Raw genomic sequence first — 72,089 nt, 5'->3', positions numbered from 1 at the left:
TTGACCAATTGGCAATGGGGCTAATTGTGAGAGAATGACTTGATTCCAAATGCAGGGGGTAAATCAAATTCTCATTAAATTGGTGCCTTTGGGTTTGCTTTTCAGTCTCCTTCTGCCGGTCAGTGTTCAAATGAATTGTTCCAAAACCAACTGGAGTGTCAGATATTGTGGATAAAGTAGAGAGACTGTGAGGTTTTGCTCGACCAGCCGTTACTGTAGCAGCAAGAGTCAAAGTCTGTATTTTGCAATTTCAAAAACATATATTTTTTAAAACAGTCTTAAGAAGCAGCGTTTTACTGCCCTTCAGTTGAGTTTCAATGCAAACAGCATGCTCACAGAGGCTATGCTAGCATGCTGGTGTATAGCGGGTTACATGTTCAGAATCTTCTAGTACTCTATACTAGTTAGCACTACACACAAAGTACAGCAGAAACTTCTAAAAAATGTTTAGGGTCAAGTCTAAGTTGAAAAACGTACTGCACGTTGTGGGAGCATGGGGGGAAATTGCTGAGCATCTCCAGCATGCCAAATGGAGTTCAAAAGATGTGACAATGTTAAAGGGCTCACATCAAACACACACAAGCCCCTTTAACATAAAGATTGCACAATACTTCCTTAGAGAAGAACGGCTGCACCTGTGTGTGATTTTAGAAAGTGTGTCGCCATTTTGAGAGCAAAAGAGACGTGGCGTGTAACACAACAATGTCTGCGTCTAGTTTGTGTAAAGTAGCGCCCTGCAGCAGTCCCTTTAAACAAAGGGGGAACGTGGGTAATGGAGTTGTTGCGCTGTTAGCGGATACTATACTATCACTTCAACATACTATACTGTGACTTCGACATACTATACTGTGACATTGACATACTAAGTCAAAATTGAATATGTCCAAAAAATGCTTAAATCAGTCATAGGATAGCCCGTCTATGCCAGGTATATTAAAAGTCAAGAAAAGTCTTAGTATGTTGAAAAAAGTCAAAATATAAAATGTCCAAAAAAATGCTTATATCAGGACAGCATGTCTAAAACAGTCATAGCATAATTTGTTTTAAAAAAAGTTAAAAGTCCTAGTACAGCGTGTCAACAAAATCAGCTAAAAAAGGACCCAATTAGGGGTGTAAAAATTAGGGCTGTGGTACTGTATCACTATCCATTTTTGATTTAAAGTTTTTATGCAAAGCTTTGTGCCGGAGAGGGGTTTATTTTCTGTTGTTTAAACCTCTGACAGCAGTGTTGTGATGTAATTCAAGCCATTTGACTCTTCCACTCCACATTAACATAGCGTGCCTGTGTCCTTTATGCTACAGTAATAGTTTTCTTAAAATTAAAATATGTAGAAATTTGAATGCTTCCCAACAGTACCGAAGTCTATCGAATCGTGACCTTGTATCCTGATACACATCGTATCACTAGATTCTTGCCAATTCACAGCCCTACCTTTAATGGGTGATGTGTCAATATACCGTATGTTCATCATAGTCATCGTTACCGTAGGTTTAAAGTTGTTTTTTGCACCATCAATCATGAAGGTTTAGACTTGAGGCCCTAAAAGGTCTCTGGTGTTCTCTGGTTCTCTGGGGCCAGAATGAGACTCATTTCACCCAAGTTTTACCTGGAAGATGTGTCTTTGTGAGCCCGTCATCGTCTGATGTTGAACACTGTCCTTATTCCTCTCAGCACAATATTTGAATCCTGATGAAACTCGAGCGTTTGCGTAAAAGAAAAACAATAAGGGTGAAATTCATAATCGCTCCTATTTTGAATTTCATTACGTCCTCACCAGGTCAGCTGTAACTGAATTACATGAACATTATGCAAGCTGTTACTTAAGTACATTAGAGACCTGAACATCGCTTGTGCTTTCCATAGTGATGATGACAGCGCATATTTAACTCTTCGTCGTCCGCGCCTGTTGCTTTACAGGAGAGCTGCTTTATGTAAAGAAATATTGATTTTGGTTTTCAGGACAAGGAGCTTCGCATCATTATTCCTCTTCAGTACATTTTCTTACTAGGTCAACCATGACTTAATCACATCGCAACTAATGCCGCATACTCTGGGCGTTTAATCCAATTCTTCTTTCTGTGTGTGAGTCACCGTACGATCCCTCTATAAGGCCCTGGCTCAGATGTAGGTCATCTCGTGTGCCGCTGCGCTCGTGGCTCACACGTTAAACCCTGGCCCTAAATGCAATGTGGCAACATATAGGTCTGTGTGATGTGGCTTCACAGGGAGTTTTCATATCACAGCATGGTCAAAAAAAAAAGCTGTCGTCCCACATACGTGTTTCTGTTTCAGCTCTGCTGGAGTTGCGTGGGAAGCTCAGAGTTTATATATAGCAGGGCGGTATATAAGACTCATGAGCTGCAGCTGGACCGGTATACGGCATGAATTTGTCATCTTGTATCGATCATGCGCCCCCTCATCTTCATTGTTCTGTTTTTTTTTTATTTAGAAGCAACAAAAAAAGAACATGTCAGGAACTCTTTGTCAGTATCAGTCGAAAATTAAGCACACAAACTCCTAAACTGCTATCACAGCATGTACTCGTATACACAAGACAGGACAGAAACTAATCCATACCCATCATCCCCAAAATAAATTGCATTCACAGTTAGAGAAAATGTTTAGTGAGCTGAGCTCTGTCTGTTCCAGAGAGATTCTTGCTTCCCTCTCGCAACTGAAAGATGTTGCAAAGAGGAGACACTTTCTTTCACAAACTCATCTGTTCCTTGCGACACATTACAGCCCTGTTTCCACAGAAGTTGGGACGTTGTCTGAAATATAAACAGAACGCAATGATGTGCAAATCACTGCACGCACACACAGACAACATTTCAAATGTCGACACAGAAAAATGTGTGTTATACGTATTTTACGTTTAATTATACGCCAAACATTTTCAATGGGACCACAGACAGGCCAGTTTAGCACCCAGACTCTTTTCACAGATAATAGTTTTTGGAAGTGCCTTTTTTCAGAAGCGGATATTGAACTGAGGAACATTGATAAACATAGAGTCGTGTTATCAGACAAGACGCTATAACACCAAGAATACCTAATACATTCATTACTATTTTAATGCCAAGAACTGTCTCAATCTCAAACATGAGGCCAGAACTTTGCTTTATTATATTTTTACATCTTTTAATTAATTCATTGATTATGTTGCATTTCATGTATGGAAGTAAATCTGTCTAAAAAGCCGTTACATTTCTAGGACTGTATATTTATTGAAAATATAAATGTTTTGACTTAATGTAACACTTATTTTTCAATGTTCATAAATTCATGTGATTTGATTTTTTAGCATTATACAAAACCAAGTCTAGCCTACTAAGTGAGCATCAAACTCGTGCTCCCAGTTAGGTTCAAAGTTCATTGTCGACTAATCAATAATCAACTGGTCATATATGTAGGTCATCACTCTGTGATCACTCTGCTCCTCTTAGAATATATTGTTCTGTTAAAAAGCCTCAGACACACTCAACTGGTTGCAGTCGTGAAAGACTCTTTGCCCTTTTTGTTTATTTACCCCTCAAAAAGCCACACACACACACACACACACACACATACACACACACACACACACACACACACACACACACACACACACACACACACACACACACACACACACACACACACACACACACACACACACACACACACACACACACACACACATACACACACACACACACACACACACACACACACTTGACTTGTAATCTTAATACTGCAGTCAAACACAAACAGACACAAAGCACTCAATTTTCTCATCTGGGGGTCGCCATGGTAACCAGGTGCATCTGGGGCGAGGTGTGTGTGTGTGTGTGTGTGTGTGTGTGTGTGTGTGTGTGTGTGTGTGTGTGTGTGTGTGTGTGTGTGTGTGTGTGTGTGTGTGTGTGTCTCCAGTGTTTACTTGTCTCTCTGACTTGAAGTATATCAGTGTGTTGTGTGTGAGGGTGATGATCTCCCAACCCCATCATTCTGAATCTCGTCTGAAGATCTTATTTCTTTGACAAGGGGGAAGAAAGAGGATGGGGGGAAGAATAGGTGAGAAGGGAAGTGTGGAAAAGCGGGCGGAGGAGTGATAGACTGACCAAAGTGACAGCAGGGGTTGATTGTTGTCCTTCCTGACTGAAACAACACACCTGTTCCAATGTCGGGGATGCACTGAGATGGGATTCATCTTCGAAATCAAGCACGATAAAGGTGTGTACGTGTACGTGTGTGTGTGGAGGATGCAGTATGGAGTGTGTTGATGCCAGAGAGGAAGCAATTATGACATAAGTGTCGTTAATCAGACAGTGATTGGGGTTACAGTGGAGGACAGAGACAGCAGCATCAGGTGGCACTCGAATGATCGATAAACACGTCGATATTATTCTTATGGAGAGAATAATCAAAATGACTCACTCGCTCACACACTCACTCACTCGCTCACTCACTCACTCACTCGCTCACTCGCTCGCTCACTGACTCACTCACTCACTCACTCACTCGCTCACTCACTCACACGCTCACTCACTCACTCGCTCACTCACTCACACGCTCACTCACTCACTCACTCACTCGCTCACTCACTCACACGCTCACTCACTCACTCACTCACTCACTCACTCACTCACATACTTGCTCGCTCACTCACTCACTAACTCACTCACTCACTCACTCGCTCTCTCACTCGCTCACTCAGTCACTCAGTCACTCACTCACTCACTCACTCACTCACTCATACTCGCTCACTCACTCACTCGCTCACTCGCTCACTCACTCACTAACTCACTCACTCACTCGCTCGCTCATTCACTAACTCACTCACTCACTCACTCTCATACTCGCTCACTCACTCGCTAACTCGCTCACTCTCTCACTCGCTCACTCACACGCTCACTCACTCACTCACTCCCTCACTGTAAGCCATGAAGGTAGGGGAAAACTACATCCTCCTCCTCGGTCCTCTACTGTTGCTAGGTGAATTTCGTTGGTTGAAAGCCGCCCAAGGACAAATTGTAACAATGAATATTAGTGATATTGCCCCGAGAAGAAATTATGATTGAGAGGTTATGAGACAAAATGTGAAATAACAAAGACATGCAGATTTTTTAAACAACAAACCCATCATGACATGACATCTGCTCTTTCTCTTCTTCGGTGCTGAGCCTCTCTCTGACTAAAGCAAAGCTCCAACAGCCTGTTTGTCTGTTCAGAAGAGGCTCGGTTCTGTTGGAGCCTCGGTGCAGCTGCTGTCTGTGTGTGTGAAGCAGCTTGGACTCTGGTAAACAGTTGCTTGTGGGTTCACTCTGCCCATTTGTGGCTTTGGAAGCTTTACTTACAGTGTCAACAGCTAGACAGCAGCTGATACTTGCTGATACTTGAGTGTATGTGTGTGTGTGTGTGTGTGGGTGCATGTGCGTGTGTGTGTATCTGTGTGTGTGTGTGTGTGTGTGTGCGCGTGGGTGCATGTGCGTGTGTGTGTGTGTGCCTGCGCGCGTGTGTTTGAGTGTGTGAATGTGTGTGTGTGTGTTTGTGTATGTGTGTGTGTGTGTGTGTCTGTGTGTTTGAGTGTGTGAATGTGTGTGTGTATGTGTGCGTGCTTGCATGCATGTGTGTGTGCGTGTGTGTGTGTGTGTGCGTGCGTGCCAGCGTGGTGTGTTTTTGAGTGTGTAAATGTGTGTGTTTGTGTATGTGTGTGTGTGTGTGTTTGCTGCTGCGTGGATGGGAACTTTTGCGAGTGTGTGTCTCGCTAATAGGGACAAAATCTTAAAGCAGCGTTTTTATAAATGCATGACTTTGTCCTGATTGAACCAAAGCAGAGCAAGGAAGTATTATTATTTCAGTTCCAGTCAAATGTATTCATTATTATATTTAGTTTAGTTTCTTTGAGAATAAAGGAAGGGCACACATTGATATATACACAGCAAAATGCCAGAATAAGCCAAAAGGCTCATTTTCATCTGCAGTCCCTGGCCGAGGTGTTAAAGTAGTAACGTATGTACATATACTGTAGAACGACAAGCAAAAACAAGCAGGACATGAGCCGCAGCAAAAGAAGGTTTGTTGTATTTGGTTACCTACAGATCTATAAGTGTCCTGTGCCGGCATCATAAAATCAAAGGAAATGTACTGCGGCTCAAACTGCTTTTAAGGCTGCGTTTACATAAAAAACACCTCTACAGCTCTTTACAGGAGCACACAATAGGTTTGATTCACAAGCAGTCACCCTCTGAGATACCGGCAGAAACACTCACACACACAAATTTGCTGCTGACATTTCCCTGCGGTCTAAACTGCAGCGCTTATAAACACGAGTCAACATAATTCTCAGTTTGAGGCTGGCGGATATAAAACCTTTGACAGAGGAAAATGTTCAATCAATAAATCCTGTGCTTCCTCCATCTTTTATTCCTAATGACTGTGCACACCACAATGACAAATTGCACGCACGCACGCACACACGCACACACACACACACACACACACAGGGCAATCCATAAAAGGAAATATTTTTTTCTGTTTCTAACAACCGAACCTGAGACGTTTACTGATCTAGACTATCTGATGTTGGAGTATTTCCTTGCTATGCCAGGACCAACACATGAATCGGGATGCCAGTCAAGTGTGTACCTATGCCTTTGTGTTTCACTTTACATCTATGTATTTAGAAGGAGAGAGAGAGAGAGAGAGAGAGAGAGAGAGAGAGAGAGAGAGAGAGAGAGAGAGAGAGCACCTGTTATGACTTAGAGCACAGTCACACAATTCCAAATATTCATAAATCCAACATTTGTTTCCGTGGGCAAAGCATATTCGATTCAATTAGCGTCACGGTCTCAGGTGTGTGTCACCGTAACCTAGAGCAGATCTGCGGAGGGCGCATTCATTGGACCGTTTCAGGGGCCCAGCCATTTCTGTTGACGGGTCTACATACACACACCACTCTCAATTCCGGCACATCTCAGGCTCATGAAAGCACTTTCTTATGTCATTTATACTAAATCGCTCGACTTTACATCACTACCAATTATTTTCCAAAGCACAGCACAGGTTTTTGATTAGATCTCTACCTTCCAGGTTAGAAAATTACTCCGCGCAGTTTTTGAAATTTGCTTCAAATAAGCAGTCCATCACAGCGAACATGAATCTCGGAAAGTGGAACATCATCATTTGCTGCTGTGGCCGCAGGGATCATTTCAAGACAAAAAGAGCTTCCTATAAGCACCTGAACACACCATCAAATAAGTGTTTTCTAAACAGTTTCCTGTATTAATTAGGTGCCCTGCTAACTTTGATGGATTACATCTGCGAAGTTACTCAACGGACTGAAACCACGGCGACCCTGAAGGTAGAACATTACTGTAAGTGACACTTGAGTTGTGGATAAAGGACTAAAACAAAAACTTCATCACGGTCCTTACATCTGTTCTTGTGGCTCAATGATAAACTCACTTTGTTAAACTTTACTGAGTAAACAAATGAACTAGGAAAAGCTCATGAATGCTGCTGTTTGAATAGACATTACAGTACATCAGTACATTAAAACATCAGACAAGAACTCCGTCCTGGTTGATGGGACTGGTGTTGATAGAGTGTATAATAATCAGGTTCCAGAGTAGAGTTTGAAATGACACAAGTATTGCAAATTGAGGCTTGTAAGGTTGCTAACAACACATTTGAAATGTTAGGGCGCACTCACACTGTCCTTCCGCACCGTGCCCCGGGCTTTAGGGTACTTGTCCCCCCTCCCTCTCCCCCCGCGCCCCAGGCCCGTTTGTACTCACACTGCCTGGGCCTCACGCAAATGCTTCTTGCTGTCCATACGCCATCACGCCGTAACACGTCACACACATTGATTGACGTCATCGCGATGCGTCTCTTTGTTTACAAATCTTTCCATAGACCTCTGAGTTTTTGTGCGTCTTGTCGACTGTTTTTGAATATTTTCATCGACCAAATCTGCAGTAAACACTCCACCTCCGCATCACACCAACGTGAACCTTTCGCCGCCATTGTTGTTGTTAAATGTCCGCGCATGGTCCGTCCTTCTATCTTCTATGTCCGAACAGGCGCACATAAATTACGTCAGAACCGCCGTAGGCATCGTGCTCGTGCTCGTACACAAGCGCGCGTTCGTGCTCGTACATGTGCAAACGTGCTCTACAAAGGCCCACCTCTCTCAGGCGGGCTGTGGACGGCCAGCTGGCCGCAGTTATGCGCAGAGCGGGTGCACTCACATTGGTCAAACGCACTAGGCTTTAGCCGAAAAAACGGTTTTGGCCCGGTGCGGAAGGACAGTGTGAGTGCGGCCTTAGACACTATCAAGCGAGCCAAATGATGTCTGTTATGATTGGGGATAGGAATCAAGAACCAGTTCCAGTTAAGAGCCGGTAACAAATTGGAATCGTAATCGTTCACCTCCAAGCTTATCAATTCCTTTTATCGATGCCAGCATGTTTTTATGACATAAAACAATGATGTCAATCTCATGCGTCTACCCTGCTCGAAACTTGCAACAAGAGGAATCATGGCGAGGAGGAAAAACGCTCTACAACGTAGCGTTATAGTAATATTATCTCCATTGAAAAACCTGAAATAATCAATAGATATGAATGCTGTACAAATATTCTCATATGTCATCTACATTGTGTTCAGACTCAGATAATAAGAAAAGGTGCGTCGATGCTATAACCTTCTACAGGCCGACTTTTTCTTCCACCTGAGCAGGAATCACTAAGGGAATCGACAACGAATCGGATCAATGAGCAGAATTGATGATGGCATTGGTATCAATAAAATCTTATCAATTCCCATCCCTAGTTATGATGTCCTGGTGATGACGTCAATATCTTTCCCATGTTGGCTGTGATCTGGGCTAGTCCCGAACGTCGAGACATCACCGCGGCAGATCTGGCTTGCTGGGTTTACTGCAGCTACAGGGAGCAGTGGGGAGGGAGAAGCTCATGGATCATTGCTGCCTTACGAGATCTTAATCAAGTGTTTTGCAAAGTCTGCAGTGTAGCTGCAGGCAGCCCCGGAGAAGGAGTGATCTGACGTGCACATTACGCAGACGGATGTGACAGGCACAGCACTGATAAAATAAAAAATTAATTGGATGTAATGGATACTGATTTACACACTGTTACAGACTACACTGTCATTGTGTTTCTTTTTCCTAATGACAGACAGACAGTTGACTTCAAGTTCATGAGCAAAAGTAATAGCTTACATTTTAGTGTTGGTTTGACTCTTGCTTGTCTTACTGGACCTCCTGAAACTCCTCTTTCCTGAATTTCGCCCCATTCGCATCGAGGGGCGTTTCTAGGAGATGGCAAATCTGATTGACCACCCCAGTCAGAGACATGTGGGGTCATCTTTGAGAGGCTGTAACAGGGTCTAGCTTGAAGTTAGAGGGCATATATTGGTATTATAAGAAGCTTAAAGGTCTAAGGAATCCAACGGTACCAACCGCCCCAACTCCCCTTTTCCGAATTTTGCCCATTCCCATCTGGTCACCCATCTCCCCCAGCTGCCAAGGAGCCTCACGATAATGTCACAATGTACTCATGATCTAAAGTCGTCTTCTACATTAAGTGAAATGAGTGAATCCATCCATTGTTTTCCTGTGAATGGAATTTGAATCCCGAGTAGTGGCAAAGACAGACTCCGCCAGTAACGATGCAAATTTTTAAAGGCAATCACAAAATGCAAATACTTTCAACGGCTGCTGTTGAAACAATTCAGGCCACAAATAGTGCCAATAAAGGGTCTTAAGACAATGAAACTCTGAAGGACTACAGAGCTGGAGAAGCTGATCAGTGCAGTCTGACAGCAGTTGTGATATGGAAATGACCGTGGGCTGGATCCTGCTGCCTCATGTCCTGCTGAGTAAAGACAGAAAATCTACTGTGCACAGGTGCCTTTAAGTGTCGTGTGCAAAAGACCCAGACGCAAAACAAAATCAATATTTATTGGCACACACAAAAACAACTCACGCCGTCACGTCTTAGGAAAAGCCTTGTACTTTTCTCAGACTGATAAAAAAACAACTGTCAAAAGCCTCCTTCTGCAAACAGCCATCACTGAAAACCTCCTCACAGTTTGAAAGAACCCCGTCTCTCACCCTCGTTCCATCCATTAAAATGAGCACTGCTTGTTGATACATACATCTATGCACTTTGACTGACAGATGTGCTTTGTTTACACTTAATTTATTGAGTGTTCGTGTGTAATGGACTGCTGATGTGTTTGTGTTCGCCACTGAAAATAAGCCATTACAAGGCTGCACTGGGAGAAGACTGCCCCAGCTGCGTCTATGTCATAAAACCTGAATTTAAATTGTGATGCTGATTGAAACCCCGGTCGCCTCTATTTTTTCCTGAGGGACATGCGTCAGTTTAACAACACATACTCTGATACTGATGATAGTCCAAACCACCTCTGCGGCTGTAGCATCAGGGAACGTTGACATGATGTGTTTTATGGACTGCCACTCCTTTTTTGGCTTGCCTGATGATTGTAGCTCTTGCTACCCGTGCTAACTACCCACATACGAAGCATATGAAGCATAAATTACAAACCATGAACCAGTGCATGTGTTTCAGACGCAGCTGACAGCAGGTGTTTATCACAGCAAATGAGCAGAAAATGGCTTTGGAGGTAATTAAGAAAGTGTGAGTACAGTTTGTCAAACACAGTCTGTGGTGTGCAACACTGTGCAGTATGTGTGAGGTGACAGTGTCTATCACACCTTAGTGGTAATATGCATGTCGTTAAAAGCTATAGGCATAAGACCCTTGTTCCTCAGTTCCCCACTTTGTTTGTGCCTGGGGAACAGTGGATATTTCCCCTGTTCACAGAAAGGGTCCTATGTTCCCCAGTTATTTCCCCCCCAATCAGTGCTGAATTCCTGGGCAAATAGGCCTATGCAGACCCTAACACCACCCCCCTGACCCTGACCCTCACCCTCACCTTAACCGTTACCTCTAGACGTACCAAAATGCGTAATTAAATCCCCAAAGGCAGAGGCTTATGCAACCGGGAAACATAGAACTCTTTTGGGCAAAAGCAGTCTGATGTTCGCCGAGCGAGGAACATCGGACACGGGGAACATAGGGCCCGCTGGAAACAGCTAGCGTGGCCCTTTCTGAAGGTAACAAAAGCTCCATAACAGCACCTCCAGCACTAGTTATTTTGTTAGAATTTACATTTCTGTTTATGTACGGGTTTAACAAATAACGAGTTTAAGTTTAAAATGTAGGGGTTAAGGCCTATAGTCTTTATGCTAATCTAAGATAATAAACTTACTAGTAACTATACATGTAGCTATAAATAAAATGATAAATGTAGTGTTGTAAAAAGTACAACATTTGCCTCTGAAGTGTAGTGAAGCTGAACTATAAAGTAGCTAAAAATGGAAGTTACTAAAGTTCACTTCAAAATTGTAGCTTTAACAGCAGGTCACCTGTATGTTCCCAGGGTCCTCAGTGTAAGAGCTTAGTAGCCCAAGGCCTATAAACAAAGACTAAAAGGAGATGAATGTTTCATATGCGCTTTGAATGGTAAAAATCTTTTCAGCCACTGTTGAGATATCAATGTAGAAAGTGAAGAACACCGTCTGTCTGCAAGTTTAAGGGGAAAGGGTTCAAGGATTACAACATCAGAAGACCATAAGCTGTACAGTAGGTGGGTGATTCTAACATATAGCTGACACAGGGAGAAAAGGCATGGCTGGGAACTGGGAACATAAAACCATTTGAAAGGGCTTAGACGATATTGAACTTGGGAACAAAAGACCCTGGAAACATCAATATGTTCCCCTGTTGGTTACATACAGTACAGAGACAAATACGTAGGTTATGTAGACCCCACTGGTAAATGTTGATTTAAGGGAAAAGCAATTGAGTAGTAAAATAGAATAGTAAGTGTCAAAATATGGGTTTTTGAAAGTTTTGTTCACTCTAATAGTGTTTATTTTTGTGTTAAAACTTAATAAACACTCCTCGAGTGAGAAACAGTCAGATAAATGCAGCCAAGTCAAAATTCCAGTGTCACTCGGTTTCTAATTATTTTATTATATCAACTAAGGTTCCTACTGACGTTAAGAGAGGCCGTAATTTACTTTGCTTGGTGAATGACAAATCCTTCTTCCTGTTCGAGTCGGTGTATCTGCCTGTGGGTGAGCAGTGGGAGGGAGGGAGGGAGGGGGTGAGCTCGTTCATATTCCAGTCATGCTTGAGTCACCTTCAGCCGAGGCGCTTCAAAACAAAGAGCCTGCCCTTCGACTTCAACTCCAAATGATTGTTGTGATAATTACCAGCTTTCAGTCCACAGCCTCAGTGAGATGATTTTCATGTTTTATTATTATTACAGTAGGCTGTGCGTGTGTGCCTGTGTGTGTGTGTGTGTGTGTGTGTTTGAAAATGTGTGTCAGCCCAGCTTTGACTCATGGATTTCACTGTTTTTCTCCCATAAGTTTCAAATACACACACACACACACACACACACACACACACACACACACACACACACACACACACACACACACACACACACACACACACACACACACACACACACACACACACACACACACACACACAGATATATTCATGTGTTCAGTAAAGCAGATGGTGCCAGATGGAACTGAAACAAAAATAGAAAGACAAAGAGGGTAAAAACAACAAAAATAAGATTTATTGTCTTTCAGAGCAAAATAGAATAACCCTGTGGGCGCGCGCGCACACACACACACACACACACACACACACACACACACACACACACTGCACAGCACAGCACAGCACAGGCACACAGTTGTATGTGGACACCGACCAATATTAGTTTGTTTTTTATTTCATTGTTTTATTCCAAAAATGCCCAAAAAGTTTAAAGGTGTACTCAGAAATACTGGAAAGACGAGAAATACTGATGTAAAAAGATGAATTCTAACAGAGTAAACTCGGATTACAACACACAGAGGGAGAGTGACTTCGTTCTCTGCTCAGGACGCCATCACTCCACTGTATCTTTACACAGAAATGATTGGTTTGCTGCTGTATTTATGTTCTGAACGATGAGTACGGTGCCTTTAAAAATAGTCACATTAGCTGGTCTGAAGTAAGCCACAATGTCAAAAGTGTGTGTTTCTTTTTCAAACTATTTACGGTGTCTACTGACGAAAATAATTACCATAATAAAAGTGAGCTATAAATTAAAAATAAGCTCTATCAAAGTGGATACTTCCCACAGTCCTATATACTTCAGTAGTGTCTTCCTGCTTGGTAAAGTTTAATAACCCTGGTGACATTATGAAGGTTATACCATCAGACTCTCTCCAGATGACATGTGGCTGTTTTCCCAGGCTGCATAGTAATAAACAGACCTGACTGAAGTGTAGGATCGTTGAAGTGCTCTGACTTCCTCATTTTTCAATAACTTTCACACACTAATCCCTGTGAAGTTTGAAGTTGTGAGGCGACACGGTCTGCCCGCTGGCGTAAACACCTGAAATACGCCGCTTTAATAGATACTTTCTAATTAAGTCTCCTCTTTGAAGAAGAACCCTATGTGGCTTTGAATATTCAGCACGTTGATGTTTTCCATTCACGGTGAGACACAGCAGGATAGACTCACACACGAGATGCTTTCTATAGCGACGCATTCACAGTGCCAGCCATAAAACTGACAACCCAGAAAGTAATTGTCAGAGAAATGCACTGAATGATGAAACTGCAACGACACTAATTGATTTCTAGAGATGTTATAATGCGTCATATCTCAATTAGTCTCCTACTGAGGAGAACAGTTTTTCTAAATGCTGTTTGAAGGACAAAAGCCAAGCAAAACCTCCTTAGCAAAGGTGATTCATCTACATTCTCCACAATGATGCAGATAATACAGGATGATGCCAGAATGTCTCTTCCTCTACTCATATACTATATTAAATATGACATAATCTTTGTGTTTGCCAACTCTACCCTTTGACATGAACGTAGCAGAACAAGTGTCCACTCTAACCCCGAGATGTACATCGGAGAGCAGATTCCAGGAGGACAAGCATCAAGAGGACGTTATCTATTCTCAGATCATATCAATTATATCGGACGTGTTCCTGCTCACCCTCAGTCCAGCCTCAGCCCAGCCAGCCTCTGGTTACATCACAAGGCCTTTGACTGTCGCTTAGCAAGCTGTTAATGCTCGGCGTGTTCTACATGAATCACTCTGCATCAGTCGTGGCACTATATCACATGCAGGTCAGACTGAATCACAGTATGTCAGCCACGCAGCATTGCTCCATGTTATTCAACAGATTCTCACCCTATGAAGCTGTGAAATGAAAGAGTCGACGGGGGTTTCGCGTTGGTAACACGCTGATGCACCCATTTCACGCAGTTCACACATACTCTTTTGCATTTATTTAAAGGTTCCATATTGTAAAAAAGGAGGTTTCCATGTCTCTTTTGATAATATAAGCAGGTCCATGTGCTATTTTAAATACTGTGAAAGTACCAAAAGGCTCAATCCACAAAGCACAAAACTCAGAAACTGTGACTTTAAACACGCCTTCAGGACTTCTATACACTTATGTCACAACTATTATATATATATATATACTGTATATATCCACAGTGAAATACTGTTATTTTTAATTGTTCAGCATTTGAATATCAGCTGTGGCTATACCACTGATGTACTAACATGCTTTTTTTAAATAACCAAGGCACTTAAACAAAATACTATATTTTGTGCAAACTTTCAGACCCCTCACATTTATTGGTGTTAATCTGGCACCTGGTTAAATTGACTTCTTTGTTGGACACCCTATGTATCTGGCAGCTTTGCGGGTTACTTTGCAAGATCGCGAGCTGCTCTAAGGTGACTGAAACCCTGAGACAGCAGGTTGTCCAGATGAAGGCCAAAGGGACGACCCTCTCAGCCATCAGAGAGAGGTCGGGCGTTTCAAGTCTGTTTCAAGAATATTGAAACTTTACAAGGACACAGATTCAAGTTCCTCAAGATCGGTCGTCCATGAAAAACAAGTGCACGAGAGGATGGAGGACAGGATTATAAAAATGACTCTCATTGGGGAGTTCCTGGCTGCAACGACGGTGTAGAGATGCCAAGAGCGTACAATAACACGTCTTACAAAGCCCTATAATGCTGCGTTAGAAGACTTAAAACCTTAAAGTGCTCTGTCTTTATGTAAACGTACTGTAGGTGCACACATTCACAATATGCTTCCACTGTGGACCTGCGTGCACATTCAGACTGAATCAGGAGACGGAGAGAGGGATATTGGTTCTGAATCTCATATCCTGTTTTATTGTTCAAATATGGTAACAAGATATACAACACGATACAACCAACACGCCCAGAGTCAGACGTCCACATGGACCAATGGAAGGACAAACACAGGCGACAAATTTGCACAGATGTTCCCACACACACACACACACACGTACACACGTGTAGTCATGATTGATAGAGACAAGAATTACTCTGGGAAGCCACTGATCAAACATCCTGCAGTCACACTGTGTGGACGTGGACACACACACGGACACACACACACACACACACACACACACACACACACACACACACACACACACACACACACACACACACACACACACACACACACACACACACACACACACACACACACACACACACACACACACACACACACACACACACACACACACACACACACACACACACACACACACACACACACACACACACACACACACACACACACACACACACACACAGGACGACTTGTGTATTAAAGGGGCTTTTAAGGAGATTAAGGATCCGGTGACAATAAAAAGATCAAAACGAAAACGTGCAACGTCCACCTTAAGACAGAATTCACCGTTGTCATTGACGTTCGAAGGAGCCCACAGTGACGGGGCGTAAGTGGATTTCACAGCGACGAGAGCTCATTTTATGGCTCACCCCTGTTCCCCATAGAGGGAATTAAACCTAACAATCGAGTCATCTTATAGAAATAACATGAATTGTGTTTCATGGTGGACTTTTTTTTTTTTTTTTTTAAACATTTAACTCAAGAAACTCTTTAGCCACAGGTTTATTTTAAGAGACTTTGGCAAAATGAGCCATTATCACCCACATTGGCTGAAAACGTTACCTATGCATGGTCTCCTTAAGCACTTACAGACAAATCTATTTGTTTTAGTGACTCGAGGCCACTTTGAACAGAGGTGATTTCATTTAACAGCATGTATAATAGGTAAGTGCTGTTTAAAAAGTAAAGTAAAACCAAGGAATTAAAAAACAAACTCATCATTTTGTGCTTTTTTTCACCTTTGAATGCAAACTCTCATTTCAAAATGAAATATCTTTTCCTGTGAAATTAGTTTCTCTAACATGGACAGCAAAGCGTTATAAATAATAGTTATAAAGGATAAAATAACATATTTAATGTCAAACCAATGTAAACCAATCGCTTTTATCGTAGCTGTGTCATCACCACCTCGCTGTCAGTCGAAAACCTCATCTCGAGGAAGTAAAGTTTAAAAAAAAAAGAAAAGAAATCAGACAATCCCCCTAAATTCCACACAGTAAATGGATTTCATGAGCCGTGGGATCAAATACAGAGCATGAAAAAGGCCAATTTCATTTTCAATTTTAACGAAAATAAATGGATGGAAGACACTGAAATCAGGAGCCGGAGGGTTTTCGGCTGACAGCAGCGATTGTCTGAGTTAACCTTCCCGAGCATCAGCATCATCATCTGAACGACTTGGCTCTAAAGGCTCTTGTTTGTACAGTACTACAAAATAAAAGCTCCTCCGATCAGCATAAATACTCCCAAATGAACACGGAGCCTCCAACAGCCAGGCTTCGGTCTGTGTCAAAGACTTTAACACCAAACCACTTATGAATGGATTGAACCCATCATCTGGGCCTTTTGCTGTCGCTCCAAATTAATTTCTCAGAACAAAAATGACAATAAAGTATGTGAACATAATTACATTTATATATGATTAGGCAGGAAGCTTAGTTATGAAAGGAATGCCTATGTGTAATAGTAATAATAGCCTGTCATAGTCTTCATTGAGACAAGTGCCCAGGACATTAATGAAGGTTCTGGCATTAACGGAGTAAAAATGCTTTGTCGGCAACGTGTAGTGTATTGTTGGAGTGTTATTTTATCTTGAAGGGCTAACAGCTCGCGTAAGTAAACCAAACTGTCTACAAAACATGATTACTATTATACTAAAAGGGCAGTTTGTGATTGACGGGTCAATGTGAACCCCGCACGTGCAAGTGTGTCTCTAGAGGAGTGCTCCACGTGTTTTCTGGGGTTGACGTGCAAACGCAGACGCACAGTTGAGTGAGGATCGAGGGACAATGTCCTTGCTGTTAGATGTAGTGAGTTGAACTACCAGGCTTAGCTAGTTGGTCACCTAGCACTGAACCCAGGCTACATTATCTATTTGACGAGCACTGTGTCGAGCTAGGTCAGTTGGGCAGGTAGCTAGCTAGACTGGCTAGCTGGGTTAGCTAGTCAGCAAACTGGGCTGACTGGTTGGCTGGTTCAGGCTTTGTGCCCAGGGCTTACTGACTCTTCTCCTGGTTAGCCAGGCCTGGCTGAAGTTTTACGGGCGGCTGGCTTCTCAGTCTCTTTAGGTCAGTCCGATGATGTCACTTCCTGTTGTCTGTGGTGGAGTTAGCTGTAGTGTCCGTCTTTGCTGCAGTTTCCTCAGTGTTCCCGGGGGGCTGCGGCGCCGTGGCGTTAGGCCCACCCCCATTTTGAAGTGTTTCTTGTTTGTACTGTTGCAAGGCGCGATTGACAGCATCCTCGACCAAACGCTTGCTCACCCTCAGTAGCTCCGCCTCGTCGGGCTCAGAGCGGCGACGCCCACCTGGGTAGAACAAGCACAATAATACAACACTTTCATAATCATTCACAAGAACACATTATCATTATCATTATCAAAGAGGGAAGAGCTGGGGAGGAGAACCAGAGTATACCGCCGGGGTAGCAACTTGTCAATCACAAGGTAAATTCACCCTAAAGAATGCCCTGTTTTATCATCTATTTTACTGCTAACGGGACCGTAATTTACTAAATGAGCAACTTGCTGTATTGAAATAGACTTGAAACTAGAGATTTAGACTATAAACTCATTAGGAAATTAACTTCTGAAGAATTGGAGGAGTGGAGTCGCCCCCTGCTGGAAATTAGAAACAATGCAGCTTTAAGGCACTTCCGTGTTAGCTTCACTTCAGGCCCGCGGTTGCCACATGGTTTGCTGGCCACCTGAGATTTAAGTCCAACTTTTAACTTCCTTTGTCCGTCTGGTCGGTTGGTGGGCGACCAGAGGTTGTCATTTTACCGCTCAACACTAAAATATGTTCCTTTCTTATTAGAAATATGAAATACAGTAACAGAATATTGATACATATTTCATCAGCGCTGCCTAGTTTCCATAGACTGTATAAAAAGTTTCACAGTTTGATCAGAGTTCAGAGCAGTCACTGACTAGGCGTCCTCGGCTTAAGTGGAAACTAGCAGACAGAGAGGACTCCGGGAGCAGACCGGCACAGAAGGTGGAGGTAGAGCTACATTACTTTTTCACAGATCGTCTGTGTCATTGTGCTGTCAGGATATAGTGACAGCTTTCAAATATGAAAACAAAATTGTAATTTTCATAGAAAATGACCAACTTCAGCTTTATTATAAAAACGATATGATAAATAAAACTGAAATGAGTTGAATTGAATTAATATTCTACCTACATACTGAATTTAGTTTAGTTTCTGGAACTATAAATCTTTGCGGTGTTACAGTGTTTGAAGACACTCCTGATATTAAACTCAAATTTGATTAATACCACCTTAACTGTCATGTACTGATGTACGAGCACATTTTAGTGCATCTTCACTAGAACAGGAATCCATTTCAAATAATATAAATTTAAAGTATACATTTTAGTGGTGTAAACAACAAGTTTCATCACAATACAATTCTACGGGCAGCGATACCATATTTGCTGATATTGCATGGTCTTCCATAATAGGATATTGATTTGATTAAACTCAGGGGCCTGTGAGACAATATCATATACATTTATATCAACTTACAAACAGTAATTCAAATAGGATTTCACAATTTCATCACCGAGCTCATGCAGACATTTAAATGACCAAAAAATAAATATAAAGAGGGAATTTCAAAATAAAGGGGTACCTTAAAGATGACGATATGTATTCATATTTTTGCTTTGCATCGATGATATTGGATCATGGATCATTGAATCGATATATCAATTCTAAATCGATGCATCATTACACCCCTACATTTGGAAATTATAACCCATCATCAAACTGTGGATTTCCCACTGTGTTTATTCCATATGCAAAATCTGAACTGTACTGACATAAACTCCACGATGAATTTGATTGTAACCTTAAGCCCGCAGTGGTGTCTTGTCATGATGCCAGGGCTGATTTCATTGTTATTCCAGTATGGACTATGAATGTGACAGTGATAAATGAGTAGATACTCGCTCATCACAGACTGAATCCTGCGACAATAGACAAGATGTGACAAGTAGAGTTGATGATAATAGATGAGGTAAACAACAGTCTCTCCACTCTTCTATACGTGCATTTCCGATGTAATCTACCTCCTGGTGTCATTGAAAGCTCTTTAACACACAGCTGATTTTTCTTTTGCTCCTAACAAAATGGCAGACACAACGACAGTGAGATAGAAGAGGAGTCAGTCAGACAGACGTAAAGCCAGTTAGGAAAAAAGTCAGATCGGCAGAAAGTCAATAATTCATGAAGAGATGCAGTTAGGCGGGCAAGCTGTGAGAGACAGCCTGCTCTAAGCCATTCAGAAAGAGAGTAATAGAGAATCACTCAACCATCCAGTCTCTCTCACACACACACACCCGCACGCACACACACAGAGTTCAAGAACGCACTATAACAGAGGCCAAGAGCAAAGATTCCCAAGTGTATCTTCCATACCGCAAAATCCCATTGCATTCATAGGCTTGTTTACATTTGAAAGCAGTGTGGTGCTCTGTTATTCATTATAGAAGGAGACAGTTCATGCAGTAGGAGTGAGAGAGCGAATGAGGAGGATTAAGGTTTATTGAGGTCAGAATCCCGTCCATAAAGTGCACTGTTTTTCTATTGTGTGGTTGTTTTCTTACCAAGGCCTTTGGATAGCAAGTCTTGTTTTTTTCGTCTGATATTGTTGCACGTTTAAAAATGAGTATGACCTCAGGTTGCGTCAATCAAATGACTGACGCTCATCATCATCATTAGTATAATCATTAACATCATCATTATCAACATCATCACGTTTCAAAAACACTTGGGAAGAGGCAAGAAAAGTCTGGAAATGTTGTGAAATGCTGTATTTAATGAGGTTAAGAGTCCTCCTGAAGTAAAATGGGTTCAGCACTCTGTGAAACACTGCACTTGCTCATAGTGCAAACACTGAAGAATAATGTTTCTCAACTCTTTGGGGATTTCATCGTCTTAAGTACATAATATCACTGAAAGATTCAGAGAATCTGAAGAAATCTCTGTACGCAAGGGACAAGACTGAAAACTAATATTGGATGTTGGTGATCTCCGGGCCCTCAGACGACACTGCATTAAAACCAGACACAATTGTGTAGAGGACATCACTGCATGGGCTCAGGAACACTTCTAAAAACCATTGTCTGTGAACACAGTACCTCACTGGATCCACAAATGACAGCTGCAACTCTACCGTAAAAAGAGGAAACCGTATATAAACCAGATCCAAACACTGCTGCCTTCTCTGAGCCCAAGCTCATTTAAGATGGACTGAGGCCAAATGCAAAACCATCCTGTGGACGTCACATCCTCGGTTCTAAAGAGGAGAGGGACCATCTGTCTTGTTAATTTACAGTGTAAAAGCCAGCACCTGTGATGGTATGGGGGAAGGCCTTGCTTATTTCAGCAAGACAATGCCAAACCACATTCTGCATGAATTACAGCAGCACGGTACCCTGGAAATACAGACCTTCCACCAGCAAATTTCAATTCCCACATCCTACGTCTGGATAGATAACAACATGGCTCTGTAGTAAAAGAGTGCTAAACTGGCCTGCCTGCAGCCCCGACTTGTCACCCATTGAAAATGTTTGATGCATGTTGAGCAGCTGAAATCCTACATCAAGCTAGAATGGGAAAACGTTCTACTTTCAGAGTGACAGCAGTTGGTCTCCTAAGCTCCCAAACGCTTGCAGAGTGCTGTTAAAAGAAGAAATGATGCAACAGAGTGGGAAACACGACCCTGTCCCATCTGTTTTGAAACGTGTTGCCGGCTTCAAATTCTAAATGGGCATATCACTTTCAAAAATCAATGACATTTCTCAGTTTCAACAATTGATATCCTGTCTGTGTGCATTTTAAATGAATTATTGGGTTTCAGTGTTTTGCAAATCATTACATTCTGTCTGTATTTAGCGCCGACTGTTTTGGAAACGGGGTCGTACAAATGCTCTGCATGGATCTCAGTCCATTGTTGGCACATCCATACTGTGGGCATTTTCTATAACCCTCCTTTTATCAGCTGTTCAGCTGGGCTGAGATCTCCTACAAGCCACTAGTCACTGTTACTGCAGCAGTTCACCATTGCTACCAGCTTGCACTGTTGACACATCCATTATGTATCCACAGAATTGTGTTATTTATGCAAAATATTCAGGCTGCTGTTAACAGCTTGCCAAACAGAGACCGGGGTGAGTGCACTCTTCACTCATACAATTATGGTCACCATGTTGTTATTTATTTTCTTTCTCTGCCGAACAGATTTGAACCTAACACGGTGTTCTGTTGCAGTACAGTACATCTAACTCATGGTTTATTGAGTTGTGCTGTTCTGAGAAGCCCTGCTTCTGCTCTACTGAGATGCTTTTTACCTGCCTGCCTGTCCGTTTGATTGACTCACACCTATGACCGCTGTGTGATGAGGGAAGTTTGCCCTCAGGACTGCAGCAGACTGAAATTTGTGTACTGACTGAACTGTGTGGAAATAATAGGCGTCAACTGAAACTGGTGCTTCTTGCACTCTTGCACTTAAAATATATCTGGATAATGACATGCAACCTGCTGCCTTTGCTTTTCTGCCCGCATTGTAATCAGATGTCAATTATTAAAGAGGGTCTTGTGGATTTGTGAAACAAACATTGCATGTTCCAGGTCGAGGGAAGCAATGAATGCATTTGTTGCTTGTTATTGCTTTTTCTTGTAGTTCTTTTCACCTTAGCTGTGCTTGTTTCTACTATTCTGCTGTATTAACTGCCACAACATATAAGTCATATTCACATTACTATAGATGTTATTATAGTTACTGGAAGTGTGTCTGTCTCTGTCTTTGTCTCTGTCTTTGTCCCTCTCTGTCCATCTGTCCGTCTTTTCTCTCTTTCTCTCTCCTTTTCTCCATTCCCAACCGGTCAAGACAGATGTCCGTCCTCTACAGAGCTGGGTCTGTTCAACGTTCCTGCTGTTGAAGGGAAGGTTTTCGTTGCCACCGTACTCTACGGGGGAATTGTTGGGTCTATGTAAATCATAAATAAGTCAGAGAGTGTGGTCTTTACCTAGTCTGTAAAGTGTCCTGAGATAACTCTTGTTATGATTTGGCACTATAAGTAAAATTGAATTGAATTGAATTAGACTTGTGAAAACTTGCTTCCCAATGACTTACACTGAGCATAACCATTCAAGGTCAACGCCTAACCTTCACCGTCTTACAGGACTTTTGCAAATCTTTGGTTCCTATCTAGACACGGCTCACCTTTACGCTATCAGGAAGAGACGCAGTGAGGTGAAAGAATGTGGTCACCCTGTACAGACGGTGTCTACAATCACAATGTGAACCTGACCACCTCCAGATGCGGCCTGGCCGATCCGATCCCAGTCCAATCACAGAGTCTTCTGCGTACATATTAAGTGCCCCTGTATGACTTTTGCACTAGTCTTCATGGTTTTGCATTCACAGCCACGACCCTCTGAAATTAAGGAATTGCGGTGTGGGTGTAGACCAAGCACGTGCTCTCAGCATTCGTTCGTACAGTTGCAGCTCATTATTTATAATTGGCTCCTGCTATGTGTACCCAGTAGTGAGCTGGTGATCACACAGAACATTTTCCTTTCATTTAGGGAACACATTTTTGTTCTTGCTTTGAATTGTGTTATAGCGTCTCCTCATTCCATCTCTGCGAACGCTGTCGAGATACTGTATTTGTAGCCTACATTTCAAAATAAACACACTTTACTGAACACAGGATTGATTAATTAATAATAAAACCAAACGATATGCGGTTTGTGGTCCTACATTGCCATGCATTACAAATACCGTCTTTTCAGGTTGTTGTAGATTTGTCCAAACCACAAACAAACGGACTCAACCGGAGTCTCACTGGCTGCAGAACAAAGATATATCAGTTAAAGGTGTTTTCCACGAGAACTTTACTTTCACAGAAGGTTTGAGGTTCTTTGTCTTCATTCTCTTTCCAGTGCCCCAAACTCCTCAGATATATACAGTATAACTGGTAAAGACATGGTCGAATCGTCGCTAAATGTCTATTTACACTTCAAAATGTATCGATTATAAATGTGCGCTGAAATACAATCTCAATGGATATGACACCTAACGATTTGTTATGGAGGACTGAACCGACCAACATAAAAAACAAATACATCAATTATAAGTTATTCCAGCTTATATCTAGGAATGTTTGTCATAACATCTGTATAGAAATAGTAGAAATAATGTGATACTGAATTGATGACTCTAAATCACCCGTAGGTGTGAATGGTTGTCTGTCTCTGTTTGTCTCTATGTGCCCTGTGATAGACTGGCGTCCTGTCCAGGGTGTACCCCGCCTCACGCCCAATGTCAGCTGGGATCGGCTCCAGCCCCCCGCGACCCCGGCAGGGACAAGCGGTTGAAGATGAATGAATGAATGAATGAATTAAACGCCTTGTATCTTTCCCCTTGTTCAAGGAAGCTACAACAGTGGGCTGCGGGAGGGTGGGGGCAAAGCTTGAACCGGGTAGCACGGTTAATGGACAGTCTCCTTAATCATTTCCTGTCCCGCTTCCTGAAATATAACCAGACAACTTTTGCCCGGACCATTTAGGATCACTGAATTTAAATTGATGAAGGAGGTGAAATGATTACAGATGAGAGACAGGATTTCAGCTGTTAGATGCAGCCGTATTGATCAGAAATGTGATTGCTTATGTGATTCATTTTTGAGCAGTGCAGTTTATAAAAGCCTGTTGAGCAACACACCGGACACGAGGGATTACTCTGATACGAATGATGACTCATCAACATTTCTGGAAAAGTTATTCCTGTGGTTACCTTTGCTCCTCGTGATCCTTCTGATGATTATCGCTTGTAATCAATATAATCATGGTAATCCTCACAGTAATCACTTCACTAATCATTCAGAATTTGATTGGTTGATGATCTGAGTGCAATTTCAGCCTGTAATCAGATGAAGATTAGGGTTCAAATGAACCTAGAGACTCGATATGAGGAGGGACACATACTTGAGCGTTTGGCTTGGAGCGGGTTCAAATCTGCAACACAAACACAGGCATCCAATATTAAATCAAGACAAAACCAGAGATGTTTCGCTGTCTCGTGGTTTTCATACACTTAGGAAGCAGCGCAGCCATAAAAGCCTCTTTGTCTGTGAGCACAAGGGACTCAGCAGGGATTTTTTTTAAGCCAGCAGGGATTTTTTTTAAAGAATAGGTTTGGACCCCTGGGCCACATGAGAACTAAAACAGATACACAAATATTCAGAAGAAATCTTGTTATCCAAATACACTGACTGCCATACTGCCAAAACCTGCAAGGCTCTGCAGGGTTTAAAGAGGGAGCAGGAGCACACTTCTTTGGGGCTGGGTGGGAGGGGAGAACAGCAGACAGAAGAGCATCATTTATTATACATCATAAAGCGTTTGTATACTGAAAAAATCAAAACAAAACGAACAAACAAACATATGAACGCTTTAGAAAATCAGAAAACTATTGGCAAAATGGATAGATTAAGGACTAAGGGTGTTTTCACTCATAGTCTTCTTTAAATGAACCAAACTCAGTCCTCTTTAAGTGGACCCACAGAAAAGGGACTGGGTTCTTAAATGTGCATTAATGGTTTCACAATGCCCTGAATGACCCGTTTAACTGTTATCATGACAATGTCATTATAGTCAGTAGAAGTTTTGATCTATATTAAAATCCCTACGGATGATCATGACCTTATATCAGACCTTGCTTTCACACTGTTGCTGCATATGAAAGAGGTCTCAGATCTCTCTGGTCAACTTCAGGTCTGATGGGGACTTAACGGCCTTGGGCCTTCTTATCCGTCTGACCTGCTTTTACCGTATCGGCCCTCGCCTGTGGAACAGCCTTCCGGAGCGCCTCAGGGCCACGGAGTCTGCTGATGCTTTTAAACGCAGGCTCAAGACCCACCTTTTTCATTTAGCTTTTAACTGAGTCCTCTTTGACTCTTTTAGTGTTACTCATTCATCATGCACTGTCATTTTTCCTTGTCTTTGAATTTTCACTTAAAGGTTTTGTTATTCATTTATTTTTGTTTTGCTCTCAGTTCATATTAACATTCATTTATGTTGTTTTAGAAGGCGTTTCATTTCTTTTAGTACCTATTTTATTTATTGTCTCTTAGTTTCCAGCTCCATTGTTCTCCTCAAGGGTGTAGTGAGTGATTGAGTGAGTGTGTGTAGGTGTGTGTGTGTGTGTGTGTGTGGGTCGGTGTGTGTGTGTGTGTGTGTGTATGTGTGTGTGTATGTGTGTGTGTGTGTGTGTGTGTTACACGACTGAGAGAGTGGGTATGCAAAGGGGGTTTGTTTTATTTTATTTTATTCTAATGTAAAGCACTTTGGGCTGCATTTGTATATGTACACAACACTGCTGTGGGCCAATTGACTGATGACAGTGCATCTGCGCTACAGTAGCTAACTATGTAGCAATTTGGCACTTTAATGTTACCAATATGGTTTCTGTTCATCGTCGTGCATTAGTAAACCAGTGGCCAACACGATATAACTGAATGACTGGTAGATGATTATCTGTCATCTGCGATATTATGGTGTACAGGACGTGAACATTGTAAACACTAAACTACTCCTTATCTACTAGTCTTGCTAGGGTTACGAGCGAACAGTTCTCTCTATTCATGCTGTCAAGGGCTCGTCTACGGCAAACCTACAGGGTTGAAATACAACGGGAAAGGGCAAAGTGAACTTGGAGCGCTTTGTGTTCACAATGCACAGGTGAAGAGAACCGCAACTTCGGGAGGTGGTCTTGTAGTGTTGGTATGTACAAAAAATGCCGACTCATTGATCTGAGATTGGTTAGAGGGCTGAAAGGGAGCAAGTGAGAAAACACCCTAAATCCCTCGTTTCGTCTTCTTTCTCTTATTCAGATCCTGAAAAGCTGAAAGGCTTGTAGTTTTGACCTGACATAAACGGGATTCTGTGTCAAAGGTCAGTTTCTGTATCTGTTAAAAGGGTGCGTCTTTGTGAGAATTACTTTTTTTATCTGCCTGTTCAATCTGGGCCTGACAGAATCAAGGCCTTTATGATGGCAGTAAAGCTGCCCCCTGTGACTCTCTCTCACACACACACACACACACACACACACACACACACACACACACACACACACACACACACACACACAGACACACACACACACACACACACACACACACACACACACACACACACACACACACACACACACACACACACACACACACACACACACACACACACACACACACACACACACACACACACACACACACACACACACACACACACACACACACACACAAGCCTTTCTCACTGTAGACAGACTGATTCCACAGCAACAAAGCTGACGGACACAAGGATTTCTCTCTCTCTCTCTCTCTCACACACAAATACGAGTGTTCGACATTATTTCACACAGTTTCTCAAAGCTTCTATCCTCGCTCCTCTTTCTCTGTATCTTTCATACTGCCTCCATTTCTCTGCCTCTTTACTGTCTTTAGTTTTCCCCCAACCACTCTCTCTCTCTCTCTCTCATTTTATTTAGCTGGCTGTGTTGTCATGGTGACGGGATATGAACCAGACAGGCACTTCAACTTTTAACAAAACGGGAGGGTGTACTGTCTTACATCATATTTTTTTGGCGAGCTTCACGATCTCTTCTTTAAGTGTGCTCTTCCCTCACATCTGTTTGACTTTTTATTTCTTTCAACCTTCTTATCTCTGCCTCTGCACCTGACTTTCTTTCTCCTTAGCATCTCTCTTTCAGGCTCATCTTTCTTATATTTATTGACTGTTTTCAAATATCCCTTTTGATGTCTCTCTCTGTAGGCTGATACCTGACCCACCTAAAACGCCAGGGCTGCATATTTGACACGAGAAAGGAAAAAACAAAAAAACAGTGCAACACATATAAGAAAGCTGAAAATCCCAGGCGTTCATATTTATAAGCAGCTGCTGTTTTAATTAATGTCAAAACGAGATTTCAAGGAGCAGATTATAATATGCATGTCTTTCTCAGTATCAGTATGCACTTAAGTCAGTCTCTGCCTCCTTCACTGGGGTCTTAGTGCATATATAGACTAAACCTCTTCGCCCATATGGTGCACAACAAGCCTATTAGTAGATTCTGGTTAAACCTATTGTTGAAATGAGATTAGTACAGGATATGCAGTTTTCTGTCCAACGGCAACTTTGGTCCAGACAGAAACATCTCAGTGAGGTCTGCAACTAATGATCATTTTCCACGGTGTTTAATCGGCTGATTATTTCCTTGATTTAATGAAGAAGTTGTTTGGTCTATAAAGCCTCAGAGTAATAAAACCAATTTTACTAGAAACAATGGTGTTTTCATTTGTCTTTTCTGTCCAATAGACTCCAATAAACAAACACATTTAATTTACAATTCTGTTAAACAGAGAAAAAACTGAAACCGAAGGATGGTTGAGTATTGCGTGAATTGATTTATCATCAAACGAATGACGTTCCCATCAGTCTGAGCTGTACTTTCTGTTAGACTGAGTGTCCCCATAGAGTATTTGTGCCGGGCTCTTTTCTCAGTTGTTCCCTCTGAGGCGAGTGAAAAGGCGCTGCACCAGCATCTTTTTTTCAGAGCCCTTGATGCGAACAATGCCAACCAAAACAGAAAAGTCCATTTATCCAAGCAGATCGTCCTGACACTGAATGTTGCTTGTGAGTGTTGTGCTTTTGCCACATGGTGTAAGCTTGTTAGATGTGTAGTCAACCCTCTGTTAACGTAGCGTTAAGTTAGCTTTCTAGCTCCCCAGTGCAGTGCCAGCACCCGCTAGAGTTGTGCTAATTAGCAAATGTTAGCCTGTTAAAATAAGATTGTAAACATGGTAAACATTATACCATCTGAAAAGGTCAAAACTCCAGCAACGATTGGAGTATATATTCAATCATTTTCATTCATCTTCAACCGCTTGTCCCTGTCGGGGTTGCGGGGGCAGCTGACATCGGGTGTGAGGCATGGTTCACCCTGGACAGGACGCCAGTCTATCACAGGGCACATAGAGAAAACAGAGACAGACAACCCTTCACAGCTACGGGCAATTTTAGAGTCCTAACCTAACACGTGCACGTATTTAGACTGTGGGAGGAAACCGGAGAACCCGGAGAAAACCCCCGCAGACACGGGGACAACATGCAGACTCCACACAGAAGGGCCCCAGCCAGGATTCGAACCAGGAACCCTCTTGTTGTGATGCTTTGATGTATTTTAACTTGGGGCCTTCATCAGGATCAGGTGAAAGGCTGAAACGTGTCGATCTAACAATAAGGTTCTGCTGCTGGAGTTTTGACCTTTTTAGACCCTTCTATGCACATTGAAAGTAGGTGAAGTTGTGCCAGAAATCCCCACTCTCCTCCTAAAACACTTCGAAATACCTCCTAAAAGTCAACATGTTAGCTTGCTTACATGTGCATCAAAGAATAGCCTAAATAGTTGCTAGCATGGTTTTAGTTATATTCCAAATAGCATAGAAACTATTTATTTATTGATTGATTAGTTAATAATCATTAGTTGCAACCCTAATTCTATTACATTATAAATTAGCAAATGAAAAGGCCTTTTACCAAAGTTCACTATGGCCAAATGTTAGCATTGTCACTGTGAGCATGTTAGCATTTAGGTCATGCCATCAAAGCTAGCGTGAATGGAAACTCTGCATTTTCTCCTTCTCTTTGTTCCTCTTTCACAGTCTTGCTTCCTCCATCTCTGTCGCTGATGTCTCTCTGTTTTGTCACAGTCTGTCAGCGATCTGCGAGTCTGTACGATGTCAAGTGACAGGTACTGTGTATCTGCTGTGTTTTTATTTCATTCCCAGTGTCACCGCTCGGCTCTGCCTTACTTGGCTCTGCTCTCTTCTCCTGGGCACTGCTCTGCTGTGATTTATGTTATGCTATGAAGAAACCTTTTAACAGCATTAAATCAAACTCCCTTAAACACTTATTTATCTTGTTCCTCCTCCGGATGATTTATAGAGTCCACTTCCTGGTTGGATCTGAGCTGACATTCTTGCTGAAGTCTGCCAAAACTTTTAACCAGCCGCTTTAAATACTTTGACTTTCCGAGACTGATCTGTCTATACGAAAGCACTTCACATTAACATGCAGCAGAAAAAGGGCCCATAATAATTCCATTAAAGACACAAATCACATTCCCTGGTTACAGCAGCCAAACTGATTCTGTTTACATCCAGCCTAATAACCTGCTGCTATGACTCACTTCTTCTTATTCTAAATTAACTGAATTCCTGAAAGCTCGGGCAGGAGTTTAGCCAGAAAATTACGGATGAGGATAAATGACGGATGGGTAAATGAAGAGGTGGAAGAGAAGCTGGAGCAAAGGGGGACACAGAGGGGGAGGAAGACTACAGTACAGTATATGATGTGGGGAAGAGGAGGGCTCATGTGCGCAACATGAAAACCTCCGTAATGGAGGTTTGAGAGAAAAATGGGAAGGAAGAGAAAGAAATAAGGGAGTGCATGTGAGGACAGAGAAGGAGAACAGTGGGGGTATGAAGAAGCTGTGGAGCTGGGAGGCAGGGGGAGTGAGGTGGGGCAGACGAGTACTGATGGTGGAGCTGTTTCCTGAGGAAATACCAGAGACTCTCTCTTGCAGCACAGTTCAGCTGATTTACATCCACGATGTATTCTAGACAGCTCATATTCAGGTTACAGGTTTCCTAAGAATAATCCGTTTATGGATTATTATATATCAATATTACATTACTAAAGAAACCAACCTCACAGAGACCAGGAAAACACACTGAATGTCAGTAGACTACTTTGGGTTTATCAGAGAAACAACTTCCTGTTCTGTTTCAATGCAAACACAAATGCATCTAAATGCTAAAACAACATCAGGATAGTGTTGTGCTTGGAAGTACAGTTGGTGAAGGTTAAGCTAGTTAATTAAACATTTGTCTAGAGGTAGAAAATCAGATCAATAAACCCTCTACTGTAGAGAAGCTGATAGACCTACATCGTCCTCATCAAATGGCCTTTGAGCTACAAGGAGTAAAAACCTGCAGCTCTGCATTTTGGACTCTTTCTACAACATTTTCTAAAATTTGGCCAAATGAGCTTGTTTTTTTTTAACAGACCAAAATAATTACATTTCTGAGTATCTCTCTTTCGTGCCACAATAATGGGATTCAGGGTGTTGGTGCCCAGAATGTGTGAGTCAGTTCCTCTCCACCAGCGCATTGATGGACTATTTCACGGCCGATATATTCGTCCATTGAGAGGGCGAACACGATCAAATCTCTATTTTTGCACTCATGCTATTTCAATCCCAGCCTGAGTCCCTCCTTAGGTCTTAATCATCATCACCATCATCATCATCATCATCATCATCATCATCATCATCATCACTTTGAAGGCCTAAGACGGTGATGTGCTACCTGAAAGTGTGCCTTTCATATAACACTGAGAAAATCAACACTGTAAAGGGATTTGGCGATTATTCAATTCAATTCAATTTTATTTATAGTGCAGAGTCATAATAAAAGTTATCTCAGGACACTTTACAGACTAGGTAAAGACCACACTCTATGACTTACTTATGATTTACATAGACCCAATAGTTCCCCCCATTGAGTAAGGTGGCAACCAAACCCTTCCCTATAACAGACAGACCAAGCTCTGTGGAGGGCGGACATCTGTCTGGACCGGTTGATAATGAACATTTCTGGTTAAAACAGTTTGTCAACCGAACTTGATAGGATCATCATCTGGGGACCATGAAAGTCTGTACAAAACGATCTAATAAAGGTTGAGATATGTCTGAACCAAAGTGGACCCGTAAAAAGATCATGGCCCAGGGTCTCTAAACATTTGGCTCAGAGGTCTGAAAGTGGATGCAGACATTAAAGCTGCGCGGCTGGACAGGTGTGTGTCGCCTGTGAACTCTGCTTGACCGTAGATCAAACAAACAGCCCGGCCCTTTCTAGTGTGAACGGACAATAGGCCAAAAAAAAAAAAAAACACGCTATGCTTTGATTTGACATCTTTTGCCCCTCTCGCATGGTGTCACAGCACAAAGGATCACAACCTATTCTGTTATCTATCTCACAAAAGCATAACAAAGTATGACTTGGCTGGGGTCAGCACAACCCCACTGTGACTAAATGTGATGTAGTGTGGTGTCTGTAGGGGACTTACTAATTTCAGAAAATCCAAGCAACACAAGGAATCACATGCCTCTCCCTCTTAGCATCCCCCGTGGCCAGCGGGCTGCTTATTTATATTACTTAAATACATAAATGCTACCTACTGCAGCTTTATTATGAGCTGGATATCTTTATAAAGAGTGCTGCTGGCTGTGTCTGGCCTCATTCTGAAACCTTTATAGCGTAAACAGTGTCCAACAGAGACACTGGCTGTGATCAAGTCAGAGCATGAGCACATTTGGACGGCGGTGAAGACGAAGCACCGGAGAATTCTCCTTATTGATTGGAGCTTTAAAAAGCCGATGCAGAGCTGTTTCCACTTCTCTTTACACAACACAACCGTAGTCCCTTATTCCCTGTGGCCGAGCTTCAAAACATGTGTGCTGTGATTTATATCCAGCTGTGCCTCCCCGTCCTCTGTGTCAGGACCTGACTCTGTATTCAGGTTTGGCTTTTTCTGCTCTGTGAACCAGCTCAGCTCAGCTCAGCTCAGCTCAGCTCAGCTCAACTCAGCTCAGCTGGCAGTCAGACTCACACTGCTGCAGACACATGCAGGCCTCTGAAATATTCACATACTTGGGTTCATACTCCAAAATTCCAGTGTTTGGAGAGAGAGAGAGAGAGAGAGAGAGAGAGAGAGAGAGAGAGAGAGAGAGAGAGAGAGAGAGAGAGAGAGAGAGAGTAAAAAGAGGAATGAAATGAGAAATAATTAACACAGAGAGGCACAGGAGTGAAAGAAGAAAACTGGGCAGAGAGGACTGAATGGGAGAAAAAAGGATGAATTGAGAAGTGCTGCATGCATCTCTCTCCTGCGCTCTACTTCCTCCTCCTCCTCCTCCTCCTCCTCCTCCTCCTCCCTGTTCTGTTCTCATCTTTCTCCCCCTCTTCCTCACATGTGGCCTCTGCTGTTTCCACCAGCACTCTCTTTCTTGGTGCATCTGTGTGTGTGTGTGTGTGTGTGTGTGTGTGTGTGTGTGTGTGTGTGTGTGTGTGTGTGTGTGTGTGTGTGTGTGTGTGTGTGTGTGTGTGTGTGTGTGTGTGTGTGTGTGTGTGTGTGTCTATCTCTCTCTCTCTCTCTGTCTCTGTGTGTCTCTCTCTCTCCCTCTGTGTGTGTGTCTCTCTCTCTCTTTCTCTGTCTCTGTGTGTGTGTCTCTCTCTCTCCCTGTGTGTGTCTCTCTCTCTCCCTCTGTGTGTGTGTGTCTCTCTCTCTCTCCCTCTGTGTGTGTGTGTGTGTGTGTGTGTGTGTCTCTCTCTCTCTCTCTCTCTCTCCCTCTGTCTGTGTGTGTGTCTCTCTCTCTCTCTCTCTTTCTCTCTAGTGTTTATTTCTGATCACACACATAGCTTTGCTTTTTTACTTTTTTTTAAATTTTGAGATAAAAAAAACCTTGACAGCAAAAAGAAAAAAAAAAGGTTGCTGTCTGATCAAGGTCATATCTGTTCTGCTGCTACTCCCTGTTTATGCAGGTGAACAGCTCTAAAGTGTCCAACCAGAGGCCGAGCTGCCCTTCACAGCAGCTGTGTCACTCTGCAAGGGCTAAATCTGCCTTTATCTGACTGTTATTAGAAGGGCAAAATACATGGTGATAAGACTGAAGGAGAGTTAAGTACAAATCAAACCAATGGTATGAAAGGAGAGAGGACCATTTAATGACTGGACTGTTTATGCAGCTTTATGATGGAGCGGAATAATTATATTGTATTAACTCACTCTTGTCACTTTGTTTTTCTGTTAGTTGGCAGGAAATCTCAAAAAGTACTCAACATATTTCAATTAAATTCAGTGCAAACACATTTTTTTATTCAGATCACATCATGTGTAGATGTGTTGCTTTTATGTGTTTTAATATTATTTTAAATGGCACATCTTTTTAATTTTGGACTGTCAGTTGTACTGTGCAATATATCTAAAGACACCACCCACGGATTTCAGATGTTATGATGGAGATTTCTCACCCTTTTTATAAATGTTATAGACTAAACAATGAATCCAAAACAATCACCGGATTAATTGATAATGGAAGTAATTGTTAGCTGCAGCCTTTCATGAGAAGCATAATTCCTTGGCACAACACAGACACCTACTCAGATCGTCCATCAAACTCTTTCTTAAACACCATTTCCACAACTAGTCAGTGCTTTGAGTGACTTCAGCTCATCTGCGCCCACAGGACATCACTAGATTCTCACACTGCTCTGGTTTGATCTGGGTCCATTCTTCTTCAGTCTCTTCCACAGTTCAGTAACTTCAGTAACTGTAGTGGGTTTCTAAGACATTACTTTGTGACTAAGGATTTTCCAGAGACTCTCTATGGGGTTTAGATCTGGACTCTGGGCTAGACATTTTATTGTTTCAATAATTTTAGCTTCAATGAACTGGTTAACCCGTTTTACCAGTGTGACAGGGGGCAATGTCTTGCCTGAAAATTGCAGCTGATTGGGAGACAATTGCAGTGAAGGTATTGCATGCTGCCGAAGGAGGTTCACATAAACATTTGCATTCACGCTGCCACGTAGCTGTACAAGAGGCCCAACTCCTGGTGCAGAAAACCCCACAAGCCATGACATGACATTGCTAAAGTTCAGTTTATTTGGGTCTGATTATGTTTGCCATCAGACTGGAAACAACTGAACGCAAAGTGTCTAAAGAAGTCAGTTAAATTTGGAGAAGGAATTTTCAGAGTCCAGATCTAAACTTTGGCAAATCCCTGGCGACAAAGTGATGTCTAAGAAACCCACTACAGTTACTGAACTGTGGAAGAGACTGAAGAAGAACGGACCAAGATCTAACCAGAGCAGTGTGAGAAACTAGTGATGTCCTGTGGGTTCAGATGAGCTGAAGTCATTCAAAGCTGTGGTCTCTACACTTCCTGTTCATTTTTGAATCCTACAGCCCGAAGAAAACATGGTTTAAATCTTCTCTTCTGACAAAATGGTTACTGTTCTCTAATTTTTCTCACTGTGTTTTTTTTACAAAATAAAGGTTTTTGTTGAAGTGTCTTGGTTATTTAAACAACATGCTAGTACAGCAGTGATATAGCCAGAGTGGATATTCTATCAAATTCTGAACAATAAAAAACAACATTATTTCAGAATAAATCAAGTATGAATACTTTATTCTCTAATTTTGGATCTCCAGTGTATACTTATTTTATTTAAATTTTTTATACCATGAATTTCAAAATAAAGGCGCATCTTAGAGATGACATTATATATTAATATTTTCACTTTTGCATCTATTATATTCAATCATTAATTGCCTGTATTTCTTACAATAGCTGTTAAATGTGTTTTATACTTTGAAATTCACTGTCGTCGTTTATGATTATGTGTGCATATTAAGTGCACAGGTCTGACATGTAGTGTGCCTGAGTTCGTTTTCCACCTGCAGTGACTGCTAACTCCGCTGTGTGACACCTTGTTATAATGGCACAATGGAATGGAATTCACACACACACACACACACACACACACACACATGCACACACACACACAAACAGAGACACATGCACACATCTTGCTGGGCTCACGAGTGTGACTGTCACAACATCACTGGGGTAGCAGCTGACCTACACGCACGCACTTACGCTCGCACGCACACACACACACACACACACACACACACACACACACACACACACACACACACACACACACACACACACACACACACACACACACACACACACACACACACACACACACACACACACACACACACACACACACACACACACACACACACACACACACACACAATACCTCACTCTCACCATTTCTCTTAAAGCCCACTACCTCATTTTCCCCTCATTAGTCTTCATTCCCTGCATTGCTTTTTCCCCTTCTCCCTCTATCTCTCACCACTCAGAAGTAGGGCACAGTGGCTCGACTGTTTATAGCAATGCAGCTGCAAGCGGTGAGAGAGAGGAAAGGGGGGGGGGGGGGCGGGGGGCTGGTGCACAGGAGGGGAGGAAGAGAAGCCGGAGGAGAGTGCACAGTAATGTGTACCCCAGTTCTATCTTTTACAGTACAGGGATACAAAAAGAGCACACATGCCCGCTCCTCCACACATACCTATTTTCAGAAGCCTTATTACAGCCAGTGTCAAAGTCTGCGTTTATGACAGGATGATCAGCATCATCGAGATCTTATTTACACCATGCAAACACACACTGGACACACAGGCCACAGCAGATTGTTGGATCATTTTAACACTTTGTCTCACTGTTTAATCATTAATCCAACCAACCGGTTAGCAGCAGCGATACAATGAAGAAACTGTATTTTTATACCTTCAATTAACCAAAACATTATTAGAAAACTGCACAAGTATATGTAGTTTGCTGGCAGTTGCACGCGGGTCATGTTGTTTTATTGGTTTAAGTAGCTTAATAAGATCAATTTATTGCAGCAGAATGACAAACAAGGACACAATTAATGCAATTTACTCTCGCAGACACTACGGGGTAAAATTGACTTGATTGCACTGATTTCTAGCTCCACTGGGCTGAAGTCCTCCCTTTCACCGAAGCTAATCTATACCACACTCTTCAAAAACAGCAGTAGCAGTCAATATGTCAGTCTGATACTGTTATAATAGGGTTAGCTGCTTGTAATGAACATTTTGTAAATTGTTAAATTGTTCTAACAAAGAAAAACAGATCATCTTCTGTAAAAAGGCTGTGCTTTTTCTTTTTTTTTGTGGGATCATATCCGAGTAGTAAGTAAGTAATAACAGAGAAGTAAGACCAGTTCTACTCCTACAACATTGTACATTCACCCAAAACCCAGATGAAGCCACACTCCAGCTGCTACGGAAGCAATTATCCTCTAGAGCTCGTTTCATTTCACGTGAGCTGAAGCAGAGCAACCAGCTATCACTGTCATCTCGGGGAAAATATACTTTGGTAACTTTAATTGATCCATTTGAATTTCCCTTTAACAGGTTGTTGGGGTTGTGTAACAAAAACGTGTGAGATAACATCAGCACTTAAAGAACACTCATCCAGGAAAAGTAGTAGGTTGTAGACATGTGTAGTTACCTGGCTAATCTTTGCCACATGGGCATGTACTGAAGGAGAGTGGTGTGATAACAAGCCGTTTTAAAGGTCCCTTCGCTTGTTTGACGTTTGAGTTTCGCTGTGTTTGACACTAGACGGCTGTTTTCACATTTGTCTGTCAAAGAACGTTTCTCTGTGTTCACTTTAAATCTGAGTTTTTTTTTACATCCTGACTAGTTCGGAGGTCAATCACGGTCCATTATGCAACTTATACAAGTGTGATGTGGAAACCTGAACTGCCCTACAAAGCCTAAGTGCAGTAACTACAAAACCACTAATAACATGATTCCTGCACAATTTTGGGTCTGAAAGTATGGATGTTAGGATTTATTTGGATAATAATTATTAAATGGCAAAATAGTAAACCACAATCCATCATCAGTGTGTCAAATATTCATTTGTTGGGACAATAAACCAACTTAAAAGACATTTACCTTAAATTTTTCCATATTTACTGCACGTTTCCTGCTCACAAACACTGATGGAATGGCCTTTTCAGTAGGCCATGCACATCTCATTAGTAGGAGACATCTCACAGTAGTTAAACTTTTAAAATCAATAATATTTGCAGATGCATATATTCTGGATTTTCCATTGACACAGAATGAGTAGACTGTATTATTATTAGAGTTTTATTATTGTATCATGCATAAATAATATTCCCCGCCTGAAGCAACATAAATGACAAATAATACTAAACAAATAAACCCTCCGGATTTTTTCCCCAAGCTTTAGAAACAAAGGTAGCAAACTTATAAGCATTAAAATTAAACAACCACTCCATTCAAGCATTTCTGTATTCTGAACAGATGTTTCATTCAACATAGATATACTTAACTCATTATAATAAGGACAATAAAGAAGAAAACGTGATTCATTCTCAACTCTACCTAATTTCTATAATTCACAGCTGCCCTCCTGGACGTTTAAATCTGCCAGAGAAAGGATTTCTGCTCTCAACTGTGCAACTAAACAACCTTGACTCCTTGACAAGTTTGCTCTAACGGGAGGTTCAGTGGCATATTTGCAGTGGTGGAAGAAGTACTCAGAGCTTTAACTTCAGTAAAAGTAGTAATACCACACCGTAGAAATAAGTAAAAGTCCTGTATTCAAACTGTTACTTAGTGAAAGTACAAACGTATTAGCATCAAAACGCACTTAAAGTACAAAAAGTAAAAGTAACAATGATGCAGAATGGCCCATTTCAAAATATTATAAGTTAATAATTATTGCTAGATTCATGTTAATATCACTTTAATGTTGCAGCTGGTAAAGGTTGGGGTAGTTTTATTTACTTTATATATACTGCTGTGTATAACAATATATGTTGTTTCATTTGTTGATAATATTTTGTAGTAATCTTAATCTGTAGAGCAACTAATCACTAAAGTTACCAAATACATGTAGTGGAGTAAAAGTACAATATAAGTATAAAGTAGATTAAAATGCTATTTCTCAAGTATCACAAAATTGTACTTAAGTACTTCAATAAATGTACTTAAATGTACTGTGTCTCTTTTCACCACTGTGTAATTGTGCTTGTGACAGTCATGGGGTGCTACTAGATGTAATCTATGAAAATATTTTTTTAACAAAGTGACTGAACAAATTATAAAGGACTGCACAACATGAGGAAAATACGCGCTAATGTTGTTGACTAACAATACTTGCAATAAAAAAACAGATATTGAAGTGTACTTGTTGTTCTGCTGCTTTCAGTATTCTGCTAAAACACGACAAATTACGTGTAAAATTAAAAAAAAAATGAAAGGAAATGATTGCCAATATCAAACTGAACACAAAAGACACCTACAATAGTGTGATAGTTACATTCTTAAATGTAGTTTTCTACAGATACTGTCTTTCAACTAACTTGACAAATCTGGGAGTGCAAAATCACAGTCTTTCGCAATGTCTTTATTGCCCAAATTGATATGGCAATAACAATAAAAAAACAATGACTGTGCAGCCCTAAAACCATATCAGACACAAAGTTGATTATTTGTCTTAAAACGTGTCTGGATCTTATAGCTTTCAGGCCATTTAGCGTAAATGCTGAAGCAACACAGCTAGACAAGCGCACGAATAAAGAACCTATAAAGTTCTTTTTACCGAGAGTAGTAGTATCCATTAGTAAGGTTTAAGAACATACCTAAAGTTTAGTTCTGACAGCTGATATTTGCAGTAAAATGACTCTTGATAAGGGAACTGATTCATCCCGTTACAGAAGCTCATGAATCATAAGCCAGATAGGGCCACTTAGCAATGAGAGATGAGCTGCACAGCTGGAACATGAACGTCACTCTTATACACACACACATACTGTATACAATACGAGACTGCACACAAAAGGGAATTGCATGGTCACACTCTCTCACACGAATACTCTTGATCATTTGTAGGTCACAGACGATCATGGACATGCATGATCGCAGGCAGCTGACACAAAGCGACACACACACACACACAGTATACATTATAATCTCACACTACACGCATACAGTCCCTCTCCGCAGACAGCACCACCGCGTACATCAATCCAATTGGCTTCTCCAACAACGCACACCCACGCATGGAGACAGGAACAGGAGACACTTACTGATTTTCTCCTCCGCTTGGGAGAACGGGAAGCAGCACAGTTGACCCATGGCGCCTCCTTCCCTCTCCCTGCCGTTACCCCTCTTTTTCCTCTTCCCCTTGTTCTAAGACGGACTGATGGAGCGAGAGTCCTGCTCCTTCCCTCTCCGTCTCTCCCACTCTTTATCTCTCCCCGTCACCCCTTCTGTGTCCCTCTTTTGCCCCCCCCTCGAAGGACAAACGCACCCGGTGAGGATGGAGGGAACAAAAAGAAGACCCTCCCTTTCCCCTGTGCAGCCCGAAGAAGACAGAGCAAGTCAGCGGACGAGGAAAAAAATGAAACGAGTGGCTCCTTGCTCTCGCTCTACTTTGCACTGACACAGGGAGGAGGGGTGTGTGTGTGTGTGTGTCAGAGAGAGAGAGTGAGAGAGAGAGAGAGAGAGAGAGAGTGAGAGTGAGAGAGAGAAAACCTTTCAATTCAGTTGAATTGAATCGAGAGAGAGGGCTGCAGAGCTGGAGTGTGTGTGTGTAGATGACAAAAAGAGTATAATTTGTTCATGTGTAGAAGTGGGGAAAGCGGAGGAGGAGTGTGTATGAGGTAGAAAATGTGTGTGCATGCATTTATGTGTGTGTGTGTGGCTTAAAGGAGACAGAGCAGAGGGGTGTGTCGTGTGAGCAAGCTTCAGTAACTGTATATTTAAGACAGACAGAGTGAGCCTGCTTACGAGTGCGACAAGTGTGTGGAAGAGGAAAAGGGAGCGGTATATATGAGGAGACAGCAGCACTACTGTGTGTGTGTGTGTGTGTGTGTGTGTGTATGTGGAGGGGGAGGGGGGTCCTAGCTCCACCCCCCCAGTCAACGTAGCTTGAATAATGGTTGTAGTAAAGCCGGCAGCTGCTGCCTGCTACTGCATGTATCTGTGTTATTTATGAGACCTCTGATGGTATTTTGTGTCCGCCCCAAATATCCCCAAAGAATAGAAAAAGATCCATATTAAGAGTAGGTCAATTTCAAGGTTAAGTGTGGATTACGTTTAAGATGATGGTCAGGCGTAAAGTTGGATATCTCAAAAGTGATGGTGAAGAAAATAAAGAGATTATCAGCGGTTTCCCATTTAGAATATTTCATATTATATTGTATGCTGCAGTCAAGGAAAAATGCTGCAAATGTAATGAATAATAGATACTGCAGTGTTGTATTTACAGCCTGAGCCTGACCTGATGGTATCGGGTCGGTTTAGGGCGCCGTTTCTTTCATTCCACCTGCCTAGAATGAGCTCTGGTTCGTTCTTACTCATTTGCATAATGAAAAAAAGAAAACTCCTAACCACACAAGTGGGTTTTTTGACTTCTTATTTCCTCAATTTCCTGTCAAAGTCTCACAATCATACTGAAAAATGCTATTTTGATATATCAGTAGAGATTATTGTTAAAGTTGTGATCCATAAGAGTTGAGATAGTTGTTTCTAGCGGCCGCTTTGGTGGTAAGATGTAGCTGCAGGGGAGTCCCTGGGACCTCATGTCCCAGACACATAAGAGTGAGCCTGACCGGGAATTCAGACTTGAATGTTCCCCTCTCATTACACTTTTACTTGACAGAAGTTGGAAGTTCCCGATTACAATTGAACTCAGCATAACCAACAGTGACGAGCTCCAGCTGGTTACACCAACCGCTGCTGACTAACTCTGCATTTGCATTTAGGGAGGGAATGTCGCCACAGACACACAGATGGGAATACGCAGCAAAAAGGCAAGAAGAAGTGCTTTCATTAGCTGGTCATATGATCAATCACCATTGTTTTAACTCACTCTTTGATAGATAGTGACTTAAAAGACAATTAACTAGATGAAAATCATACGGATTATATCTTTAACGCTGAAACAATTAGTCGATTGACAGAAAATTCTTTGACAAAACTTAAAGCTCCCATATTATCCTCAGTTTAAGCAACATATTCTAGGTTTCTAACAAAAACCTGTTTATATCCTTTAATGTAAAATAATGTTTTTCTTATACGGCCTGTCTGAATATACCCGTATTCATCCTCTGTCTGTTACGCCAGTTTAAAACCTGTCTCTTTAATACTATTCATTTGTCGATCCTTGTTTGGTCTAATTATGCATGAAATCTGTCATAACACTAATTAAAACACAGGAGCAGCAAACAAGTATGAGTAAACAGTGAATAATCCTGTGTTTAGTGAATCCATACACTCCTGTCATGAGCAGTTTTTACCATTCTCATCATTGTTCATACGTATTACCAATCAAAGCTTAATCCCTCTGCACAAAGTTGGCAGTATGCTTGGTTATTTGCATGATGAGAGTAGCTGGGCAATTTTGATGTAATATACGTTGTGGTGAGTAAAAAGACAGACTTTTCAGGTCTCTCTCAGCTCAGCGTCAGCACTGCACTCTGAAGGAATGGCCTCAAACGAGCTCACAGTCGGAGCTCAGTTTAGTCTGGCAGCATGAGCTGCTAGCGCTGACGGAGGAAAAAAGGCTGAGCTTCATCCATTATTCTACTATTGCCAAAATGGAAATGATGGTGGCTAACAAAGAGTCCAAACAGACCATCAGTCTGTGAGTTTGCAGCGATTAATGAAAGGAGTAGAGCTTCATGTAGGGAAGTAAAATGGAGTATATTTGTGTTTGTGAGAAAAGTATGCTTATTATGTTAGCTATTAGTTCATATCAGCATATATGTCAGCTGATACATGTAGTACAGAAATGCCCCGAAGATATATTCTGAAACAGTGTCGCCATTCTTTTCCAACTGTAAAATGCCCCGGGTAGTATATTTCTTTAAATTGTTTAAAAATAAAAACATAATCAAAACTCAAAACACCATCAAAAGTGTTTATTTGTGTTATTGGTTGTGTTAAGACAATTACACAACCAATAAGATAGAAATACATCATCAGATTGTCTTTAACTCTCAAATATCAAGATCAATGTGGGCTTCAAAGACCCTCTTACAGGTCTGATCCAAATGTTGGAACAACTGATATCAGTATGAAGAAAGAGCCAACACCCAACTCAGAATACATATACGTCTTTAAATCTTTAAAAATCAGTTACTTATAGGATCAATTTTGCGCTGAATAAATGTTGACTTAGAGAGATAGAAAGTCTTGAAGTTAAACGTTGTTCCTTAAGTCTGTATGATTGAATTTGTGCTCATTCAAAGATGATGTAATGAAGAGTTGAACGGCTTTGAAACGGTTCAGTTATTGTTTTATTATAATGATGCAGCCTTCTCTGTTTCTGTGGCACAAAGGAAGAACAACAACAAAACCATCGGCCAAATCATTATTTTAAACATACAATATTGGTGCATCCCACGTTATTTACAAGAAACCTGTTTTGTTTCAGCGTGTGGCACTACATGAAAGGATGAAAATGCAGGTAGAGAAACAGCGACACTCAACCAAAAGGCCTCGGTCCAAGCCCTCTCAACAGTCCTTGAGTAAAACAATAATTCTCCACCCATTGCAGGGAAGCGTTTATGTAGCTGCATGCGCACCATCCCTGAAGGAGGCCTAGTTAAAAACACATCTCTGTTCTCAAGAGTTGATGAAGGATCACAAGAAGGGGATAAGGAGACGTGAGTGTGAAGACTGAGGGAGATGCTAAAGCAAATAAACACACACATACGAACACTACATTGTGGTGCATTACGCACTGAGCTCAGCTGTGTGAGGGCCGTCTCCAACAGCGGCGTTCAGCTCGCAGCTGCGACATAACACATGCACACACACACATACAGCTGTGATGACAGCTATTTGTGGGACTTAAGTGTTGTCATTGATGAGGCCGAGCTGCTATCAACCACCCGTTATACTTTGTGTACATGAACACATCACCCGTGCATACACTTGGACATGATCTAATTGATTTGTGCTTTTTTAAACGGGGCGGTACAAATCCGATCATTGTTATCATCTAAACTCATGATCAGAGCCAAGCAGTGCTTCTGTAAACAACTTGTTATTTGTGGATATTTTTTAACTCTCGTGTGCACATTTCTTTCAAGCAAATTAGAACTACAAACTATACGCTTGTGCATTAATCAACGCAGTAGAAAGGTATGTAATCTGCTGTTATGTGCAAGCCACACTTTTATAAAGGCCTGACAATGCAGATAAAGAGAGAGAGAGAGAGAGAGAGAGAGAGAGAGAGAGAGAGAGAGAGAGAGAGAGAGAGAGAGAGAGAGAGAGAGAGAAGAAAACACTGCAACAGTGTTGACTTTGTTTGGTTGAAGGTCGCGGTGCCTCAGTACTTAGTCACAAGACAGGTTATGCACACAAAGAGGAAAAGACAACTGCACGCTGCAGATAACAGGATTTCAGTCTGCTCCGATATGGCTTACTGTTTATCACACAGTTACTGTATATTAACATGCACATACACAACAAAAATAAGAATGCGTGTGTGTGTGTGTGTGTGTGTGTGTGTGTGTGTGTGTGTGTGATGAATACTGTTAAGTCTGTGCGTTTAGCATCTTGGCTACTTTTGTTCTCAGACATGGTCTTGGTATCAACAACAACTAAACACTTGTAGCCACACCTACTGTCCAGCAGTCACTGTCTACTTTTGCTACATTCTATATTTATTTAGCGCTGCTTTCATTACATTTGATGTATTTTAGTATTCCAAATGTACACAAATCAAACCACAAGCTTATCTATCTATCTGTCAATCTCTCTCTCCATCATCACCACTTTCACCAGTGTAATTTCTGCTTTAATTTCCTTTTTTTCAATCTCTTTTCCCGGTTCAACGCTCGGCTTTGAGCGGCTGGCGGTTGTTTATCACAGAGGTGCAAATTTTCCGTACAGTCTGTTGCTCATTGCTCTTCTCCGAGTGTCGCCGAGAGCAGAAGGCTGTCACTTGTCAGGATTTTTCTCCACACACATTATGGGACAATTTACACAAGGGACAGAGAAAACAATTATTTATATGCATCGCACATTCAGCCCGGATTTAACACAAACCCAAATGGTCTCGGTAAACAAACATCGCAGCACACAACGTGTTGGTTCCATTGTTGGCATGTTGTGGCGCTCAGCAACAGGTGAGATCTTCCGGTTGAATTACAGGTTGGTCTTGAAGTTTACGAATAAATTATCCAAACACGACTCTTAGTTTAGTTATATGTAGCTGTAGCTTTGGGTGAAAAAAACATTATTTAAAGGCTTGTTTGCTTCTCTGGGTGAACACGCCCCTCTAGCTCTCTATCTCGCACACACAGTGGAAAAACTACAGGCTATGTTGTTCCCTTGTTTATTGTGTTAAATCGATTCGGTGAAGATGCATTCAACCCCCGCCGTTCTCTCACACTCTGGCGAACAAACTTACCACTCAGTTAGTGTGTGAGTTGTGACTGCTCTGTGGTATTTTATGTGCTCGTCCTCAGGTCGTTAAATCAAATCATACCACTTACAGCTGCGGAGTGGGTTCTTATTAACGACCAAATCTTGAGGCGTTTGCATTATTTACATAACCTCCGACTGGATTTGAAAAAGAATAGAGTAAACTATGGTAATTCAAGGATGATTTTTGGGACTTGTAGTTTTCACAGAACTTTTTTTTACATGAAGACGCACAGATTTGAAAAAAACTTGTTTCTAGATCAAGTGTCTTGATACAGCTGGTTGCTTTGCAGAGTTACCGTTTTCATGTCCTGCAGAAAAACAAGTTAGTGTCCCGGATAATTAGTTTCTTTTAAAATGTTTGACAGAACTCATCTAAATAAATCTCCAAGATGATCAACACTAGAAAACACTTTTACCGTCTGTCGCTGTACTCTACAGTTATTCTTTTCTCTTTCTTTCCATCTTCCATCCGCCTGACTCCTTCTTGGTTCGACCCACGTCGGCCTTCTTGGCCCTCTCTTTAATATCAAGCTTCACTTCGCTTGTCTGTTTAAAGTCACCTTCCCTCAGACTCTTTCATTTTCTCTTGCCGTCTGTCCGGCCATCCTATCTGCTTGTCTCATCTTTGCTATCTATTTCATTTTACTGCTTCTGCTGGTCTATTCTCCTCTTCTCTGTCTCTCCGGTCTCTTCCCATATCATCTCATTTAGTCTGACTTATTCCTTGCACCATCCACTTCCATTTCCCTCACGTGTACCTCAATCCTCCTTCTTCTTCTATCCTCTTAACGTTCCTTACTGCAAGCGCTGAGTTGTCAGGGGCTTATTGTTTTCTTCATTCAGTCTAGATTTAGATACTGACATGAGATAAGACACTGGCTTGTTATTCTCATTCTGTTCTCGCTTTTTCAATAATTAAAAAGCACTCGCAGGGCCTTGTTGCTACTGTGGACGTCTGCTGAGACGTCTTTAGGACTCTGGCAGCTGCCTCAGTCAAGTTCCTTTCTGCAATGTGAAGTAGCAGATGTCTTCTACTGTGACACATCACATGGGATACAATAACCAAATGTCATGTGTAATCTGACTGTGTCACAATGTGAAAAAACTGTCAGGTCTCAAAAGCAGTAGCCAAAAAGTACATAGACGGTATACAGTCTACGGTTCGGTACGGGGCTGGAGCCGATCCCAGCTGACATCGGGCGTGAGGCGGGGTACACCCTGGACAGGACGCCAGTCTATCGCAGAGCACATAGACACGAACAGAGACAGACAACCATTCACACTCACATTCACACCTACGGGCAATTTAGAGTGATCAATTAACCTAACACGTATATATATAAGGATGATAGGATATATAAAAATACTCAATTTACTTTCATTTCAAAAGCATCGCACATATCACAACAGAAGGGATGAGAGGAAATTATACATTCCTTTACGTATGGCGCTATGAGTAAGTAAAGTGTAAGTTAGCAATAAACCATTCTGATTCTGATATGTTGAGCTACGTTGTCAATAAAGACTGAAAAAAATGCATCAGGGGACGGTACTGGTGTGATAGATCGACAGTGGCCAGAGGAACGCGAGCGGCATACCACTTCAGGAATTGGCACATGCCGCGTGGGAACGATAAATGCCACTGAACCATAGTGTCATACCACAAATCGTTCCTGAAAAGTTGTGGTATGAGATGAATATGTGCAATACTGCAACAAAGACCTTATTCAGATGAACTCTCATAATTAATTAGAGAAAACAGGGAGGGAAAGGAAGAGGGTGAGGGTCTATTCTTTACAATTAATATACATATTAATACACACAGGCTGACAATTTTTGTCTTTTTAACCATTTTTTGTCCCAAATCAGCCAGAAGATATTGTACTTCAGTCTGAGATGGAGCCTTATATACAGCTCATGATGTAATAATCACAGCTGAGAAAAGGCTGTTGTTAATATAAAGTGAAGAGAAAAAAAGAGGAGGAAATGCAAATGAGCTGCTGAGTCCCAAGAAATAATTACACAGTAATTATCATGATAGTTACACTACAGGGTTTGAACTAGAAATAGCATTTTAAAAACCTATTTTATACGCAGGTTTATATTAATCTAATTAATTTGAGCAATTGAATCTAATTTTATCTGCTGCCACATTTCTTTCATTATTAAAACTGTTATTATTTTTAGTATTATTATCAGAAAACCAGAGCAGATCTGCCGTGAGCTGTGTCCTCTGCACAGCACACTTATGTTTGCAATAAATGCTTTAGTGCAGGATAATAATCATAATTCAAATTGGGAAGCAAGACGCTTTCAAAATGCAGTTTTACTGTTGACATCAACGCTACTGTTGATATTTTAAGGCCATTTTCAGTACCCTAGTGCATATTTACACACATTTAAATCAACCCTGACCTCCTAAATATTGGAGTCCCAAATGCTGCAGCGTCCTGGTCTAATATTCTCCAGAACGATGTTAGCCCACTTACATGCAAATTAGGAAATTGCGTCATCTGGCACTCGGGGCTGGCGACTGAAAAAAAACAGCGCTGCCAAAGACTTGTTTTTGCAGGAAAAAGCCGAGCAGCACAGTCTGTAGAGAAGAGCGACCACATCTCAATAAAATACCAAAAGGTCAGAGAGCAACGCGCCACCTTCACCCGTCCATGCCTGCACGCTGTTTGAGTGCTGTGTATGTGCATCTGTGGGTTTGTGTACATACATTTATGCCCGTTTATTGTAAATGCGTTCCTGTATATGAGGTTCTGCGTGATACTGTAAATACCAACAGGCCATGACAAGCTGCACCTACCAGTTCACTGAAAGATTATTATCTCCACTATGTACGAATACAAACAGGCAGCACAACGATTACCTTCAACTACTAACTGGGCTCTTAGACAAAAAGGAGTGCATTTAGCCCCAACAAGTACCATCTGAAGAGACGTGACGAGTGATGAGGAGACTTTTCATCACATTTATCTCACAAACACACTTCTTTAACGACCTCCATCCTTTTGCTTACGTTAAGATCCGACGGAGCAGTGTGTGGAAAAAGAATGAGCTCATAAAACTTTAGTGTGTGTTATACCTTTGCTATTTCTTTCTTTAGTATATTAGTATACAGAGGAGAGAGAACAATACACATGAAAGCTGGAAATAGAACAACATGTGACAACAGGTGTAATCCTACTGTGTTTTATAGCTCAGTTTCAACTCGTGGTGCAGAGTCCAGTGGAATTTTGTGCGTCAGTCGACTCTGTTTATGTTCATTATGTCGCCTAGAAATGACACTGCGCTGCTACAGTATAACCATACAGACCGTTAAACACATCAGCCAGGCATTTCTCCTGAGTCAGTGTACAGTATATACAACTTTACTTTACTGGCAGACCTCCTGCGTTCTGAACACTATGGTGAATTTCAGCCTGCATGCAAATTGTTTCAGCCTAACACTGTTGAAACAGAGCAGCCGATATTGTTAGAGAGAGGAACTAGTTAGCACACCGCTGAGTCGCTCCGGCAGCCCCCTGCTGCACAGCCAGCTTCAGCGCCAAAGACGAGAGAAAATGCGAATATAAATGGAAGCAAAACGCAGTTTAGACTCCAACACTGTGCTGACACTTGTATTTCTGCTAAATTGATTGATTTCTACAGTTTATGAAAAAATAAATAAATATCCAAAACGGAAAACTGAGCAACAAACTTAGATCTGAATCGTCGAATGTTCAGGTCCAGGACTAGTTCATAACATTTCTGACGCTGTCAAGTGACCAAAAAAAAATCAGTTATTGCAAGTTTAAGATTTTCCTGAAATTCGTCCCTGTTCATGATATTATTTGTGGTCAGTATTTTTTTTTTTTCAGCAATAACAATTTTGCAATTCATTTTACTTCTGTAGTAGTTTTATGTGCTAGTGGCGGAGTCTGCCATGCAGCACTGGATTCAAATGACCTTTCTACACAAGACGGAGTCAGAGGACATGATGCAGCATGTAATCCACGGTTCTTTTATCACTTTTTGCTTTTGACTTTGCTGTTCATGTTAAAACATCAAGAGTCTGTTCGCCTGAGCAGTAAACGGACACACAAGTTGCTCTTCTGTTGAATTTTTGTTCATTTTTGCTTCCCCCAGAACTCTGGGACCTGTAGTATTAAACCACACTTGCTGTTATCACAGTAGCCAAGGGTGTCTCGCTATCCAACAGTAGACTGAATCACCGTGACGTTGCGTTGACAACAACGATCACTTCTGTGAAGACAACTGCCGGTTGATTTACACCGCTGGATAAGTGAAATCTGCAATCTTGTTTATTTCTGTTTTTACGTTACGTAAAGATATATAGTTAAACCCGGAGGTCTGACCTGACCTATCTGAGTCTTTCTAGCATCTTTGAAAAAACAAATATAGTTTTACAAACAGTGACGTCTGACTGCTAGTTTGGGGTGCTAATGTTCTTTAGTCTGTGGCCCTACAGATCAATTAGGTTAATAATGAGATATGAAAGCATCAGACATGCATATTACATGTGACGAGAGTATATCCAGTGGTTCCTCGCCCGTTGGCCCAGCAAACATTACGATTCAGTTTATTGGAATTTTAAGGATTAAAACGACAACATCGCACAATATCCAACAAAAACGCCATTATTGGTTTTTTTCGCCCTTTCTTCTCTCACTGTCTATATTTTCTGCCCCCTCACCCCATCCCCACTCACACCCTACTGGATTGTGTATCACAGGCTCTGTTGTGGATTATGTTGTACTGTGGATTATGGGATTAACACATACTCACATAATCAGACACTGACGACCAGAAAAAGCACACTGAACCTCAGTGTGAGGAACTGGGATGCAGAGGAGGATAAACCTGGCAATAACTAACCAAGACATGTTTCTTTCTGTGGTGTAATTTACAGTTTGATACATCTTTATCACCAATTGCATCACTGAGCATCAAGACAGTACTGGGAGTGCAGTTACTGCTGATTTATACTAAATAAATGCATAGCTTGATCATTCTAAAGTCTGTTTTCCTACCTTTCATACACAAAACTGTCTTTAACAAACTAAAAACTGCTGTTTGCTTTGCAAGTCGTCCACACTAATCTGACTAAACCAGAACTGCCAGTATTTACTTCATGTTGTCAGTGTTGTAGTTATTAAGTCAGTTCATTGATAATATAAAAATACATCTAGGTTTATGGGATTGGGAGGTCAAAGTGTTTCCTGTTGGTGTGTGTTTTTTTCACCTTGCCTCAGCCCTTCGTGTAGATTTCTCTCCCGGTCAGCAAAGTTGTGCTCTGACACTGTGACCTGTGTGTGTCTGCGTATCCCACGTAACACCTCTGACACTCTATTCATCCTGCATTGATTTAGAAAAATGCTGTGTGTGCGCGTCGTAGACTGCATATAAATATGGATGACGTGACAGCTCCCCAAACGTGACGCCAATACATTTTGATCTCCCCCTGGTGGCTGGCTGCAGTACAGGTCATAAATCCTGCACACGACAAATACATGCTTCCTAAAGAGTATTTCTGTCATTTTAGAACATTTTAATTTGTCCTGTAATAGACCCGTGCATGCAACATATTCTATAAATGCAATTTGAAAATGTAAATGACACTCGTCAGGACATAAAACCAATGATCTGTTGCTCCTCATGAATCAAGACTTGATAGCCTAACAATGACATAATAATCTGCACTGATTTTATTTTTTTTTTTAAATCGAATCATGAATTTAAAATTAAAAGTCTAAACTGTACACAGTCTCGGGTGAAACTGCTTATGTTACTTATAATCTTGGGGGAGAGACACATAATTCCTACAACCGACAGCAAGCATTATAACTCAAAGCCTCCACAGTGCAACACTGTGCGGCGTACAGTGCACTATAATATCCGGATGCTCAGTATTACCTTTTGTGCATGTATAAATATGTATATATTGTTGTGAAACCCACTTGAGAAAAACAAAAGCTATTTGATGAGGAGAGGTGTGAGGTAAACATCCCCCTGCTCTGTCACTCACTCCTACACACTCTCACACACACACACACACACACACACACACTGTCGCTCTTTGTCTCTGACAGACAGCCCAGTGATCCACAAAACATTGTGACAGCCTCTCTCTCTCACACACACAGACAGCAATCAGTGGAGCTGACAGTAGGATTAAGGGAGTCCCTGTTATGTGTGCTCGGAGTAGGCATTCTGGCCAGAATCTTCTACCCTGATATAAATATAGGTCATTTCATATCTCAGTGACGATATAAATCACGATACCGCATGTTTTCTGATAATTCTATTCTTTAATTCTAAATGTTATTATTATTATTATATATATGTAATTTTTATGTATTTAAGCATATGTAATATTTTCTTTTCTTTTATCCTGAAATTTCCATCATATGTCTGAGATAATATGTCTGTATTGTCTGTTTATCTGTCTAATGTCTGGTGAGCCAAAGAAAAATTGTCACCTTGGTCGACATTACAGATTTGTTCTACTCTATTCAATGAATAAATACATTGTCTATATGCACACAATTACCTTTTTTGTTATTTTGTGAATTAATTACTTGACAAATAAAAAGTACTGAATGTTTTCTCATTTTGTTGAGAACTCTAGTTCAAAATTAACTTAATTCGCAAGGATGAGAATGTATAGCATCGTTGTTATGCTGCAGTTCAGCCACTGGTCTTTCAACATTGCAACAGATATCTAGAAAAATATATACAACAGATATGATTATAACATTTTGATGATCAACATATGTCGCCATATACACTGATGTTATGAACTGATCATGTTAACCCTATGGTAACCAACGGTAACAATGTGCTATTCATTCACACGAATGTGGATATTGGTGATCCTGAAAGAAAAATACACATAAACCTGTTTTCCTATATAAAAATGGACCATTCATCATGCTTTGTTTTGGCGTTTCCTTCGACATTGCTGCTTAAAACTAATATTATAAGCCATTATAACACGACATCATTATTCTACACAAACATCTTTTTTTTTTGTTCTGGTTTGTGTCTCTGCTTGTAGGGTTTTGACGATCAGAAGGCTGTTTTTTAGGAACTTAACCACAGACCTCGCTCAGATTACACAGAGCTTGAATCAACATGGTCAGTTACACGCCTGGTCAGCTATTCAACAGTAATATTTAACTTTACCCAGAGCAGAGACTTGTTAGGTGTTAATATATTCTGTTACTGTGCAGCCTCTGGAATCACATCCTTCTCATCTTCATTTCTATCTCAGTCTTCCGCCCCCCGAACGCCTCTTCAAATCATAACAAAGCGCTTTAATGATTAAATTACATTTTGCATCTCTTCCAGACACTTCTCATTAGTAGACCACATTGAATTTGCCATTATCACTGCCGGTTGATCTTGGCTTACAACAGTCACAGAGCGCCAGCACTTGTTGCGTCTCGCATCCCTGTGATGTCTGTTTATTATGCAAAACTAGACAAGACACAAGAGCGGCTGCTCAAAATATGATGCTTACAAATTGGCTAATAATCTCTCGTGCTCTTTCTTTTAGATATGAAATGCTCCGTTTGCTGCTAGCATGCCGTCACAAGCCTCAAGCATGTTAATAGACACTGGGAGCACATCGATACTGCCTGTCTTGCTTCAAACCAAATCCCACAGTGGTCAACAGTGCCATCTGGAGTTCATGTGGGAGTACGCAGTGTCAATATTTACTGCTCCACATCAAACTGAAACAAAAACTGAACCATTTTCTCACATTCGTTTTGACAGCCCCTGAACACCCACACAGGTGTTTTCAGTTAATCCGGTTGATTAGACCTCTTCTCAGGACTCTGTGGGTGTGTCTACTGTGATTGACCGACATCTTCCTGAGTCTCCTGTTAGCTTTGTTTCACCTGTTAAGGCGGGACAAAGAACACCTTTATCATATTTAGTGGTAGACGGACGTTTATGTCCTCATAAATTCTCATCAAAGCCCCGTCCACCTTCAACCCAAGCAGAGGTCTAATCAGCCAGAGTAACTGAAAACACCTGCGTGGGTGTTCAGGGGATTTAACTAATTACTGCAACAACTTCAGACACATCAGCACTGCATTCATTCAGCCATTACAGAGCTGCATTTCTACAAAGCTGCCAACTTTTCAAAGAACTGGCTATAATGTCCAAACTGGGCCATGACTTAAATGTAAAATAGCTGCCCAAGAATCCCCATGGTGTTTAATTAGGGTAGTTTTACTCTCTTTTAGCTTCTGCCAAGTGCATAGACTTTAATATTGTTACTTTACATGCTTAAAAAATGTATTACCTCAAAATATGCTTATTTGTGCTTCACTGCCACAGCTAGGAAATCAGCTAACTGGGGCCCTCTGGTGGCCGAATACTGCACCTGACTGTATACACGAAAAACAATAATGCTGTGTGTGTGTGTGTGTGTGTGTGTGTGTGTGTGTGTGTGTGTGTGTGTGTGTGTGTGTGTGTGTGTGTGTGTGTGTGTGTGTGTGTGTGTGTGTGTGTGTGTGTATGTGTGTGTATGTGTGTATGTGTGTGTGTGTGTGTGTGCGTGCGTGCGTGTGTGTGCGTACTAACCAAGTTGTAGTGAAGTCTCAGTGTGGTAATATCCGTCTTGTTGCTTCTTTTTCAACATGGAGCAAAGATCGACCCGTTCAACTGTCTGGTCTCCAAAAAACCTGAGTGTTGCAGTGAGACAGAGCGACAGAAATAAGTATACAGTTAATGCCTCGGGCAAATAGTAAAGGCCAATGTCAGTACAGCCACTTGTCATAAACGATTACTCCAACTGAAAGTGACAACCAAATTAAACTGCATGGCTCACTATACTTGTACAAAACATGACATGCATAAACATTTAAAGTGCACATAGAATTATAGGGTCTCAGACATAGACTGTATAAAATATGGACGTAGTCTCCATGACATAACCTGTGAGTTTCTAAAGAGCACAAATTAAGCTCAAAGTGGGCAGCCATGGCCGCCATCTTAGTAATGCCTGACGTCGCCGAACTCCTGGCTAATCCAAAAAACGAGTGTGTAGATGGGCAGGGTTTCCTACAGTATGAAGTTCAAGGACTTTTGTAGGACTTTCCAGGCCCAATTCCCTCAAATTGAAGCACCCAACGGCGTCGTCTGAGACATGGATGGACGGTAATTAGAACTAGCAGGCTTTACAGGAACTCACACGGGCTTGAATGTGTGGAGACTTCAGTTTTACGGTGATGACTGTCTGTCTTGTTTAATACATGACAGCAAAACAATATATTGTGAACTTAACTGAAAATATATTGTGTAAGTCAAGTGACAGAGACAGAAAAGAGCCTATTCTTGCACAAAACATATACATTCATGCATGCATCATCCCGTAACTATGTGTTGCATAAAATGTTGCGCTTACATCTACAGTAATGCAGTATGGACACGAAAAAGTACACAATGTCCATCTGCACGGGTCAGTGTTATTGAAAAAAAACAAAAAACAAGCACCCACTTGTTTGTGTAGCTGGAGTAGAGGGCTGGGTCCACACGCTTTATACCCTGAGAGACACAAAGCAAACATATTGTTTGTCATGTTCATCACACTTTTTTGAACTAAAGTTCTTCTTGACACAAACACAGAAATACACACACACACACACACACACACACACACACACACACACACACACACACACACACACACACACACACACACACACACACACACACACACACACACACACACACACACACACACACACACACACACACACACACACACACACACACACACACACACACACACACACACACACACACACACACACACACACACACACACGTAGACTAAGTGGGGTCAAGCATGGCGCTCAGGAGACGCCAGTCAGGATACGATGTCATCAGGCGTCAAAGGAAAAGAGATTGATGCTGCCCTTCCTCTGTCTCTCCCCTCCTGACCTCTGCTCATCCCTGCTTATCTTTCTGTCCCCCTTCACTCTCTTATTTATATCTACCTCTAATATAATGGTTCATAAACTATAAATTTATATTCACTCGGTCTTCTTTTACCACAGCAGGGGTGTTATTCCCTCGAGCAGTTTAGGTTGGAGCCATGATTTGTCATCTGACTATTGGATGATATTTTACAGCCACTGAGAGGAAGGTGAGGGGAACAAAAAGAGTGACACTGCGGCTTTTTGGCAGTTCAGTCAAAGTCAGTTATGAAAATAGAGCAAGCTACTTGGGACTGCGTACAAAAGTTAATTCTTGCATTGGAAAGAGAAAACAGGACTCGATTTGATCTGTACATTGACTTGACTTGGCCCAGATTTGGCGGTCTTGACTACAGTCCTTGTGTGTATACTTAATGTGTGTGTGTGTGTGTGTGTGTGTGTGTGTGTGTGTGTGTGTGTGTGTGTGTGTGTGTGTGTGTGTGTGTGTGTGTGTGTGTATATATATATATATATATATATACCCTTGAAGTGTGTGTGTAAGTGAACAAGAGTGTTTACCTGGGATCGTAGTTTTGATGCTCTGGACAGCTTCATAATGGTGAGGTGGGGTTCAAACCCACGACTGCCTTCTTGCACAAGACCCTTCTCCTCAAAACGGCTCCGCAACAGCTCTGCAAAGCCAAACGCCAAAAGTTATACAAGCAACCATTTTATTCATAAGGCCAAAGAAGAGGAAGGCTGTCGGTTGACCGTGTAAAGTTTTATGGACCATTACAAAAGCCATAACTGAGGAAAAAGTGCAGACACACACAAAACATTTTTTTATGTATCATATCATCATATCATTTGATCACGCAGATAAAGACAGATACATGGACAAGGGTATGAACAGGTACAGAAGACAACCTGGAAGGGCAAACACACACACATACACAGCCGCTGATGGTGTTTAGAGGGAAACCATAGAGGTATTTTTAGACGAGGAGCTCTACAGGGACAGAAAGGTTAGTATATAATCAATAACAGTGGTGGAAGGAGCAGACACGAGGACAGGAGAGTCTGACTTCCTGCCTTATCCTTATATTGCTTTTCCAAGAGTATCACCCCAGCCTTTCTTATTGTAATCTTCCGTTGTTACAAACAGACTTTGTGAAAGGATTAAACTGTTCTGCACCATTCTGTAGGAGCGCTCTTGTGTTGATCCGTTTTGACCTGCTACCTCTGTTTAACAGGTCATACAGGTGATCGGGCGATACAGATGTGTTGCTATGTTCTTGCTGTATTGGTGTGTTTTGAAGCCTAACTATTGTCATACTTCATCTGGGGCAGCAAAGACAAAATGTCACCACCCAAATGAGATAAAATGGGCAATTGAGCAAAACTGTTCCAGTTAATACTTTCTCAACTCGCTTCACGTTTGCTGCGGCGCACCCTCAATCACTCGCGGGTTAGGCTAGGACAGTTTGATAGAGTGGATCCAGAAATAAAAATTTCAACACTGCATGTTTTATGTCTAACAAAAAGACCCTCCGTCACTGCCACGCCCTTCTGTGGTCATTTGGTAGTTCATCACTACTGCTACACCTAATGACTGACAAAAATCGTTTCATACAGCCCCTTTGGATAATCTTTTAAGATTAAATAAAACTTTACAGCAGAGGTAATTACGCACAAACGAGGCCCTTGTAGCCTGATCTCTTTAAAAGATTAATTTACTGCATTTCCCATTTATATCAAGCTCAGCGAGGAAATGCCTTGTGGGATTTGTCTCAACTTGGACATCACTAATGTGCCAAATGTAGTATTTGCTCTGATCTGATCTGAGCAGTTAATACACTGGATTTGCGGAAAGGAAATCCACACGAAAGCAGAATCCACACATGCTGCTCCGATACTGTATGCTCGGACAGTTTAATAAGGCCCTCATTTCCTGTTGTGAGTGTGCAAAAATGTATTTGTCTACTTTTACGAATCGCTGCATAATCTTATCAAGTAATTAGTACTTTGTGTTTGTGTGTAAATGTGTGCGTGTGTGTTTTGGTGTTGCAAGACCAATGGAGTGAGAATCCTCTTAGAAATGTTGGCTTAGGGTTGTTGCCAAAGGCACAACACACAAACAAACAGGCCACTGCTTCTACATACACACACCGCAGATGCAAAATGACAAATGTAAGAAGAAGATAAATGAAGACATATCACACACACACTCCAAGATATCTGTGTGCATACAGTGTGCAGGTACACTCACACACACACACACAGAAAATCACACAAATACCACATTATTTGACTAAATCCACTTACACCGTTTTACCAAAGAGGATGGAAATGTCGTGGCACTGAATATCAAATCCATGTGGTTGGCTATTATAGAACCAGAGCTTACATCCGTCGTTACACAATATTTTATTACTGTGTTTTTTTAGCAACATTTTTTTTTTTCATACTACATACAGTGCAGGGAACAAACAGCAGGTCAAAGAGGTCTATCTGCTGCCCAGTTTGCTCCCAGGGCTGCAGCGATGTACCTGTTTCACAGTACAACGCAGTATACAAACTGACCGTTATTATACCCTGTACCTTGTTTTCATTTCTTTAAAGATCATTGTAACTGATAGTAATAATAATAATAATAATAATGATAATTGTTTAATGCAATATACAACAAAACTGTGATATATTCTGAGGCTGTTGCTGTAAATTTTAAATCTCATACCGTTGCAACCCTAGTCACTCCACAACAAAGTCAGGCTTCGACCACCTATGAACTCTGAATGTGAGAGCATGAGACTTGAGCCCACGCAGTTTACTAACAGCAACCCCCCTAGAATATACCCTATGACCTCCTAAAGCTATCGAATATGTGACCTCCCATAGAAAAGCATCCACCCAGTTAAAGAGTCTTTAAGAAAGAAATCCTCCAACAAGCTGCAGGGCTCCTCAGCTGACCCTAAGTTCAGTCATCCCTCCACAGGGACACAAAAGAGAAAGTACTGTATCACATTATCATCCTCTAATGAAATGTATCCCCTATTAAAAACAGCACTGGAAGCCATTAGACAATCTACATGATGAACAATAATGGGAGTCAATACGGAGACGGACGGACAGAAGTGTTGGAGGAGGATAGAAGAACAAAGGAGGACAAAATAACAAAGAGAGAGAGCGAGAAGCTAATCGTTTGTCACCCACCTGCCAGACTGTCCAGTGTGTGTCTGTGTTGTCCGGGGGCCAGCCCAACAAACACCACCTCCTTCCTGAAATGACCGATCCCCGAGAAGGGCAGCACCAGATCCCTCCCAGCCAGCATCTCAGCCAATGACGGCTCGACCTGAGCCAGCACGGTTGCCGCCCTATAAGGAAATATTCACATGAATATACACAACAAACACATGCACACACATACAGTGATAACAACTTAATCCTCTCCCTCCCTCTCATATTACATAATGAGAGAATCTAGTGATTACTAATGACACAATCTTCTACTTGATGTAGATTAAGCTCTGAGTTGTGTCCATAAAAATCCCTGGTCGTTCAGAGCATTAAATGTATTTTTTGAATACATATTCAAAGGGGGGGAATTGTTTTTCATATGTATTTACCTGTACCTAAAATACTACAAATTGCAAGTATTTATATGAGATAATATACTATTACAACTGAAAACAATGATGGTTAAAGGTCCTATATCAAGCTCATTTACAGATTCATACTTTTATTTTGGGTTTCTATTAGAATTTAATGTTCAAAAAACACCTTATTTTTCTTTTACAGTCTCTCTGAATATCTGGCTGTTAAGACGTGACGTAACACCCTTTCAAAATAAGATTTCTGGGTCCAAACGCTCCGTTGAAATAAAACAGACACAACAGCCGAACATGTGAACAATTATGATCCCCTCTTTCGTCAGTTAGACATTTTTTTCATCCATAAGAAAGAGGTAAAATGACAATTATGTTGTTTTATAAAAACTCAGATCAGTTGAAAAACGGGGAACACGGCAGCGTTTTATAAATACAAGGCTCGGAACGGCTTGGACCCGGAAATCGTATTTTGAAAGGGAATGACGTCACGTCTTAACAGCTGGATACCTGTTTTCACCCTCTGTCTGAAACCCTCTGTGTTAGCGCCTGTCTCTTTAAGAGCCCCTCCTGAAAAAAGCCCAGTCTGCTCTGATTGGTCAGTGTTTCCAGGTCTTCCGGGTCTTCCGTATCTGCGCTCTCAGCATCTCTAAAACATCAATCCAGCCGGGGAATGACTGTAACTGCACTGTAGCAGCTCTTTCTACCCATATATAGTATAGTTGTGACATCACAACAGTACAGAAGTCCTGACGGCTCGTTTAAAGACGCAGTTTCTGAATACGGGCTGTGTGCATTTCTCTGTGGATGTGGAGTGTTTTGATACTTTCACAGTTATTCACACATTTATATAACACCTCCACCTGCTTAATAATAAAAAAAGAAACATGGAAATCACACTTTTTACAACACGGGACCTTCAAAATGGGAAAAGGGGACCATTTGGCACGACACATTTTTAAGATACTACATTTTTGCATGCAATTTATACATAAACGTATTCTGATTATAAATTGGAATACAATACACGGACTACAGTACATTCTAGCCTCAGGGACTGTCATCCATCAACCATGTTTTTTAGGCTCATTATTGGAATCTAAACTTAAAACATTTATAGACCTACAAACCAGTTTTCCAGGAAGTGCTGAGGGGATGAGATAAGACAGGAGCAGCATCAACCATGACATGCTGCTAATTAGTCACTGCAGAACCCTGGATTCCTGTCTTCAAGCAGTAACTTTAGTCTAAAGATTCATTACTACAACAAACACAAGAAAGATAATGGACAGCGTCACCGAGACTGAAAGGGCGAGCATGAGAAAATATGGTTGTGGGCAGTGTGTGTTGATCGATATTCATCGGCATGTGTGTGACATTCAAATAATGACACATGTTCGTGAAGTTTGTTGTGATGTACGGCTCTAATTCTATGTCATTGAAACTCACTTGAAAAATCTGTAAAATGGAAATCTCTTTAAAAGCATGATTTATGCAAAGTACAGCCTACATTTTCATCTTCCATTGGACGGTTCAATATCCTGTGTGTACGCTGGGTTTGTTTGTGTGTTTATGCGTGCATTCACTCACAAGTCTACTTGCTCCTGAGTGGCGAGATGAGTGACAAACAGCGTGATGTGCAGAGTCGGGACAGGGATCATGGCTTTGGCCAATCGGGGCTCCTGCTGAAGCACCGTCTCTTGGACCTCGATCACAGCTGAGCTGATCTGTCATTGGATAAATGTACATTCAATCATCAGCAGCAGGCAGATGCTGTCAAATACAGTCACTGCATGTCTCATCCTTCATCCCCACTGCTCTTTTTATAAGAACTTGCTTGGTATGGATGAGCAGAAGAAACGAGGAGAAACTGGGGCAGTGTTTGCCGTCCAACATCACAGATGAGGCGTCAATAGGTGATGACCATGGCAAAGGGCAAATCAATGTTCTTTCAGATGAGCTCTGTGGTCAATAAGCATTAGGATTTCAGGGACCTCACCTGTCAGGTAATTGAATCTTGAAGGGTTTTTTCTCCGTAAGAGATTTTCTCCCAGTATAGATTGATCTACACTGACGATGACCAAGTGTCAAACACTGAATTCATCAATATTCTGGAGAAAAAAAGATTAAAGTCTTCTCTACAAACAGAGAAGTCCAAGGCTTTCTGAAACAGGTTCTCTTATCTCTTCTACTATCATAAAAGGTCTATTCGTGGGTGAGGTCGTGATGTAACGCCCTTTCAAAATAGGATTTCTGAGCCTCGTGTTTCTACAACGCAGCAGTGCCGTGTTCCCCGTTGTTTGATCAAATCTGAGTTTTTAAAAAAACAACGTAATTGTCATTTTATCTCTTTCTTATGGATGAAAAAAATGTCTAACTGATGAAAGAGGTGATCGTATTTGTTCACATGTTCGGCCGTTGTGTCTGTTTTGTTTCAACGGGGCGTTTGGACCCGGAAATCTTATTTTGAAAGGGTGTTACATCAGAATTCACAGCAGAATAGGGAGTTTTTACTACTGAAGGACCACACCGGTGGTTTCACTTCAAATCTTTTACAATTTACTAACTTCTATTCAAAGCGTCACGTATTTTTAGTTTTTTGAATGCCGTTTTCCAACAGCCACATATTTCCATTCATTCTAACAGTATGAAGAACTAAGATTCAGATAATCCATCACGTTAAAATTGATGATCGGTTGATAATTTATTTTTTTTGTCTAAATGATGTTAAGGAGATGGAAAAACAGATTGTTATGGAAAGTCTTCTGAGCAGTCAGGTGAATTGCAAACTAGCAAACATGATATTCTCGATGTCGTAACCAAATAGAGCTGAAACAATCAAGGGGTTCAACGATGAGTTGATCAATTAAAAATGAGTCGTCAAAACTTGTAAATGGAGAAGTATCTGCAATTTTGTAATAGATGGGATACAATGTGCACAAACTCCAGCATTACCCTTAAAGTTCCCACGTAAATGATTAGCTCTTTACCTGTGTGTTAGTGATGGGGATGGAGATAAAGTAGTTGGGTCGCTGGGTCTCTTTCTTTTTCTTCTTCTGCTCTGCGTCCTCTTCACTGTCCACTCTCCCTCCACTCTCGCCTCTCTTCCTCTTCTTCGGGGTTGACTGTGGGCTGGAGACTACGGAGAAAGGGCAAGCGAACTTTATTTATAAAAAAAAGAAAAAGGTATAATTCAAAGAATCATAAAAAGATAATAATAGTGATTAAAAAAATGTACACACATCCTAGCTCTTTCCATGTGTTGGGGCTGGTTAGAGAAAATGGCAGCTCTGACATTAAATTGTCAGACTTGAGCTGTTTCTTCAGCAATTTTATCTTCTCCCTCCTCATCTTCCTCTTGGTCTTTTTTACACTTGATCCTGCTTGAGCTGCCAAGAAAATAAATGATTTATAATACAACAAACACACATACTGTTTATGTATGAATATGAATACAAACACACACAAAACGAGAGAACACAGTTAACCTCCTTTCTCGCCGCCCTTAATATATCGATTAGTTTAAACTACACAAATAAGGTACAATAACATTTAGTGTCAACAAACATACTGTCAATCATTATATTACTGTATCAGATTACACAACAGCATTTACATCCACATGGGACTAAAACCAAGCCCCCACCACAGCGATTTTCCTGGTTGATCCGATACAGAGGCGCCAAAAATGCCAGTTCACTGAGTGTCCACTTGGGGCAGGTTTCCTAATAGAGCAGTTTCTCATTGACCCCCATGTTAAACAGGCCGTTTTTTACAGCATTATTACAACTTTTTAATGCCTGGTACAAAAAAAACAGTCTAGTCTGTATGTTTAGGTCATATCTCCATGACAACACTGAGGGGAGTGAATTTTTTTGTACCAGGCTGGTTATTATTTTATTGGAGGTTAAAGTTTTATGAATAATTAGGGGTGCAGCCTCTTGAGTGACAGCTAGCCACTGACCCTCACTTTGTCTCGGAGGTATACGTCAGCCAGATGGACGTATCTCCCTCCCCCCAACGTCACATACATGCCCTTTTTTGTTGAGAGGAAATGAGGCAGAGTCAAAGTCTGCCAAGGTGGCGACTCCCATAGGCGAGGGCGGTTGGATCAAGTTGAGAGAATGGACCTGGACGGAGAGGCTACGATGATACTTTAATTAAAAGCAATAAAAACATCATGTGTTGTAGCGCTTATAGTCTTCGAGGGCTGCTATATGTTTTGCAAGCCACCACATGTTAATTAACATGCTCTGTTTGAAGCCCCAAACATTCATAATCGACCTATCACCAGTGTAAACTCCATCTGGTACAAAGTGGCATTGTGTCATTTGAGTTTTTCAAGTGTAGTCAAGACAAGTCAAGTCTAATTTTATTTATATAGCACATTTGCAGACGACTGATGGTTCTTCACAAGAAAGTGCTTAATAAGTGCAGTAAACATAGGAATGACAAAAGAGTTAAAATAATGCAGAAGAGAGAAAAATGAAAAGGTAACCAAGGGACACTAAGCACTGGCACTTAAAAGGAGCACTAATCAAGGGCAAGTGAAAAAATGTGGGTCTTTAAAAGGGACTTAAAAATGTTTAGGATGTGGAGGGGGAGGCTGTTCCAGAGTCTGGGGGCTGCTACTGCAAATGCTCTGACCCCCCTGGTTTTTAACCTGGTCCTGGGCACTTCCAATAGCAGTTGGTCAGCTGACCGTATTTCTCTGGGTGGAGGTGGTGGTGGAAAAGATCAGACAGGTACAAGGGGGCCAGACCATGGAGGGATTTAGAAACAGTACGTAGAAAATCAATGCTGTAGCGGATGGGAAGCCAGTGGAGCGATGCGGGGGCCGGGGTGATGTGATCGCTTTTTTATACGGGTGAGGAGTCGGGAGGCGGATTTCTGAACCAACTGCAGGCGGCGGAGCTGTGATTGATCACTGCCGGTGTAAAGAGCGTTGCAGTAGTCCAGTTGAGATGTTATGAAACCCAGTTTAGCGATTTAACACGTGCTGAATTACATTTCATCAAACCCAGTGAGCATCTCAGGCCGTCAGTTGTACTCACCTGATACTGTGGAGGCTCCAGTGTCTTGCTGGACCTCCATGGTGACCGCATCCACCTGACCTGGAGTCATCTTCTTCTTCTTCTTCAACTCCTTATATTCTGTCCGACTCTCCTGTCCGGTCACACCTTTACCACAACCACCTTCCTCCTCCTCCTCATCATCATCATCTGAGGCAAGCCCAGTGGTCTTTTTGCCATAGGAGATATTGGCTGGCAGCATACCACACACTGTTAGCTGATACAGGCAGAACTGTTCCTAAAATAGAAAGAGGGTTTATATAACCTGGTCATAACCATCATAACATTTGACTTTTTGTACATTAGGGTGAGGACCAGAGACACCGCTTGCCAGCAGGAAAGGCGGGTCATCAATTACATGGGACCTTACGCCACTATGGGGCCCCCGAGGGCTGAAAAACTTAAAACTACAGCAGTGATAATGTGACCTAGGACACCTAACCTCTCTAAGGTACCCCACCTGACTCCATAAAATTTTCATTATGTTTTTTATTGTTCTTCATATTAATATGTTTGAATTACAAGTTTATTTTATGTTTATATTCATATTTAAAAAATAATTAAAGGTTGAATATGAATAATGAGCAGGACACCGTCATGTAGTGTCTCAAGATCATAGTCGCAACTACAGAAAATACTTCCACCACTCAGGTTGCCAGGTTGGTCAGACCTGGTCCAGCAGCCTACAGGAGACCAGAGTCTGTTTGAGCCTGTTTGAACCCATCCCCTCCGGCAAATCGCACCATAAAAACAAGTATTGCAGAGGAGTTTGACTGACAGTTACTGTTAGCCGTTACAGCTAAGTAAACATGAAAGTTAGCTTACTGATCAAGGAGAAACGTAGCCATTTTGGCGTGAGTTTTAATGCCGTTGAACTCCTTTATCTCAGTCTATTGAGTGAGTGCTCGGCCTGTATTGACTCTGGTTTTTGCCCATCTCCGGTCACTCAGCTGCTGGGACAAATAAGCAGCTGCAGGATTGGCAAACCCCATTTCACCCAGTGCCAGACTACAGTAGCTGCACCTAACAACAGACAACCCTGGCAACCCGCAATGCCCAACGCTATTGGCTGGTAAAATGTAAACAGAACATGACAGAAAGTCATTGTCAAACCCGTAAAAATAGGGGGTCATTCTGTACACAGTGTTTTATTATTATTACTTTTAGAAAATATAGCTTTTAATGAAGATTCTACATATTCAACCTTTATTTCATTTCTGAAATAAAAAAAAAAAACACATTCATGTCAACAAATGTATTTTGCTGATGTCAGATTATTTATAAGAGAACAGTGATGAAAGCTTGTTGAAGCCCCCCCCCCCCCCCCTCCCCCTGTGAATTTTTGCCCCGGGCCCCAACAGACTCTAGAATCGCCTCTGGGTGAGACCAGCATTAGTTTCATTACCTGAAGTCCACACCTGTGTGCAGAGGGCTTCACGGGACGACAGTGACAGGTAAATATGGTGTGCAGCCTGTGAAACGGTGGTCCATACACAGCGGAAACCCTCTGTGGACAAACTCTTGTTGAACACGTCGAGTTGAAGAGGCTGAGCCGTGGACGGGTGACAACTTTAGCTAAGCTAGCTGCAAAAACAGAGAGTATTAGCAACCGGAAGGTGACAGACGATAATCCTTTAGAGAGGTACTTTAACACCTGTTGCCATGAATCCAACAGCCATGCTGCAGGACATCTGTTGAGCTAGCTGGCCGTTAGCTAACTTTACCGTCGTGCAGCTAAATTAGCAGAAACTAACCGGATGTCATCGGTGATAACTTGTTATTATGTTTCCGCTGCAGAAAGCTGGTTGTCGACAGTCTTTGTCAGATAAAAGTCCAAACAAATCATACCATAAAACATTTAGCTCCACACCAAGCGCTATCTCTGAATGCTGACTGGAGGCAGCTTCTGTTTGTAAACAATGTCCAACTTCCGGTCTGGTTTTTCACAGCAAAAGGGCGTCTGTCCTTTCACAATAAAAGCATCGGTCACTTGACCTGTTAAAGCATTTGCACAAATTAACTCACGAGAGCACTTACACATAGTCTAAATCCACTAGACTGGATTTTATTGACACAAATTCAATAATGAAGATCTCAACTGTATTTACTACTGTATATAAAACATCTTGCCACTTTATTATTATTATTTATATTGAGCCTTTGCTTTCAACAGAAATACAGTGTCATTTATTTATTTGATAATACATTGTTCTTCAAATGCTTTGGACAAAATGCTTCTATGTACATATACGTTAAGTACTAATGGTGTTTAGTGAAGCTGACTTTTTTAATTCAAATATTTTATTAACAGGGTATTATCATAATTATTAAGACTATAGGTAGAGTCAAAGTGAATTTGGATCCAAACTATTTAACAGTGTGTATTTCAAAAAGATATATGAGCCAAATTCATGTGTTTTGGTCACATATGATGCCATCAAAACATTTATTTGAATTGAAAGACCTTTAAAAAAACACACAGACAATATTACAGCCAGACTTTTAATCATCACACCTTTAACAATGATGTCTGACTTTACAATGAGACACGGCAACAATACACAATCATGCTTCAAACCAAACAATAGATTTCTTTCTTTTTTTATTTTTGCATTATTCTTGAGTATCTGTTCTAGTTCATTCTAAAGCTGGTTTATTTGTTTTGTGTGCTTTGCTCTCCACTGTGCCTGCAAGTCTAAATATATACAGAAACAACAGTAACAACTGGAGAGCCGAACACTGGACATTTGATGATGGATTCTGTTTTATTATGAGATATAAGATTACACTTTAACATAGACCTAAACTCTCCATAAAGTCTGATGGTCAATGGCAACTCAAACACTCAATTCAACACTTTTTCTTTGATCTTTCTGACCTGCATTATTATTCTATTTTTTAAGTGTTGACTGGTTGCGTCAAAATCACCAAAACGTAAATAACATGATGTCGCTTTAGAAATTCAATAGCAGGAAACGGCAGTGAACTCTGTGTAATTATTTACAGGCCTGATTAACATGAATACGGAATACATTTCACCTCAATCGTAGCTAATCTAGTTTTACCAAGGAGGATGAAATACTGTTTTTAGTAAATAGTCTAAATCATTCAGTATTGTTACTTAAGTTTTACTGTTGATGCAATCCATCACATATTGTTTTACTTCTGATGTGAACTAAAATATTACATTCATGACCACCACCAACAACGCCAACTCTACTTACGAGACAAAAGACTACTAAATGTAGTCTTATTTTTAAAACTGCCACTACTGTAAGTACTTTTGTGAGAGTGTGTAACGACGGTATCAGTCAAACCACTCTTGGCACCCACCCCCTGGGCATTTCCACTGTTATCTTTACTTCTCTGAATGAAGCGCTCCAGTAAAAATTTTTGTATCTCAGACACAGCAAACTCATTTTCTGGACACTTCAGTAATCCATGCATCGTGTCATGGTAGAAAACGTTGACCTGCAACACAACGTTATCGGGAAGAGCCTTTGTTCTCAGTGTTGATGTGTACTTGACCTCACGTGTGTGGTGCATCAACACCAGAATGACAGGTTTGTCATCTGAGGACACAAAGAGGAGGGAGAATGAGACATACTGTATGTTGACGATTTACTGTTATTATAGAAGTCAGAAGTCAAGAACCTTGTAATTCCAAACTCATAGAATGACAAATATAGATACAAACAAATTACACTGAATTTCCATTTCGGTATAAACAAGCTGAAAAATCTTTCTTTTACCTTTAACAAGGCGCATGACTGCCTCAACATCTGTTTCAATGCGTGAACTTATTGGGCAGAAGACAAAAGTGATCTTGTTATCCTCACTGCTTTCAAAAAGATGAAGATCCGGTCGCTGAACTTGAGCCTTCAAATTCTGGATCAGCTGTTCGTGTGCACCAAAGGTTTTACCGCCGACAACCACCCGGTACATCAATAAGGCTATAGAGAGAAAAGATGACAAAGCAGATTTATACATTTTCAAGAGAACCTATCAGTAGAATAAAAGCATTATTAAAGAGATTCTTGCTATGTAGCTCCAACAAAATCAGAAAGAAGAAAAACACGATACAGCTTTAAAAGAAATGATTTTGATAAAGTCAGTCTGAAATCATGTTCATTGTGTCAGTTCAATGGTACATTTAAACTCCTGTATCATAAGACGCACAGTCATCATCACACTGAAATAGATAGAATACAATATATAATACAATACAACATTAGGAGGAACAAGCTAACTTTTAACCGCTGAATGTCTAATTATATACACTCACTTTCTGCAATGTCCAGTAGTGACAAAATGGTGAAGGGTTCTCCTAATGAGAAAGACAATATTATAAATCAGTCAGATTAATTTATATTGAGCAAAACGTGGAATTTGATTTAAAGCACCTGTTGTACAAAATGTCCAAAGTCAGATATGCTTCCCCGAAATACACTTTAACCCCACTGTGGGCTTTGTGTTTGATTCACTTTACTGGATTATAAGTCTTTCAGTATCAAAAGTACATAAGGTATTTCTAAATATGTTGATAGAAGATGAAACTATTTTCAGACCTCACGAGTACCAGATGTGACACCAGATTCAGTCAGAGAGTTACAGTACTCAACCAAATAAAGCGCACTAAAGGGCCTGCTGTTGTACACATTTACATGAGAAACTGCATATGTCATTAAAGTGTGAAGAGAAAGAACCAACAACAACACAACAACCACATTTACTATGTGGTTGTTGTGGATGGACATGGTTTTGGTCAGCATAGAGCATGGTATCTGAGGAACTTGTACCTGGCAAGTCAAATAAAATGGCACAAATGTCCTTTCTGACAGACTTCAAATATTATAGTATATGTTTTAAAGATCAACTCCATAGGAGGCCTCAAGTCAGATTCACCTTGTGCTTCTTGTGGACGGCGATCAGTTTGACCAGTGAAGAGCACCAATGGACCACAGCCGGCTGAGGTACTTTCCCCCGAAAAACCTGTTGGGTGCAACACATAGTGTAATTACTGACTCCGAATATTATTAAAAAGGCATGTAAAATTGATTAATTAACAGCTATATGTAAAAGGTTAATGTCAAGATTGCGTGAAGAGGAAGAAAGTTTCATTTACTTCGTGGTTGGCCTTTAGTTGGGCCACTGGCGTCTGAGGAACTTGTACCTGGCAAATAGTCTGTAACAAACATAAAATGGCATAAATGCACGCAGTGACTCCAGATCATCTTCTTATGAGTTCAAATGAAGCCTAAAAGTGCGTACTACTCATTAAACATGTCATGATAAGAGCGTGAAGTGGAAGAGAGTGAGATTCACCCGGTGCTCCTTGTGGACGGCCATCAGTTTGACCAGTGCGGGGCACCAATGGACCACAGGTGGCTAATTCCTGGTCTGGCTGATTTGTGCTGGGTTCTTCCAGAACACAGATGTGAGCATCAAGGAAATGCTGGACTTCATTTAATTGGGTCTTTATGTCCTTCAGGATATGGAGGTATTGAACCAAGACCCCATTATTACTTAGAGCAGCTGGAGAGAGAGAATCAGGTTGTGTGTGTTAGAATAAACGCAGTCACATACAGTACATCGCTAACCTGACTCTGGCCAGATGACTTTCGTTCCGCGTTGCTTCTGTCTTGACTCCGCTTAGCTCCAATCAACCATCTGGATTCGCTCCATAGGAATTGGTTTCAGGATCCGCAAAAAACTGTCAGACCAATCAGGACCGCCGGGCGGGGTTTTAGAGATGTGACGTGGCAGAGACATGACTGTGGTGGCTCGCATCGAGGAAGCAGACTTCAACATGGATGCTGCTATTTCCTCCGTGCTTCCAATCTAGAGAATAGTTCTTCCCTAAAAGAACACCTGAGAACGGCTCTGGAGACTTTTGTTTTTGTTGGTGGAAACGATGTCGGCTGTTCTGTTTCGCTTTTCCCTGCGTCGCTCTCATCAGCGTCAGGGTTTGGTTTCGATGTGAGTGGGTGAAGTAGCACGTCGATAAAGATGACGGACAAGTGGTTTATCCAATCATATGCAAGGATTTCTGATAAGGCCCTCGCCTCCTGAAATGACTTTGCTATGGAGCGATCACAGATGTTTGAGTGAAGCAGGAGGAACAAAATGCATCTGGCGAGAGTCAGGTTAGTTTAATACCTCCACCATTACATAAGCTGTAAATGTGAAAGTGAAAGCAATAGCAGCCTGGCTGTAGGCCGTCTTACCCTGGAAAGACTCGTCTGGGATGAAATTTTTCATTTCTCTCAGGAGCTGTTTAACTGGACTCTGGTTCTGAAACAGAAAATATTGTAAATACAGGGTTTAAATATATTAACATATATATATTTGTTCCACCATTTCAAACATTTCCTTTTAGATGTGAATCGAAAATGTGACGAATGTGCAGTCTGCAAATACATTTTTAATCATTTAGGGTTGTTTTATTATGAGGGGGGGGGGGGGGGGGGGTTCATGGGTTAAGAAATCGGGGGGAACACGCTCCACATGTGCCACTGTGTCAGTCTCTCTCTCTCTCTCATCAGGTCCTACACACTTGAGCTCGTTTTCTCACCTGCTTGTGTATGATGTCAAAGATGCTCCTCCTCAGTTTGAACTTCCCACGTCCAGGCAACAGCTCGTGCAGGTCTCCTCGAGTCAGTGACTCGATGTCCGAGTCAGTGCACAGACCTTCCTCTGCAAAAAAACACAGGTGTGCAGTGTGTTTTTGTATGTTCGCAGGACCCACGGGACAGTCACCTGTGCTGGTAAAACTGAAGCCCCGTACTCTTAACTGTTTACTTTTGCACCTGTCGGTCACTTACGCTCCAACACTTCCGCTGCTTCGGGGCTGTGTCGCCTTATTTCCCTCAGTAAACGTGACATGACTGCACCTGTGGAGAAAGAAGACACACAACTAAATGTCAGCATTGTCTAGTATGAGTAATTTTCTCCATTTTCCAAAGAGTTGAATACAAACCTGCTGCGGGAGTTACCTGAAAGACCACGACGGGTGCGGGAAAGAGAGAGCTTTAAGGTGATAACACGATAAACTAGGTACTTGGTGAACTAGTTAGGCAGTTGCTGAAGTTTGCTGTCGACTACTGAACTCAAATAAAAAAGGTTTATATCGTAGCTTCGCTCTGCCTTCGCACAGAGCCGGACTTCCCGTAAACTCCCCTGTTTGCAGTCAACAGAAAGTGAAACCTAAACAGACTCTGGAGGTGACGTAAGCACGTTTTCATTGGTTGCTGTAGAGTGATGGACACGTGTAGCCCCGCCCCTTCCATAAAGACTTAAAAATAATAATATATTAATACAAATAGAGATGATTGACCAAGAAAAATATGCGTGTTGACATGCGTGTACAATATGCAATGTGGATATAATTACATTATAAAATACATATAAAGTCTATTAAAGGCTGAATATGTAGAATCTTCATTAAAAGCTATATATTAAAATGTATATTATACACACACGGGGCGTTTTGAGGGGTACATAATTAAAGTATTGCTACACTACGTACCAGCCTATAGCGGCTGGCATTGCGGGTTGCCAATGTTGTCTGTTGTTAGGTGCAGCTACTGTAGGCTGGCGCTGGGTGAAATCGTTATTTGTCTCAGCAGCTGAGTGACCGGAGACGGGCAAAAACTAGAGTCAATATAGACCAAGCATTCACTCCATGGACTGAGATAAAGGAGTTAAACAGCATTAAAACACACGCCCAAATGGCTACGTTTCTCCATGATCGGTAAGCTAACTTTCATGTTTACTTAACTGTAACGGCTAACGCTAACTGTCAGTCAAACTCTTCTGCAATACTTGTTTTTATGGTGTGATTTGCCGGAGGGGATGGGTTCAAACAGGCTCAAACAGACTCTGGTCTCCTGTAGGCTGCTGGACCAGGTCTGAATTATTTTCTGCTGTTGCGACTACGATCTTGAGACACTAGATGCCGGTGTTCTGCTTATTCTCCATATTCAACCTTTAAACTATATTTTCCCGCATGTATAGCCTACATACCTGGTCCAAATAAATGATCAAATAAACATGAACAAGGTAAAAACAACTAACAAGACACAGAGTAAATGATGCTTATCGTTTATGTCAAACTTAATTTATAGTAGAAAAAATGTTCTACAATGTGTATTTACTCAGCAACATTCACGTCATGGATTTATATGCAGGGGAAATTTCTAATCCTGCCAGATGGGACCAAGATGTCTGATTCACTCCATTCCCTTCTGACCTACGGGCTGCTGCTGCTAATTAGAGCAGTGCTTTGTCACTATAGAGCCTTCCAGCTGTGCGTCACAGCCTACATCATGGTTCAGGAACAGCATCATGCGAACAGCAAAGCCAGCAGGGAGCAGCACTGTGCAACTTTTTATTACCACACTGCAACATGCAGTACTCACACTCACCTGAGTCAGTGGCAAACTTTGGCATCTTTGCAATACACACTCTTTTATAAACACATTCATTCACACATGAATTTCTGCAGTAACCGTATTAAAATATATAGAACATTTTAGCAGAATATCTGAAATGAGGTGAAATAATAATCCTTTTAAGCAGTTGTTTGGAATTTCAGCTGAAAAAGACGACTTCAGATGTGATGCGGATGAGAACTTGAGGCCAAATAGGAAGTAATTATAGC

The 72,089-nt window shown here is 41.4% G+C and overlaps 2 protein-coding genes across 8 annotated transcripts; both read right to left on the bottom strand.

Annotated features, from left to right (window-relative positions):
- Positions 1-15,726: 15,726 nt before the first annotated feature.
- On the bottom strand, positions 15,727-65,328 carry akap7 (A-kinase anchoring protein 7). 4 transcript variants are annotated; one of them, XM_083933653.1, is made up of 11 exons: positions 65,276-65,328; positions 64,833-65,011; positions 63,410-63,665; positions 61,598-61,744; positions 61,346-61,494; positions 59,946-60,082; positions 57,964-58,124; positions 55,330-55,442; positions 54,330-54,376; positions 53,414-53,514; positions 15,727-17,895 (listed from the first exon to the last, which is right to left on the bottom strand). In XM_083933653.1, the coding sequence occupies exons 1-11, from the start codon at positions 65,283-65,285 to the stop codon at positions 17,675-17,677; spliced, it is 1,521 nt and encodes a 506-aa protein (XP_083789779.1). In that variant the 5' UTR covers positions 65,286-65,328; the 3' UTR covers positions 15,727-17,674. The 4 variants fall into 4 exon arrangements, with proteins under 4 accessions (XP_083789779.1, XP_083789778.1, XP_083789777.1 ...); XM_083933652.1 differs by having other exon boundaries at positions 65,182-65,303; XM_083933651.1 differs by lacking the exon at positions 65,276-65,328 and adding an exon at positions 65,082-65,257.
- A 599-nt stretch (positions 65,329-65,927) lies between these two features.
- On the bottom strand, positions 65,928-70,601 carry LOC310961451 (uncharacterized protein). Of its 4 annotated transcripts, none has more exons than XM_083933513.1 (10): positions 70,407-70,601; positions 70,252-70,320; positions 70,002-70,123; positions 69,655-69,721; positions 68,753-68,962; positions 68,553-68,612; positions 68,333-68,419; positions 67,713-67,754; positions 67,180-67,380; positions 65,928-66,999 (listed from the first exon to the last, which is right to left on the bottom strand). In XM_083933513.1, the coding sequence occupies exons 2-10, from the start codon at positions 70,310-70,312 to the stop codon at positions 66,644-66,646; spliced, it is 1,206 nt and encodes a 401-aa protein (XP_083789639.1). In that variant the 5' UTR covers positions 70,313-70,320; positions 70,407-70,601; the 3' UTR covers positions 65,928-66,643. The 4 variants fall into 4 exon arrangements, with proteins under 4 accessions (XP_083789639.1, XP_083789640.1, XP_083789641.1 ...); XM_083933514.1 differs by having other exon boundaries at positions 70,423-70,601; XM_083933515.1 differs by lacking the exon at positions 67,713-67,754.
- Positions 70,602-72,089: the final 1,488 nt, after the last annotated feature.

Source organism: Echiichthys vipera (assembly GCF_963691815.1).
Source record: "Echiichthys vipera genome assembly, chromosome: 19".
Taxonomy (NCBI): Eukaryota; Metazoa; Chordata; class Actinopteri; order Perciformes; family Trachinidae; genus Echiichthys; species Echiichthys vipera.
The sequence above is the reverse complement of the archived record's forward strand: the minus strand, read 5'-3'. Positions and strand labels throughout refer to the sequence as shown.

What these genes read in the sequence shown, in the direction of transcription:
- akap7 (XM_083933651.1), bottom strand. Translation starts at nt 65,118, where the DNA reads ATGTCCTGCAGCATGGCTGTTGGATTCATGGCAACAG. An exon ending in CACATGGAAAGAGCTAGGAT is followed by an intron (nt 61,495 to 61,597) that starts GTGTGTACATTT and finishes CTTTCTCCGTAG; the next exon opens with TCTCCAGCCCACAGTCAACC. An exon ending in ACTCAGGAGCAAGTAGACTT is followed by an intron (nt 58,125 to 59,945) that starts GTGAGTGAATGC and finishes ATTTCCTTATAG; the next exon opens with GGCGGCAACCGTGCTGGCTC.
- LOC310961451 (XM_083933513.1), bottom strand. Translation starts at nt 70,312, where the DNA reads ATGTCACGTTTACTGAGGGAAATAAGGCGACACAGCCCCGAAGCAGCG. An exon ending in AGCAGCGGAAGTGTTGGAGC is followed by an intron (nt 70,124 to 70,251) that starts GTAAGTGACCGA and finishes GTTTTTTTGCAG; the next exon opens with AGGAAGGTCTGTGCACTGAC. An exon ending in TTGACATCATACACAAGCAG is followed by an intron (nt 69,722 to 70,001) that starts GTGAGAAAACGA and finishes TTTCTGTTTCAG; the next exon opens with AACCAGAGTCCAGTTAAACA.